The sequence below is a fragment of the Haematobia irritans genome, chromosome 3 (assembly GCF_050003625.1).
Source record: "Haematobia irritans isolate KBUSLIRL chromosome 3, ASM5000362v1, whole genome shotgun sequence".
In the NCBI taxonomy this organism is placed as follows: domain Eukaryota; kingdom Metazoa; phylum Arthropoda; class Insecta; order Diptera; family Muscidae; genus Haematobia; species Haematobia irritans.
Window position 1 is genome coordinate 64,533,757 of NC_134399.1, and position 72,089 is coordinate 64,605,845.

General features: G+C 33.2%; 2 protein-coding genes across 2 annotated transcripts; both read left to right on the plus strand.

Annotated features, from left to right (window-relative positions):
- Positions 1-38,893: 38,893 nt before the first annotated feature.
- LOC142229035 (uncharacterized) lies at positions 38,894-58,226 on the plus strand. Its single transcript, XM_075299572.1, has 3 exons — positions 38,894-39,365; positions 57,767-57,887; positions 57,956-58,226. The coding sequence occupies exons 1-3, from the start codon at positions 39,200-39,202 to the stop codon at positions 58,137-58,139; spliced, it is 471 nt and encodes a 156-aa protein (XP_075155687.1). The 5' UTR covers positions 38,894-39,199; the 3' UTR covers positions 58,140-58,226.
- Positions 58,227-69,464: 11,238 nt separating this feature from the next.
- On the plus strand, positions 69,465-70,117 carry LOC142230202 (uncharacterized). The gene is made up of 2 exons (XM_075300843.1): positions 69,465-69,597; positions 69,653-70,117. Exons 1-2 carry the CDS (start codon positions 69,529-69,531, stop codon positions 69,929-69,931), a joined length of 348 nt encoding a protein of 115 aa, XP_075156958.1. The 5' UTR covers positions 69,465-69,528; the 3' UTR covers positions 69,932-70,117.
- The last annotated feature ends 1,972 nt before the right edge of the window (positions 70,118-72,089 follow it).

Sequence of the window (72,089 nt, forward strand, 5' to 3'; positions counted from 1 at the left end):
ATCTAAATCTGAATCGATTTAGATTATATTTTGCAGGTTTTGTTGATATTACAGGAAATTACCTAGTGCTAAATTTGAGTAAGATCAGTTAATAAATGAGGCCACAATGGTCAAAAATGAAGTTATAAGGGGCAAATTTTTGAAAATCGGGTGCTACATATATATGAAAAATGTACTTGTTTTTATATCCTCCACCATAGGATGGTGACGGGGGTATAATAAGTTTGTCATTCCGTTTGTAACACTTCAAAATATCGATTTCCGACTACATAAAGTATATATATTCCTGATCAGGGAGAAATTCTAAGACGATATAAGCATGTCCGTCTGTCTGTTCACCCTACAGCCTTCAATAATGGCGCTATCGTCCTGAAATTTGGCAAAGATTCGTCTTTTGTTTGCAGGCAGGTCAAATTCGAAGATGGGCTATATCGGTCCAAGTTTTGATATAGTCCCCATATAAACCGACCTCCCGATGTGGGGTCTTGGGCTTACAAAAACTGTAGTTTTTATCCAATTTGCCTGAAATTGGAAATCTAGAGGTATTTTAGGACCATCAAAAAATATACTGAAAATGGTGTCTATCGGTCCATGTTTTGGTATAGCCCCCATATGAACCTATTTCCCGATTTTGCTTCTTGGGCGTCTAGAAAGTGTATTTTCTATCCGATTTACCTGAAATTGGAAATCTTGAGGTATTCTAGGATTATAAAGAGGTGCCGAAAATGGGGTGTATCGGTCCATGGTTTGATATAGCCCCCATATAGACCGATCTCCCAATTTTACTTCTAGGCCTTCTAGAATTCGTAGTTTTAAACCAATTTACCTGAAATTTGAAATCTAGAAGTACTCTAGGGCCCTAAAGAAGTGAATGGTGAGTACCGGTCCATGTTTTTAGATAGCCACTATATAGACCGATCTCCCGATTTTATTTCTTGGTCTTCTAGAATACGTAATTTTTACCCAATTTGCCTCAAATCGGAAATCTAGAGGTGTTCTAGGACCTTAAAGAGGTGTGCCGAAAATGGTGAGTATCGGTCCATGTTTTGATATAGCCCCCATATAGACCGATCTCCCGATTTTACTTCTTAGGCTTCTAGAATCCGTAGTTTTTATTCAATTTGCTTGAAATTGGAAATCTAGAGCTTTTTTTGTGACCAAAAAGACGTGTGTCGAAAGTGGTGCGTACCGGTCGATGTTTTGATACAGCCCGATCTCCCGACTTTACTTCTTGCGCTTCTAGAATCCGTAGTTTTTATCCAATTTTCCTGAAATTGAAAATGTAGAGGTATTCTAGGAAAATAAAGAGATGTGCCGAAAATGGTGATTATCGATCTAGGTTTTGATATAGCCCCCATATAGACCGATCTCCCGATTTTACTTCTTAGGCTTCTAGAATCCGTAGTTTTTATCCAATTTGCCTGAAATTGGAAATCTAGAGGTATTCTAGGCAAATAAAGAGATGTTCCGAAAATGGTGATTATCGGATCATGTTTCGATATAGCCCCTATATAGACCGATATCCAGATTTAATCCTTGGGCTTCTACAATCCGTAGTTTTTATCCAATTTGCCTGAAATTGGAAGTCTAGAGGTATTCTAGGACCATAAAGAGGTGTGCCGAATATATTGTGTGTCGGTACAGTTTTTGATATAGCCCCCTTATAAACCGGCCCTCCGATTTGGGGTCTAGATTCTAGAACTACAATTAGATGTGCTGAATACTGTGTGTATCCTTCCATGTTTTGGTATATCCTCCATTACACGAACTCCCGATTTAACTCCTAGGATTTCTAAAAATTGTACTTTTTATCCGATTTGCCACAAATTGATAATATACTGGAATTTTAGACCCATAACAAGGTGTATATGATTTAATTTTATCGATCCATTTGGTAAGACCTTCATATACACCGATTTCACGAGGGTATAGAAGGCGCACTGATCATTAAAATTGCTTGAAGCTGAATGCAAAATTTCCAGATTTTACTTCTCGTAATCATTTAAATAGTTGGGATGAAAATCTACAGATTTTAGATTTCAAATCAAGGCGTTATTTCATCATTTTGTTGCACACTTACAAGATATGTTTACGAGTACAAGATATGTTTATGATTCCTCTAAAGCTCAAACAAAAAATGATTCTTATAAATTCAGAATCTCATCTAGTCTTCATAAGTAAAATCTTTACATTTATGTATCTTTACAAATATCTGTCATCAAACCCCCCCTCAAATTTTCGACGGAAACTATTATATTTATTCATGGTGGAGGGTATTTAAGTTTCGGCCCGGCCGAAGTTACTACTGTGTGTGATTGTTTTTAAATACAATAGGTGTGGATGCAAACTTAATTTAGAAATTGTCTATAAACATAGTATATGTGTGTAGAAAGAAACCGAGAGAGTATAAAGAAAAACTAAAGATGGCGAATGACATCGACTAACACTCATTTGATAAATCTCAAATGGCAAATCCTGAAAATTTTGACAAATCCGGAACATTTGGACAAATCCTGAAAATATATATGCTTGAAGCAGAATGTGTTTGGGAGTATATGTTACAGAAGAGATTTTTTGGGGTGTAGTTGAATAAACTTTAACACACTTCGTATTCTATTGTTGGTAAAATGTTCAATAGCATAAAGTGACTAATGCCAATACAACGATCTAAATTGCATCTCGGTATTAATTTAATAATTAAGTCACCATTAAATACTCCATTGTCTACTCTAAATGTTATGATGGAAACATGTGACAGATGTATGTCGACCGATATAATGGATGTCTACATTGCGGAAATATTTTTCAACTGGAACTACAATGTTAAGGTTAATGCGGTGAACGGAGGTATAATTGACATAAAATGCCACGCGTTGGCTGGAACAAAACCCTATACAAAAATTAACATATATGCCATCTAAATGATGCTTTAAAGATTTCAAGGAAATCATTGTCAGAGCAATAAATAAAAGTTCAACAATAATTAATTTGCATTTAAAATAAAATCTATGTACACAAATTCAATTCAATGCGACTGCTGTTGATCTAGTCTAGTTTTAATATTCTCCAACAATGACCAACATTAACATTCTGAATGGTCTAATCGAAACGTACTAGAACAGTCCTTGGTTACTAAGCTTCCAATGTGAATTAAGAGCCATTGGTATTATTTGAAATTTCAGTCACAAACGATAACAGCTTCAAACCCTCACATTGACACTGGACATGAATTCATTGTTAGCCACGATTTCATTGTTGCCGATTCGAGTCACATCTATATTTTTTTGTGAAAACTTTCGTAGAGTTTCAATTTTATTTGTTTGTTTTACTCATTTACTTGCGGTTAAAATTTATTGAAATAACAATGAGTGGATTAGCTCTGTCTTAATTTGACGACGATCACGATAGTCGCACCCCATCGAAAAAGGTAAACATATGACATTTTTATATCATGAACAATTTTGTGATTCACTACAGGTAGTTTTGGAGCTGTCTGAATGGTGTTTATCACAGGTAAAATTTCGTGTTAAGCCAACAATTACAAAATGCTTTAATTCTGTCTGCTAGAATTATAATGCAATAACTCGACTTTAATATGTCCTGAAATAGCGCATATTTATATGATGTCAAGTTCTCAACTCATGGAAAGCAAAACAAGAAACATGTTATAACACCATACATTTTTTGAAAATGTTTAAGTAGTATATAGAAATAAATGAAATGGGTTCAATCAAGAAATTAATTGATCTAATTAATATTAATTAATTAATAATATCAATCACCAAGTAATTGAAAGCAAAAACAAATTGTTCTGTGACTGATATTTATTTTTATTAAAAAATTAATTGCACCGATTAAAATTTTAATTGACAAAATTGTGGTGATTTTTTTTTCTATGTATGACGATATACATACACTTTTCTATACAATAACATAAATCGTTGTAAAGTAACTCTTAACATAAAACTCTACAAAGTTATGTCCCAAAAAGGAGGTCCTTTGTCATTGAGCTTAACATGGAATCGGGCAGCACTCAGTGATAAGAGAGAAGTTCACCAATGTGGTATCACAATGGACTGAATAGTCTAAATGAGCCTGATACATCGGGCTGCCATCTAACCTAACCTAAGTCCCAATATTAAGTTGGAGTTCGCCAAAATGTTTGAGAATAAGCCTCAGGGATTCCGAACGACTTTAATTTTACGGGCGAAATCAAATAAAATCCTTTAGGGTGCTATGCATAAATATAGTACCGACTATTAACTCTTTGACTTCCGAATTCAACAACAGAGAACATACGAAAACTACACAAACTCTAACTGCTGTAACGTGACAAAATTAATTTAGTTATTCTGCCGTACATTATCAATCCAACCACGTTACCAAACAGTCAACTGACCAACACACTCTCAGAACAGAACAGATTCCCAGACGCGAAATAAAAATTACATAGAGACCTTCGGCCCTACTGTTTCACCATAGATACCTTCGGGCCTACTCTTCCACCCCAGAGACCTTCGGCCCTACTGTTCCACCCCAGAGACTTTCGGGCCTACTGTTCCACCACAGAGACCTCTGTGCTTTCTGTTCCACCCACATAGCCCTTCGAGCATACTGTTCCACAACAGACACCTTCGAGCTTGCTGTTTCACAAATGTTCCCCCACAGAGACCTCAGGGCCTACTGTGACCCCCACAGAGACCTTCGGGCCTATTGTTCGCTCGTAGATTAGCTAGTAGCCGTACACACAAAAAAAAATTTCAGATTCAATCACGAAATTAATTGATCCAATTATTTTTTTAATTTAAATGTCTTCAATCACAGAAATGAAAGTATCAATTAAAAATTAATTGAAAGTCAATTAAAAAATTAATTTATCAAATTAAAAAATTAATTGATACTATTAATTTTTGTGATTGATTTTTCTTTCAATTAAAAAATTTGTTGAATCAGTTAAATTTTTAATTTAATATTTTTTAAAACTCAATTAACACTTCAAGTGGAACAAATTTTGTGAAATTTTTTTATCTGTAGTAGTAGTTTGCATGGTAGTCGTCAACATTACTAAACACCGACCTTGACCGATTACCAACCCGAAGCTGATCCCGCCTATTACACCACTGCCACACCGTCTCTACAACAATCAACTGCAGCAACAAGATCTAATCAGCAGTTGCCGATCATCTAAAAATCGGCAAACATGCAAGATCCCGATCAACTACAAATCGCCGAACTTCCCAATCGCCAACGAGACTAGGCAACGACCAAACGTCCACGTCTCAACGAATTCAATAGCCTCCGATTGTCAATGAATCATGAACTACGAAGTATAGACGAACCGGAGGAGAATCCACTACCGATTACAAACGAACCGAACTTCCCCTCAACTACCGAACATCCATAAGCTGGCGTTCCCATCACTACTGATAATCAACGAACACAATTTATCGCCGACCACGAATCATCTACGAACCGAATCCCTCATCAATTACCGAAGCTCTACGAGCCGACGTCCTCATATATGACCGTTCATCTACAAGCCGAATAATCGACGACCGCCGACCATCAAGAAACCGAAGCACTCATCAACGAATCGACTATCTCATCCAATCATCAAGCAACCAAAAAATCGAAGTACTTACGATTATCTACGAATCGAATTCCTTCTTCATCTCATGAAGACATCAGTTGCCATATCGACGACATCCCAAATGCCTGCACCCATAAGGTTCCAAACATATTAGAGAGATTGTCAAATACCACACAAGTAGTTTGTAAAATAGTTTTTATCAATAAACCCGAATTAATAAATATTTAACTCGAAAGAGGTAAACAATTGTGTTCTTATTCCTGAAGGTTTAGTGGGCCCTTACGGAGACCCTGGATGCAACTGACGATAAAAACCCCGCTACACTCTCCACATAGCTGCGATTTATTTCCCGATGCTATATTAAATTAGAGATTGTAATCTAAATACGATATAAATATTTTTCATGTTCTTTGGGCACTAAAATTCATTTTTATAAACTTCTTGAACAATCAAATAAACAGGACGAATGTTAAGGCCATTTTTCTTCTGCACGTCTCTGGTAGATGAAAATTAATATTAAAACTATAGCTGATATAATATTATTGGCCAAAAATTACATTTTTTCTCCATGATGTTAGTACAAGTAAACAACGAAAAAATTCAAGTTTTAACATTAGGTTTAATTCGGTAGTGAAAAGGTTAGAAGATTACAGTGAAATCTCTCAAACGTAGTCACGCACGGTCGCCTAAATTTTGTCCACCTTTGAGAGGTATCCAGTATCGGTCCATAATTCTATATAGCCCCCTTATAAACAGATTCCCAGAATTGATCTACGGAACCGCTTGAAGGTGTAAATTTAATGCATTCCTGTATAAATTCGGTATAACGATACAGAACTAAAGAGACTTATCTTGGTATTTATTCTGCCTTTGTTATCTAACTTAGACTCCATATGGACTAACATACAATTTAGAAGACAATGTTAAGAAGGTTTAAAATATCTTGACATCGATAACTGTTACCACAACTCAAGTAATTCGATGTTGGATGACAGTTTTTAGTAGAACTTTGTACGCAATTCATGGTGGAGGGTATATAAGATTCGGCCTGGCCGAACTTATTTTTCTGTTTTTTTTTTACTTTCCCAGCATAGTCTTCTTCGTTTTTGATGAATTGTAATACGGCTTTTTCGGTTATCTCGAGTTTAACCACAAAAAAAAAAAAAACTACCATAGTAGGATCAAATTATAAATGTTTGGAAAATTGTATTTTAACTTAAATGTGAATGATTAAATTGAAATTCAACAACAATAACATTTACTTAAGTTTTTTTATACCCTCCATCATAGGATGGGCGTATATTAACTTTGTCATTCCGTTTGTAACACATCGAAATATTGCTCTAAGACCCCATAAAGTATATATATTCTGGGTCGTGGTGAAATTCTGAGTCGATCTAAGCATGTCCGTCCGTCCGTCTGTTGAAATCACGCTAACTTCCGAACGAAACAAGCTATCGACTTGAAACTTGGCACAAGTAGTTGTTATGGATGTAGGTCGGATGGTATTGAAAATGGGCCATATCGGTCGACTTTTACGTATAACCCCATATAAAGGGACCCTCAGATTTGGCTTGTGGAGCCTCTAACAGAAGCCTATTTCATCCGATCCGGCTGAAATTTGGTACATGGTGTTGGTATATGGTCTTTAACAACCATGCAAGAATTGGTCCACATCGGTCCATAATTATATATAGCCCCCATATAAACCGATCCCCAGATTTGGCTTGCGGAGCCTAGAAGAGAAGCAAATTTCCTCCGATCCGGCTGAAATTTGGTACATGGTGTTGGTATACGGTCTCGAACAACCGTGCAAAAATTGGTCCACATCGGTCCATAATTATATATAGCGCCCATATAAACCGATCCCCAGATTTGGGTTCCGGAGCCTCAAAGAGAAGCAAATTTCATCTGATCCGCCTGAAATTAGGTACCTGATATTGGTATATGGTCTCTAACTACCATGCAAAAATTGGTCCACATCGGTTCATAATTATATATAGCCACCATATAAACCGATCCCCAGATTTGGCTTGCGAAGTCTCCAAGAGACGCAAATTTCATCCAATACGGTTGTAATTTGGAACATGGTGTTAGTATATGATCTTTAACAAGCGTGCCAGAATTGGTCCATATCGGTCCATAATTATATATAGCCCCCATATAAAACGTTCTTCAGATTTGGCCTCCGGAGTCTCTTGGAGGAGCAAAATTTATCCGATCCGGTTCAAATTAGGAATGTGGTGTTAGTATATTGTCGCTAACAACCATACCAAAATTGGTCCAATCACACAAAAATTGTTCCATATCGGTTCATAATCATGGTTGCCACTCGAGCCAAAAATAGTCTACCAAAATTTTATTTCTACAGAAAATTTTGTCAAAATTTTTTTTCTATAGAAAATTTTGTCAAAATTTTATTTCTATAGAAAATTTTGTCAAAATTTTATTTCTATAGAAAATTTTGTCAAAATTTTATTTCTAGAGAAAATTTTGTTAAAATTATATTCGGTTCATAATAAAATTTTCATCATTGTCAAAATTTTATTTCTATAGAAAATTTTATTCGCTTCATAATCATGGTTGCCACTCGAGCCAAAAATAGTCTACCAAAATTTTATTTCTACAGAAAATTTTGTCAAATTTTTTTTCTATAGAAAATTTTGTCAAAATTTTATTTCTATAGAAAATTTTGTCAAAATTTTATTTCTAGAGAAAATTTTGTTAAAATTATATTCGGTTCATAATAAAATTTTCATCATTGTCAAAAGTTTATTTCTATAGAAAATTTTGTGAAAATTTTATTTCTATAGAAAATTTTGTTCAAATTTTATTTCTGTAGAAAATTTTGTCAAAATTTTATGTCTACTTTGTCAAACTGAATTATATACGTATTGGATCGATCTTTTTTGATTCAATATATACCACGTATGGACTTACATCCAATTTAGAAGACGGTGTTAGGAGGTTTTAAGATACCTTGCCATCGGCAAGCGTTACCGCAACTTAAGTAATTCGATTGTGGATGGCAGTGTTTAGAAGAAGTTTCTACGCAATCCATGATGGAGGGTACATAAGATTCGGCCTGGCCGAACTTACGGCCGTATATACTTGTTTTTTTATTAAATTAAAATAACCTTTGCCCGTGGTGCAATTGTTAGCATGCCCGCCTTGCCTACACAGGGTCGTGGGTTCAAACCCAGTTTCGACCAAACACCAAAAAGTTTTTCAGCTGTGGATTATTCCACCTCAGTAATGCTGGTGACATTTCTGGGTGTTTCAAAGCTTCTCTAAATGGTTTCACTGAAATGTGGAATGCCGTTCGGACTCGGCTATAAAAAGGAGGTCCCTTGTCATTGAGCTTAACAGAGAATCGGGCAGCACTCTGTGATACGAGAGAAGTTAACCACTGTGGTATCACAACCCTACGGGTAATTGGTGCAAATTGACACTAATGGACCTATTGCAGGACTAGTACCAGTGCTCCAGTTTATCACATTTTTTATACCCTGCGCCACACTGTGGAACAGGGTATTATAAGTTAGTGCATATGTTTGTAACACCCAGAAGGAGACGAGATAGACACATGGTGTCTTTGGCAATAATGCTCAGGGAGGGTCCCTGAGTCGATATAACCATATCCGTCTGTCCGTCCGTCCGTCTGTCCGTCTGTCTGTGAACACATTTTTGTGATCAAAGTCTAGGTCGCAATTTAAGTCCAATCGCCTTCAAATTTGGCACATGTTCCTAATTTAGGTCAGAATAGAACCCTATTGATTTTGGAAGAAATCGGTTCAGATTTAGATATAGCTCCCATATATATCCTTCGCCCGATATGGACTAATATGGACCCAGCAGCCAGAGTTTTATACCGATTTGCTTGAAATTTTGTACAAACATAACACTTAGTCGTATAGTCAAGTATGCAAAATTTGATTGAAATCGGTTCAGATTTAGATATAGCTCCCATATATATCTTTCGCCCGATATGGACTTATATGGCCCCAGAAGCCAGATTTTTGGCCGAATTTGGTTGAAACTTTGCACTAGGAGTACAATTAGTAGTATAGTCAAGTGCGCAAAATTTGATTTAAATCGGTTCAGATTTAGATATAGCTCCCATATATATCTTTCGCCCGATATGGACTAATATGGTCCTAAAAGCCAGAGTTTTGGCCCAATTTGGTTGAAATTTTGCACAGGGAGTAGATTTAGCATTGTAAATTTGGTTGAAATCGATTCAGATTTAGATATAGCTCCAAGATATATCTTTCGCCCGATATGCACTTATATGGACCCAGAAGCCAAAGTTTTATCCCGATTAGCTTGAAATTTTGCACAAGGAGTAAAATTGGTAGTATAGTCATGTGTGCCAAATTTGATTGAAATCGGTTCAGATTTAGATATAGCTTCCATATATATTTTTCGCCCGATATGGAATTATATGGCCCCAGAAGCCAGAGTTTTGGCCTAATTTGGTTGAAATTTTGCACTATGAGTACAATTAGTAATATAGTAATGTGTGTCAAATTTGATTGAAATCGATTCAGATTTAGATATAGCTCCCATATATATCTTTCGCCCGATATGCACTTATATGGACCCAGAAGCCAGAGTTTTATCCCGATTAGCTTGAAATTTTGCACAAGGAGTACAATTGGTAGTATAGTCATGTGTGCCATATTTGATTGAAATCGGTTCAGATTTAGATATAGCTTCCATATATATATTTTTCGCCCGATATGGACTTATATGGCCCCAGAAGCCAGAGTCAACCAAATTGGTGAAATTTTGCACTAGGAGTACAATTAGTAATATAGTCATGTGTGCCAAATTTGATTGAAATCGGTTCAGATTTAGATGTGTGCCATATTTGATTGAAATCGGTTCAGATTTAGATATAGCTTCCATATATATTTTTCGCCCGATATGGACTTATATGGCCCCAGAAGCCAGAGTTTTGGCCCAATTTGGTTGAAATTTTGCACTAGGAGTACAATTAGTAATATAGTCATGTGTGCCAAATTTGATTGAAATCGGTTCAGATTTAGATATAGCTCCCATATATATGTTTTTCTGATTTCGACAAAAATGGTCAAAATACCAACATTTTCCTTGTTAAATCGCCACTGCTTAGTCGAAAAGTTGTAAAAATGACTCTAATTTTCCTAAACTTCCAATACATATATATCGAGCGATAAATCATAAATAAACTTTTGCTAAGTTTCCTTAAAATTTAGATCTACAAAGTAGTGCAGGGTATAATATAGTCGGTCCCGCTCGACTTTATACTTTCCTTACTTGTTTTCATATAATTTATTGATTTCTATACTCTCTTGATATTAAAATCTAATTAGATCTACACTTCTACTAAAATGCAACAATTAGAATTATCTATTGTTCAACATATTCGAAAAACTTGTCCTTTCTTGTGCGATTCGGATGCTTAAAGTGAAACAGGTTCCTAAGAGTTTGTCCCTTACTGGATCATAAGGACCTGTCTATGGAGTAGTTCTACGAAGTTGCTCCAGGACGTGTCCTTTGGAATGAGTTCAAGTCCTGTCCTAAAGTGTAAATTTACCCCGCCAATGACAAATCCATGTTAAAGTGACCGGTCCCTTCCATACGTTTGGACCAGAACTGGGACTGGTCCACACACACCAGGGACTAGTCCTGTACCGATCCTGGGGTTTATCCATTTCCCGTAGGGAATGGACTGAATAGTCTAAGCGAGCCTGAAATATTGGACTGTCACTATACCTAACCTTTGCCCTTTCGCTCGAAAATATAAACTTTTGTCCCGGTCTATAATCGAACATCTCGAATAATGTCAATCAAATTTGTTGTACCCAGTAATGTGATTGTTACTGTTACCGTATTGTAGTAAATTTTTACCTTAACCGTCTACAGATTGATCATTAATGAAATACGGCATCACGAAAGGTTGCCCATTAGCTTTGTATTGTGGACAATTAACATTCTGTTACCAATTACTCACAAATCATTAATACAATAATAATTTCATGCAATTATTTCTACGGTCACAGACACATCCATACAGAAATTTGCTATTAAATGCAGTTAATTGCATCAACCAAACGTAATAATGTGAAGGGAGATTTGCTGAGATTATACGAGAGCATATTGTAAAATTATTGAACGTATTTCTCTATGTGGGGATTTAACCGCAAACATTATTGGGAACTACCCAAAACAAAATGTTTGAAATCTTTTACACGTTAGTTTGCGGTTCTATTTATGAGTCACAAATACACCTAAAGAAAAAATACTTGCCCTCGGAAAGAAATTTTAGACAAACAAAATTATCCTTTTTGTAAAGAATTGTGAAATTTCCTTCCTGCGAAAAGAAAACTATTGGAATAGGATAAAAATTACAGCTTCTCTATGCTCCAGAAAAATATCTATATACACGCAAAAAAATAATATCTGAATTTGTAAATTTTTATAAAATTATGAACTTCTCCATGAAATTCTTGAACATTCTATAATATTGAGTTTTTTTGTAAATTTTTCCCTCAGAAAACAAGTCAGCGAAGACCTCTCAGATCCACAACTCCACATTTTACACGGTGAACCAAGAGGAAACCACGAGGATTACGGATTATTTTAGCAGTTCGCTAGACATATCTTTAGCGTCGTCTGGTCTGATAGAGGGCGTATCTTGACAACCAGTCATTTCACTAAGATCGGACCACCTCCCCATAATTCAAACCATTGACTGGTCCTTCGATCCCATAATTTCTGAACCAGAGAATGAAGACGACTCATTTTTATCGGCGGCGGCTGATACTAAAATTTTACCTCCGCCGGCGGCTTGACGGCTAAGCCGATATAAATGTATATATTCGGCAGCGAACATATGGATATAAAATCAAATAGAGATTATATGAATGGATATGAGATTAGTTGTACAACCAATCTTACAATCAAATTTACATATGATTTATATCTTTTGAGCAAGATGTTTGCGAAATTATTATAGAAACCTAATATTGAATAATTGTGGATCGAAAGTTCAAAATTTTGGCGGAAAATACATCAATTATTGATACATTCTTGTGTGTTTTATTAAATATTTGTGTTTATTTGGCGGCTAAATTTGAGTCGAGATGAGCCAACATATTCGGCGGCAGCAACGCCGGACATTTATCAGCCAAACGAAAGCCAATTGTGACAGCTTCAGAGACCACATGGAACATATTTGTTGAAAAAAAAATTGTTTCCTCGTCCAAAATAATTCTGCCGAAGTCAGATACATAGCCATGTTATTTTCTCAAAACATAGTTATTTACTGTCCCCTATTTGCCCAAAATAAAGTGTGAGCATGTCAGAGGAAAATTGCTCTTTGTATGGGTATAAGAAGTCTAATTGGGAGACTGGTCTAACATATAAGAGAGTTGTATCGAAACATTGATCAAAATACAGAATTGACATAGGTAATTTGAATACCTTCCGATGTTCGAAGTTCGGCTTCCATTTTCTCAAGAAGTTAAATCGAGAGATCGGTCTATATGGGAGCTATAACAAAACAACGACCTACACAGAAAAAATTTTCCAATTAATGTCCTAATTAAGTTTTAAAAAATATTCAATTAAAAATTTAATTGATTCAACAATTTTTTTTAATTGAAACACAAATTAATCACTAAAATTAATAGTATCAATTACTTTTTTATTGGATCAATTATTTTTTAATTTAAGTTCAATTAATTTCTTAATTGATACTATCATTTCGGTGATTGAAGACATTTTAATTTAAAAATTTAATTGGATCAATTAATGATTTATGCTTAGTACTAAGTTCGTTTCTGCGAAAAACGAATATCTTCATCTATCTCCGTAAATAGGGTCTCAAACCCAGGGATGTTAACTTATTTATGCGAAATAATATGCCTGCCTATTTTTTCGTGTGAAAAATCCAGGGTTGTATAAATATATGTTTGAAAATGCTCAAAACAAAGATTTCGCATTTATTTCGCGCTAACATTTTTTGTATGGAGTATAACAGTTTTTCGTGCGAAAGCGTGATCTTAGTACTAAGTTTTAGGACAAAAACATATTTTGTGTCTATATATGTCAAGTTTTTCACATACCTTTTTAGATCTAAATTCCAGTAGATTTCCAATTTCACGAAAATCAGATAAAACTTAAGACTTAAACTATCATTAAACTTGAAAATTCAAGCAAATAAATTAAGACTGCGGCCCCATGCTCTCAAGTAGTCAAATTGGAAGATCGGTCTATATGTGAGCAATATCAAATTATTGACCGATATAAACCAAATTTGACATATCTCTTTATAGACCTAAATCTCCCACAGATTTCCAATTTAACATGGACCGGTATAATCCGTCTTCGCACTTGATATACCTCCAGACAAAAAATTGTGCAAAGTTGTGTGTAGCGTGATTACAACAGACAGACAGACGGACATTGTTAGGTAGTGTTTTACCTTAAGGTGGGTACTAAGTTCGAGTATAGCAAAACTAAACCTGTGAAACCAGTATAAAATTATATCTTTTTGTTGCAAATTTTTGTATAACTTTATGGGGAATGATCTAATGCGAAAACTGAACATATTTATTTTCGGTAAAATAAACTATTAAAGAAAAGAATGCATGGCCAAAAAAATGGCCAATTTCACACGATAATTCCAACCTAATAATGGCCTTTAATGAAGAATAGCTACACTTTATATGGTCCGCAATTCGATGTGTTACAAACGGAATAGCACACTTCTTGCACCAGCTTCACCATTCTATGTGGGGACATAAAAACAAATTTCAAAAGATTTTATTTTCTACCTGAAATGTATTTTTTTTTTTAAATCTTTTAATCCATTTTTTGATAACTCCCTTTTTTCATATTTTAATGGGTAATTTAAACTTTTTATACCCTCCACCATAGGATGGGGGTATATTAACATTGTCATTCGGTTTGTAACACATCGAAATATTGCTCAAAGACCCCATAAAGTATATATATTCTGGGTCGTGGTGAAATTCTGAGTCCACTTTTACGTATAGCCCCCATATAAACGGACCCCCAAATTTGGCTTGCAGACCCTCTAAGAGAAGCACATTTCATCCGATCCGGCTGAAATTTGGTACATGGTGTTAGTATATGGTCTCTAACAACCATGCACAAATTGGTACACATCGGTCCATAATTATATATAGCCCCCATATAAACCGATCCCCCGATTTGCCTTTCGGAGCCTTTAATCTAAGCAAATTTCATCCGATCCGGCTGAAATTTGGTACATGGTGTTAGTATATGGTCGCTAATGACCATGCAAAAATTGGTCCATATCGGTCCATAATTATATATAGCCCCCATATAAACCGATCCCCAGATATGGCTTGCGGAGCCTCTAAGAGAAGAAAATTTCATCCGATCGGGCTGAAAGTTGGTACATTGGTCTACATCGGTCAATAATTACATATAGCCCCCATATAAACCGATCCCCCGATTTGGCTTGCGGGGCCTCTAAGAGAAGCAAGTTTCATCCGATCCGGCTGAAATTTGGTACATGGTGTTAGTATATGGTATCAAATGACCATGCAAAAATTGGTCCACATCGGTGCATAATTATATATAGCCCCCATATAAACCGATCACCAGATTTGACCTCAGAAGCCTCATGGATGAGCAAAATTGAGCCGATTCGATTGAAATTTGGTACGTGGTGTTAATATATAGTCTCTAACCATCATGCAGGAATTGGTCCATATCGGTCCATAATTATATGTAGCCCCCATATAAACCGATGCCCAGATTAGACCTCCGGAGCCCCTTGGAAGAGCAAAATTCACCCGATCCGCTAGTATATGGCCGCTAACAACCATGCCAAAACTGGTCCATATCGGTCTATAGTTATATATAGCCGATCCCCAAAAATAATCTACCAAAATTTTATTTCTATAGAAAATTTTGTCAAGATTTTATTTCTATAGAAAATTTTGTCAAAATTTTATCAAAATTTTATTGCTATAGGAAATTTTGTCAAAATTTTATTTCTATAAAAATATTTGTCAAAATTTTATTGCTATAGAAAATTTTGTCAAAATTTTATTTCTATAAAAATATTTGTCAAAATTTTATTTCTATAGAAAATTTTGTCAATTATATTCGTATTTAATCTTCCTTTTTTGTTTAATATATACCCCGTATGGACTAACTTACAATTTAATATATGGTGCTAAGAAGTTTTAAGATACCTTGCCATCGGCAAGTGTTACCGCGACCCAAGTAATTCGATTGTGGATGACAGTCTTTAGTAAAAGTTTCTATGCAATCCATGGTGGATTCGGCCTGGCCGAACTTACTGGCGTATATACTTGTTTTGTTTCAAATCCATTAAAAACAGAGTACTTAATAAAATGGTATAAATTAAAAAAAATTTTTGAAAAAAATACTAGATCCATTCTAGAAAAATTGCGAATTTTTGAAAATATTTTATGTCAAACGCTCCAGACAAGCGTTATAATGCATTAAAAAACAAATTAAAATTATTTATTTGTCAAAATTTATATATTCACATCCAAAACACTGAATTCGTATCACACCTTAAGAAGTGATGCAAATTTAGTGCAACGGCTGTTGAAATGGTGGACATCCGTCCTATGTTATTGAGGGTGTACGTAACATATCGCCCGATTTCGACAAAATTTAGATTTTATGCTTAATAGTGAAGAAAGGGCGAGACAAGCCACAATAGCCTTTTTTCGTCTAAGGGGATCCGCAAGACAAATCTGAGGCAAGCGCGAGGCAAGTCACAAAAACCTTTTTATACCCACCGCCATAGAATGGTGACGGGGGTATAATAAGTTTGGCATTTCGTGTGTAACACATCGAAATATCGATTTCCGACTATATAAAGTATATTCTAGATCAGTGAGAAATTCTAAGACGATATAAGGATGTCCGTATGTCTGTCTGTTGTAAACACGCTACAGCCTTCAATATTGGTGCTATCATCTCGAAATTTGGCACAGATTCGTGCTTTGTTTACAGGCAGGTCAAGTTCGAAGATGGGCTATATCGACCTCCCGATTTTACTTCTTGGGCGTCTAGATATTGTATTTTCTATCCGATTTGCTTGAAATTGAAAATCTAGAGGTATTTTAAGACCACAAATAGTGCAGAAAATGGGGTGTATCGGTCCATCGGTTCGTTGTAGCCCCCATATAGACCCATCCTTAGTTTTTATCCAATTTGCCAGAAATTAGAAATCTAGAGGTATTGTAGGACCATAAAGGGGTGCGTCGAAAATGGTCCGTATCGCTCCAAGTTTTGGTATAGCCCCCTTATAGACCTACCTCCCGGATTTATTTCTTAGGCTGCTAGAATCTGTAGTTTTTATCCACTTTGGCTGAAAATGTAAATATACTGGTATTTTAGACCCTCAAAAATTTGTATCGCATTTATTTCTACCGGTCCATTATGTAGGAGCACTGATCATAAAAATTGCTTGAAACTAAAAGTAAAATTTCCAGATTTTACTCCTCATTATCATTTAAATAATGGCGGTAAAAATCTACGGATTTAAGACTTCAAATCAAGGCTTTTTTCGTCATTTACACCATATGTTTATGATTTCTCTAAAATTCAAACAAAATTGGTTCTTATAAATACAGAATCTGATCTGGTCTTCATAGGTAGAATCTTTAAATTTATCTTCGGTAAGTGTACTGGTTGAATTGATCTGCTTGGGAGATACCCGCACCGACGAAGAGTTTTCAAAGGAAACTATTATATTTGATTCATGGTGGTGGGTATTTAAAATTCGGCCCGGCCGAATTTACTACTTTATATACTTGTTTCGTCTAAGGTGATCCGCAAAACAAATCTGAGGTCGGTTTATGGTCCATTTGCAATTTTTTCCTTACCTTGTAAACGGCGATAGAAGATGTAGAATTCAAAGGAGCAAACAGGGCAATCGCAGCACTCTCGTTTGTCGGCAGTGCTGAAATGCGCGTAATTTGCCTCTATGTGTGGCACTATTTTCACAATACAATTTGAAGCCTTTTCCCACTTTTACGTATTTTTTTAGAAAATAAGCTAAAAAGTTAATTTTCCGTGCAAAATGCAAAAACGTACGCATTGTTTTCCAAGAGAGGATAATTCCATTAAATTAAGCATAATTAACAGGTTTAACCGCAGCTTAACTTTTTGTAAATCGATTTATAGAGTTTTTGAAAAGTTCCGTCAATTTCTTGGGCCGGAAAATATATGAAAGAGCCAAAGTCATCCGTTACGACAATTGTTAAAGATATTCTTGAAGGTGTTACAACCTCTTTAGGTCTATGACTAGGGAAATCCCGAATTTCCATATATAAAATAGTTGGCCTCACTATTCCTCAGATATTCCTATTAAATTGATTGTAAAATATTCGACCAAATTTGTTTTCTCCCACTGTGCAGTGGATCTCATCCAAAGAAATTTCCAGAGTTCAATGCTTTCGATTTCTATTCAATTTAATGCAAATAATTAAGTGACCACAACATAGAGTTGTTAATTTGGCTGAACAGATTTTTGCAAATAATAAAGCCATGATACCAGAAGGTTCGTTATGGTATTTGATTTGAGGCTCTGGTCAATAATTCAAATGCGGGAACGGACAATGACCTACATTCATGATACCTCCGAGTATAAAAACAATGGCCAAGAATAGAAACAAATTAAAAGTGTCACTTATGTCACTTAATATTGGACACAATAAGACTATTTGTCTCCGCTGGCACAATCCACAAAAAATCAATGGAACATTTCATCAATGCCTACGTATTCGACGAGTGGAGGGCATGGCAATTCCCAACAATACCATCATCTATTCATCTGACATTGATTGTTGTCCAGAAGCTTTTTGGCCATATGACCACAAAATGAAAAAGATAAACAATGAGACCATAATCCATGGCATTGTTAGTTTTGGGAAATACCTTTGTTTGCTGGATGAGCGTATGAAATTTAAGCGTATATTGCCAAAAAACACAAAATATGAAGCCTCTAACTAAATCAACAAAGGGTTGAATATTGGTGGCCGTGTTTTTTTTTTTTTTGGAAGCAGAAGCAGCCATGCGTTAAGAGTCATTGTTTTGGAACATTTGAATGAGCGTTTGTTTTATTTGTCTCTCTCCCCGATGTTTTTCTTTGTTTACTCCAAAAGTCCAATGACGTTATGTGTTCGTAGTTCGCGGATTGTGGAGTTATAATTAGTCATTGCGATATTACCAGAACTCCCAAGTTAACAATCAATGCCTACATCGGCTGCAAACGCCAGTATGCCGAATGAATGCATGACTAACAACGAATTGGATGCTATGCTGTCCCGATCAAAGAACCGAGCAAACACCTATCGACCATATTATTAAAAACAATAACCGCCAATAATCAACAAAACATTGAAAATCTCTTGGTCAAGAGAAGAACATTACGTTACAAACATGGTATTGCATTCTCACTGGAGAGGTTCCTAGCCTACGATATCTCAAACCCCAATTCGAAAAATTTATAATCGGTATAGACCGAAGCATTGGTAGCTCTAAGTATTCAAAACTAAAAAAAAAAAAAACAAGTAAGGAAAGTCTAAAGTCGGGCGGGGCCGACTATATTATACCCTGTACCACTTTGTAGATCTACATTTTCGATACCATATCACATCCGTCAAATGTGTTGGGTGCTATGTATAAAGGTTTGTCCCAAATACATACATTTAAATATCACTCGATTTTGGACAGAATTTGATAGACTTTTACCAAAGTTGGCTAATGCACTAGGGTGGAACACAATTTTAGCAAAAAATATGGGAAACATTTAGATCTGAAGCAATTTTAAGGAAACTTCGCTAAAGTTTATTTATGATTTGTCGCTTGATATATATGTATTATAAGTTTAGGAAAATTAGAGTCATTTTTACAACTTTTCGACTAAGCAGAGGCGATTTAACAAGGAAAATGTTGGTATTTTGAACATTTTTGTCGAAATCAGAAAAACATATATATGGAAGCTATATCTAAATCTGAACCGATGTCAACCAAATTTGGCACGCATAGCTACAATGCTAATTCTACTCCCTGTGCAAAATTTCAACTAAATCGGAGCAAAAAATTGGCCTCTGTGGTCATATGAGTGTAAATCGGGCGAAAGCTATATATGGGAGATATATGTAAATCTGAACTGATTTCAATCAAATTTGGCACACATGACAATACTACCAATTGTACTCCCTGTGCAAAATTTCAAGCTAATCGGGATAAAGCTCTGGCTTCTGGGTCCATATAAGTGCATATCGGGCGAAAGATATATATGGGAGCTATATCTAAATCTGAATCGATTTCGTCCAAAATCAATAGGGTTCTATTCTGACCCAAATTAGGAACATGTGCCAAATTTGCAGGCGATTGGACTTAAATTGCGACCTACACTTTGATCACAAAAATGTGTTCACAGACAGACGGACGGACGGACAGACGGACATGGTTATATCGACTCAGGGGCCCACCCTGAGCATTATTGCCAAAGACACCATGTGTCTATCTCGTCTCCTTCTGGGTGTTACAAACATATGCACTAACTTATAATACCCTGTTCCACAGTGTGGCGCAGGGTATAACAAGTAAGGAAAGTAGAAAGTCGGGCGGGGCCGACTATATCATACCCTAAACCACCCTTACTGAATTAGTAATCATAAACATTTGTGGGGTAACATTGATATAGGTCTGGAAGATAAACCGCAGTTGCATTTTTAAGAAAATTAAGGGGTACATATTTATGGGTGCTTTGTCTCAATCTGCCTATAGCTCATAGTCAATGTTGCCAGGGAAAATGTTCGGTTTACCCTACAAGGACAAAAAAGTTCCCTACTTTCCCATACAATTTTCCCTACAATAGTTTTAGTTAAATTTAAAAAATTTTACAAAACAAAAATGGTTCTAAGTACTTTATTATCTTAAAACATGAATATGCAACGTATATAACTTACACGCAGAGAAGGAATATGATCACCTCAACCATGTTTCGAGAGCAAAATGTTATTATCAGACACATAATCTCCGAGAAAATAACATGGTTGCGACAAACATGTTACATGGTCACCATTCAAAAATAACATTTTGCTCTTGAAACATGGTTTAGGTGATCATATTCCTTCTCTGGGTGTAGAAGATAAATTTGTATTACCACCACGTTTGCCACAGTTGGTAGAATTCTACCCAAAATAGTATTTTTTTGTTAAATCTCTATAAAAATAAAATTTTGGAAAAAGTTTCTGTAAACAAATTTTTGTGAGAAAATTTTCTATAGAAATAAAATTTTGACAATAAATTCTATAAAAATAAAATTTTGAAAAAAAATTCCATAGAAATAAAATTTTGAGAACATTTTTTATAGAAATAATATTTTGAAAAAAAAAATCTATAGAATTACAATTTTGACAAAATTTTCTATAGAAATAAAATATTGATAAATTTTCTACAGGAATAAAGTTTTGACAAAAATTTCTATAGAAATATTTGTTTGGTAGATTTGTGGTAATCTTCAAATTTTGTTAGATTTTTTTTGGCACAAGTGTAACTGTTGTTACCACACATTGTTTAAAATCAAGCCTTGCCGGCTTCTATTTTCCTCCTCTAGAGCCATCAAAATGTAAAAATTATTACAAATTGTGTTGAGTGAAAATGTCCCTACATTGGGGCCCTACGTCCCTACAAGACGTTAAATATTAGAAAAACCCTACATATAGGGAATTTTCCCTACTTCTAGCAACACTGGTTGTGCTGATATTGCACCTAACATACGGAGTTAGTATGCCACTAATATTGAGCCTATTATTAAAAAAGAGAGATATTAGTGTGGGTAATAAATCCAAATTGATAAAAATCGAGCAATATTCTTATGTAAGAGCTACAAGTGCGTATAAATACGGTCGGCTAGTACATCAAAATTTTAAATTTGAGTAACATTGGTTAATAAATAAAAGTATTATGGCCAAATTTGGGAAAATCGAGCGATGCATATATATGGAAGCAATATGTAAATCTGAAACAATTTCCATAATATTTTGCTGGTTTGATTAATACCACAAAAGGTTACCTTGTGCAAGATTTGAGTAAGATCAATTACGAAATGAGGCCTGTATGGTCAAACATAAGGTTATTAGGGGCGAATTTTTCAAAATCGGGCGATACATATATGGGAGCTATATCTACATCTGAACCGATTTCGATGAAATTTTGCACATATAGTTAGTACTATAGAGGAGTGAATGTAGTCAACTTTTAGTAAGATCGGTTAATAAATAAGGGTTCTATGGCCAAATTTGGGAAAATCGGGCTATACATATATATGGGAGCTATATCTAAATCTGAACCGATTTCGATGATTTTTTACACATATAGGTAGTGCTATAGAAGACTACATTTAGCCAAATTTGGGTAAGATCGGTTGATAAATAAGGGTTTTATGGCCAAATTTAGAAAAATCGGGCGGTACATATATATGGGAGCTATAGCTAAATCTGAATAGATTTCCATGATTTTTAGCAGACTTGAAGAGCGATGGAAAAGATTACCTTTTGCCAAATTTGGTGACGATCCGTTTGAAAAAAGCGCAACGTGACTCCATTTGTCGAAATCGGGAGATACATATATATGGGAGCTATATCTAAATTTGATCCGATTTCTTCCAAATTCAATAGCGTTCGTCCTTGTGCCCAAAAAACTTCCTGTACCAAATTTCATCAAAATCGGTTAATAATTGCTACCGGAATCCGGTGAACAACAAATACATGGACAGACGGACGGACGGACACCAAGCGCTAGATCGACTCAGGAGGTGATTCTGAGTCGATCGGTATATATTTTATGGGGTCTAAAACCAATATTTCTGGTATGCATATTTTATGGCCGATCAAACTTATTATACCCTGACCACTATGTGGTTAGGGTATAAAAATGGTCGATTTTTTTTTAATTTTTAACTAAAAATTTATATCAAACTATCCATTTTTAATCAAATTAAAACACTAAACGCCATTTTCATGAAGCTCCGTTAGTGCTACGTTAGCTAACGAACTTTTATACCGTGATATCTACATATCTGTCACCTTGCGTATGCCAGCTAGAAACTTCACTGCTGAAATTTTGTCAGTTAAAAGTTAACCGGAGAAAAGATATTTTCATTTTTTCTCTCTGTTAACTGGCAGTTAAAACCTAACGGAGCTACATGAAAATGGCTGTAAGACAGTTAAGAAAGTAATTGAAAATAGTTACGTTTTTAATGGAAAAAATAATTGAGTTTTGCATTCAACATCAATTAAATTTTTAATTGAATCAATTAAAAAATTAATTGAAAATTGCTAATAAAATCAATTAATTTTTTAATCAAGCATTTTTTTAATTTCCAATTAAAACTGTGATTGATACTATCATTTTCGTGATTGAAGACATATCAATTAAAAAATTAATTGGATCAATTAATTTCGTGATTGAATGTGTGTGGGTGTTTGAGGCCATATATTAACACCACGTACCAAATTTCAACCGAATCGGATGAATTTTGCTCTTCCAAGGGGCTCCGGAGGTAAAATCTGGTGATCGGTTTATATGGCGGCTATATATAATTATTGACCGATGTGGACAAATTTTTGGTTGTTAAAGACCGTATACAAAAACCATGTACCAAATTTCAGCCGGATCGGGTGAAATTTGCTTCTCTTTGAGGCTCCGCAAGCCAAATCGGGGGATCGGTTTATATGGGGGCTATATATAATTATGAACCGATGTGGACCAATTTTTGAATGGTTATTAAAGACCATATACTAACACCATGTACCAAATTTCAGCCGGATCGGATGAAAGTTGCTTCTCTTAGAGGCTACGGAAGCCAAATATGGGGGTCCGTTTATATGGGGGCTATATGTAAAAGTAGACCGATATGGCCCATTTGCAATACCATCCGACCTACATCAATAACAACTACTTGTGCCAAGTTTCAAGTCGATAGTTTGTTTCGTTCGGAAGTTAGCGTGATATCAACACACGGACGGACGGACGGACATGCTCAGATCGACTCAAAATTTCACCACGACCCAGAATATATATACTTTATGGGGTCTTAGAGCAATATTTCGATGTGTTTCAAACGGAATGACAAAGTTAATATACCCCCATCCTATGGTGGAGGGTATAAAAAAGCCAAAAAACGCTAATTTCGAATGTACCAAAAGTCACGGCGGGAATAATTATTAGTGTTTGGATTCAAGTGGAAAACCTTATTCTGGGTTGAAAAAAAAACGCAGTTTTGTCCATATTTTATAGAAATATGCCAAAAACAGGCTCAAAACTACCAAAAATGTCATGAAAAAAGACTTTGAAAAGCCAGCCAGATCTAGCGGAGAAAGCCAAATTGGCAACGCCGATCAGATAACACGATAGAGGAAAACTTTATTTTAAAACCTATAATATTCGTGGATGCAGGATATATTCTTCATATTGACCGATCTCTCGATTGTATTTCTTGATAATTGAAAAACAAATTATTTAATTATTTAATTGAAATACTGATATAAATACCCTGTAGGGTTAATGCAAAATGAAGCTGCTGTTGGTGGAAAATTCAAAACCCAAAATCTGTTTTGTTTGCTTCATTCCTTTCATAATTCACTAACTCATAGTTGTCATGGCATTTTGTAGAGATACAGATCGCTTCTCTTACTCTCTATATGGGTAGTAGACGGCAGATCACTTAAATCAGTTTATGGTTCGCTATTACTCTACAGTCAGTTATTACCGGCTAAACGCTATTATTTGAAATACTAAATTCACATTTAAATTCAATAGGCGATTTTATGCACTTGCACTTGAGCCATGAAAGTACATGAGAAGATTACGCTTATGCACAAATATTCTTTGAAGATATGTAGCTCTCGAAATCCAATTATATACATATGTGATTACATTAAAATGTAATATTGATTTCTATTTCATACCTGATCGGAGTCTCAAGTACCTGTATAATTAATAAAAGCTAACTGCATTTCTTCTAGGGAATGACCGCATGGTAAAACAAATATGTAAATACTAGATAAAACCGTTCGGGACCTGACTCCAATCTTAGGCATTGCCATAAATAATGCTGCCACAGTCAAATATTTCACCGCGAATATGTCATAAAGCTCAACAGAAAGAAGAAAATTATCATATGTAATGCAACAAAGTAAAGTCCTATATTTTTTGTTTTTATTGTTCAAAACCAAAAATGGTTGCAAATAACATCAACAATTAGAATAAGTTTAGATTTGTTCGAAATGGCTACCTTTGGCACGAAAATGAAAATGTAAAGTATTTTGGCCCATTTCTGGCGAAGATCCGTTTTTAGGTGATCGACATTTTGGTCGTTTTTAACGCCAACCTCACTCTCCAAAATGTCCCTGGCACAAAAGTCCAGCGTATTGAGATTCGGAGATTTTGTTGGGCGATAGAAATGTAGCGACGAACCTCCTTTTAAGTCATTCTTGGCTAACGCGTGCTGAGGTCTGTTGGAATGTCCATACTGTCTTAGGACATTTTCCCGATAATAACTGGCATTTATTTAGATCCCTAGTTATACCCTAAACCACATAGTGGTCAGGGTATAATAAGTTTGATCGGCCAAAAAATGTGCCTACCAGAAATATTGATTTTAGACCCCATAAAATATATACCGATCGACTCAGAATCACCTCCTGAGTCGATCTAGCGCTTGGTGTCCGTCCGTCCGTCTGTCCATGTATTTGTTGTTCACCGGATTCCGGTAGCAATTATTAACCGATTTTGATGAAATTTGGTACAGGAAGTTTTTTGGGCACAAGGACGAACGCTATTGAATTTGGAAGAAATCGAATCAAATTTAGATATAGCTCCCATATATATGTATCGCCCGATTTCGACAAACGGGGTCACGTTGCGCGTTTTTTCAAACGGATCGTCACCAAATTTGGCAAAAGGTAATCTTTTCAATCGCCATTCAAGTCTTCAAAATTTCATTCAAATCGGTTCAGATTTAGATATAGCTCTCATATATATGTATCGCCCGATTTTCCCAAATTTGGCCACAAAACCTTTATTTATCAACCGATCTTACTCAAAGTTAGCTAAATAAAATCTTCTATAGCAATAACTATATGTGCAAAAAATCATGGAAATCGGTTCAGATTTAGATATAGCTCCCATATATATGTATAGCCCGATTTTCCCAAATTTGGCCATAGAACCCTTATTTATTAACCGATCTTACTAAAAGTTGGCTAGATTCATTCCTCTATAGTACTAACTATATGTGCAAAATTTCATCGAAATCGGTTCAAATGTAGATATAGCTCCCATATATGTATCACCCGATTTTGAAAAATTCGCCCCTAATAACCTTATGTTTGACCATACAGGTCTCATTTCTTAACTGATCTTACTCAAATCTTGCACAAGGTAACCTTTTGTAGTATTAATCAAACCCGCAAAATATTACGCAAATTGGTTCAGATTTAGATATAGCTTCCATATATATGCATCGCTCGATTTTCCCAAATTTGACCATAGTACTCTTATTTATTAACCAATGTTACTCAAATTTTAAATTTTGATATACTAGCCGATCGTACTTATACGTACTTGTAGCTCTTACATAAGAATATTGCACGATTTTTACAAATTTGTATTTATTACCCACACTAATTTAACGATTTTCTCTTTTTTAATAATGGGTTCAATATTAGTGGCATACTAAATCCGTAGGTGCAATATCAACACAGCCAGTGTTGCTAGAAGTAGGGGAAATTCCCTATATGTAGGGGTTTTCTAATATTTAGCGTCTTGTATGTTACCCCACAAATGCTTATGATTACTAATTCTGTAATAGTGGTTTAGGGTATGATATAGTCGGCCCCGCCCGACTTTCTACTTTACTTACTTGTTCGATAAATACGAGTGGGGAGCGACCATCGCCCGTAACGGCGGATGCACAATTACCACAGTGAAAAAAATATTTACGTGATATTAAAGACTAAGCAATCTAAATTTTAGGATTCGCAATGTACACAATATGAAGGACAAATTTCTTTAAAATAATGAAGTTTTAATTAAAATAATTATTATAATCTTTGCTTAATTTTTTTTTTATTAAATTCAGGACACAAATTTTGGAAATTTTCGTTCCTCGATTAAAGTCGAAAAGCAAAGTTTTTTTAGTAAAGAAAAACATTTGTGATATAAATAAATAGTATTTAAATTAACTGAAATATTAAATCTTTAGATTTAAGATAAAAGCGCCTCAAATATAGGCTAAAACTTATTAAAAAAATTTAGCAACTTTGGTTCAAAGCTTTTTTGAAATTAAGAAAAAAATTTTACTTTGAAGTATCCGTTATAATTTGAATTTTTTGAACTGACATTTGTTTGTAGGTGAATAGCATTATTAATATACCACAAAAAGATAATGAAAATTCGATAAATGAAATCTGTATCCTAATTTTAACTTCATTGATCCTAGTTTTAAAGTCAAATGTGTCGTTAAAAAAATTATTTTTTTTAAGAAACCGCATCTTTGGCTCGGAATCAATACCAAAATCCTTTCAAGCAAAAAAGTCTTTAAAATAAAGTATTGAAAAACATCTCTTATTTTCAAATACTTTTGAGATTTGCTGTGAAGATACAAAAAGTCAACCAATTTAAAAACGATTTCATTTACTTTAAAGAATTTTTCAGAATTATTAAAGTCAAGTTGACCTTAGTCAAACGTAATTTTCTTTCATGTAAAGGTACCCACCTTAGGGTATGGTCACACTAGCCAACCAAAATGGGTGCCAAATTTTTTTCCAGGACAATTTACGAAATATCTTAACACCGTGTGAGCAAAAATGTTTGCTGGTTTGACTGCGGTGACAATTTTTTTTATACCCTGCTCCACACTGTGGAACAGGGTATTATAAGTTAGTGCATATGTTGCAACACCCAGAAGGAGACGAGATAGACACATGGTGTCTTCCAATACACTTCAAATTTGGCACAAGTATGTGTTTTGCCTCTGATTAGATCCCTATTGATTTTGGAAGAAATCGGTTCAGATTTAGATATAGCTCCCATATATATATTTCGCCCGATATGGACTTATATGGCCCCAGAAGCCAGAGTTTTACCCTAATTTACTTAAAATTTTGCACAAGAAGAACAATTAGTACTATAGTCAAGTGTGCCAAATTTTATTGAAATCGGTTCAGATTTAGATAGAGCTCCCATATATATCTTTCGCCCGATATGGACTAATACGGTCCCAGAAGCCAGAGTTTACCCCAATTTGGTTCAAATTTTGCACAGGGAGTAGAATTAGCATTGTAGCTATGCGTGCCAAATTTTGTTGAAATCGGTTCAGATTTAGATATAGCTTCCATATATAGCTTTCGCTCGATTTACACTCACATGACCACAGAGGCTAATTTTTTGCTCCGATTTGGTTGAAATTTTGCACAGGGAGTAGAATTAGCATTGTTGCTATGCGTGCTAAATTTGGTTGAAATCGGTTCAGATTTAGATATAGCTCCCATATATATGTTTTTCTGATTTCGACAAAAATGGTAAAAATACCAACATTTTCCTTGTAAAATCGCCACTGCTTAGTCGAAAAGTTGTAAAAATGACTCTAATTTTCCTAAACTTCTTATACATATATATCGAGCGATAAATCATAAATAAACTTTTTCGAAGTTTCCTTAAACGTTTCCCATATTTATACCCTTCACCACTACCGTGGTACAGGGTATAATAAGTTTGTGCATTTGTATGTAACGCCAAGAAGGAAAAGTCTGAGACCCATCGTTTAGTATACCGATCGTCTTAGAATTAAATTCTGAGTCGATTTAGCGATGTCCGTCTGTCTGTCTGTCTGTCTGTCTGTCTGTCTGTCTGTCTGTCCGTCTGTCTGTCTGTTGATGTATTTTTGTGTGCAAAGTACAGCTCGCAGGTTTAGTCCGATTGTCCTAAAATTTGGTATGGGGTCCTGTTTCGGCTCAAAGACGATCCCTATTGATTTTGGAAAAAATCGGTTCAGATTTAGATATAGCTGCCATATATATTTTTCACCGATCTGGTCATAATTGGCGTGTATATCAACCGATCTTCCTCAAATTCCGTCTGTCTGTCTGTCTGTCCGTCTGTCTGTCTGTTGATGTATTTTTGTGTGCAAAGTACAGCTCGCAGGTTTAGTCCGATTGTCCTAAAATTTGGTATGGGGTCCTGTTTCGGCTCAAAGACGATCCCTATTGATTTTGGAAAAAATCGGTTCAGATTTAGATATAGCTGCCATATATATTTTTCACCGATCTGGTCATAATTGGCGTGTATATCAACCGATCTTCCTCAAATTCCGTACATCTGAATATTTTATGAGTCTAGAAAAACTTGCAAAATATCAGCCAAATCGGTTCAGATTTAGATATAGCTCCCATATATAGCTTTCGCCCGATTTACACTCACATGACCACAGAGGCTAATTTTTTGATCCGATTTGGTTGAAATTTTGCACAGGGAGTAGAATTAGCATTGTAGCTATGCGTGTCAAATTTGGTTGAAATCGGTTCAGATTTAGATATAGCTCCCATATATAGCTTTCGCCCGATTTACACTCAAATGACCACAGAGGCCAATTTTTAACTCCGATTTAGTTGAAATTTTGCACAGGGAGTAGAATTAGCATTGTAGCTATGCGTGCCAAATTTGGTTGAAATCGGTTCAGATTTAGATATAGCTCCCATATATAGTTTTCGCCCGATTTACACTCAAATTACCACAGAGGCCAATTTTTAACTCCGATTTAGTTGAAATTTTGCACAGGGAGTAGAATTACCATTGTAGCTATGCGTGCAAAATTTGGTTGGAATCGGTTCAGAGTTAGATATAGCTCCCATATATAGCTTTCGCCCGATTTACACTCAAATGACCACAGAGGCCAATTTTTAAATCCGATTTAGTTGAAATTTTGCACAGGGAGTAGATTTAGCATTATAGCTATGCGTGCCAAATTTGGTTGAAATCGGTTCAGATTTAGGTATAGCTCCCATATATATGTTTTTCTGATTTCGACAAAAATGGTGAAAATACAAACATTTTCCTTGTAAAATCGCCACTGCTTAATCGAAAAGCTGTAAAAATTACTCTAATTTTCCTAAGCTTCTAATACATATATATCGAGCGATAAATCATAAATAAACTTTTGCCAAGTTTCCTTAAAATTGCCCCCAGCACATTTGACGGATGTGATATGGTATCGAAAATTTAGATCTACAAAGCGGTGCAGGGTATAATATAGTCGGCACCGCCCGACTTTAGACTTTCCTTACTTGTTTTTGTGTTGAGTTCTGTCAAATTTTTCCCTAATGTGACGGGCAAACATTGTCGTGAGGCCAAATATTTCCTGCGAATAATTCTTACCATAGAAGACGCATTTTGTTTATGTAAAGTGTTTTCCTTGTCCAAAAGTCGATCAACTTTTCAATGAAGTTGTTTTGTCCTCATAGTGAAGTTATTCAATTTAAAACTGGATAGCTTAACATTAAAGAAGATTTTGTTCGTCTAAGGTCGACTTCAGAAAAATTCTTTAACCCTTGTGCACTCCTTGGATAAGTGCCCTTTCCACGTGCGGATTATTTTAGCGGATTATGGAAATATTTTATTTTTATTATTACTTCTAAAAACATACATTTCGTCCTTGTAATGGATAAATAAAAGTTTCAAAAAAAAAATATCCAATAACTAATGGAATAAATATTACGCTTTAAATTCAATGTTGGGTCATGAAAAAAAAAACAACGAAGAAATTAAACGTTGTTTCCTAGAATCAAGTACGTAAAACTTAAATTTAAAGATAATTGTGTCTTGAATGTGTACTTGCTTCAAGTATTCGCTTCTTTGGCACGGAATCAATACCAAAATCATTATTTTAAATTTTGTCAAAAAAACGCTAAATTCATTCCAGGCAAATTGTGAATTTTTAAAAATATTTTGGATCCAATGTTTCAGAATTAAAAATTATAAATAAAAAAAAATGTAATATAACTTTTTAATTCACATCCAAAGCACTCAATTCGGACCACACCATAAAAAGTGATGCAAATTCAGAGCAACGCCTGTTGAAATGATGGACATCTGTCCTTTGACAAGTCCACGTTAAATTCATCACTTCTACACCAATTTGACACCACTTCCGAATCCAAAACTTTTTTTGGCGATGCTTTTGTTACTGGGATATATATAATTGACTAGTACAAATTCAATCACTTGTTTAACTGAGACAATTAAAATTATTTAATGGAACCAACTAATAATTAAATTGTGGACAGTCCAAAAAGTGATCTTTTTAAAGACTATTGTTGTTATGAATTTATTTGTTTTATACTATATACTAATCTAAAATTATTGGTGCTTTATTTTTGTGTCTCATATGGCGATGGGTATAGAAAAACAGTAAAAGTAAAAGGTTTTTAAAAAATTCAATGATTTTATTTATTTTAAGTGATAATCTCAAAACAAGATAGACTGCACTAGTGCAGCAGAATATAAGAGTAGACAATACGAAATAAGCAATTCTTTCAAAATCTTATCATAAAAATTAACTATTGTCCCGGATGGCCTTATGGTTTTTTAATGCCATAACTTATAAAATTTCGTCGCACATTATAGTGAAAACAAAATCCATTCAATTTTGCTAAAGAAATGACAGTGACATTTGGTGTTTTTTTATGAAATTATATTTCCGGAAATCTCATAATTCTTATTAATTTATTAGCAATTTTTACACTCAACCAAACATACACCCAGAGAAGAAATATGATAACCTCAAACATGCTTCAAAAGCAAAATATTATTTTTGGAAGGTGAATATGTAACATGTTTGTCGCAACAATGTTATGGTCCAAAATTATGTAACTGATTTCGGCAGCCATGTGTATGATTGCGAAGAAAAAAAAATGTTCCAGATTCACCTCCAAAAATAACATTTTGCTCTTGAAACATGTTTGGGGCGATCATATTCCTTTTCTGCATGTAACGAACTTTGTATTGGAATATTGTTCAACACATTCTCAAAGTATTTTTTTTTTCTGGTGCCACTCGGATGCTCTAAGTGAAATAGGTTCTTAAAAGGTTGTTCCAAACTGGTTCATGAAATCCTGTCTAAGGGGTAGTCCTACTGTCCCAAGACGTGACCATTGGAATGAGTTCAAGACTTGTTCTAAAGCATAAATTTATTTACCCCTAAATGACAAACTCACGTTAATGAGACCAGCCCCTTCCATACGTTTCGACCGGGTGCAAACAAACCAGAAAGTAATCCTGTACCGGTCCTGATGTTGATGTACTGTTATGGTGCTAACATACCCCGCAAATAACAATTTTCCGAGTTTAGTCTCAAAAAAGACAATATTAGCACCGTAACAACTTTTACTGGAACTCGTCTGTTTGCACCAATAATCCAGCAAAAGAGAGACGGAGAGAAACTACAAACTAACGCCAAATTTAACTTACTTTTATTGCCAAAAAAAATTAATTGTTTGTAGTTAAATTTTATTATTTTTTCGAAATTTTACTCAGAGTAATGAAATTTTCCTTCGTACGATTCCCAACAATAACATAGTAATGAACTACAATATAGTTAAAATGGTAATGATTTGGCTCCAATGATTAGTTTCTTTATTTTTAGTTCATTTTTCTTCTATAAGAGGCTGTAATTTCGTGAGTTGTAATTAAAAAGTACATGAAGACATTAAATTTTCCTGGCTTTAACAACGCTTTGTGGAAATCTCAAAATGTGTGTGTGTTGAATTTTCACGCGAGGTTCGTTCATTCATACTATAAAGCAGTTTACTTTTTTCGGTGTAACAAACGCCCCCAAAACAACTGACCCCATTTGGGAGGTTTTTCAAAGTATCCAAGTTTGACAGGTATCACTGTACTAACATCACATACCAATTTTCAACCAGATCGGATGAACTTTTCTTTAGAAATCAAATCGGTTTATATTGCGACTATATAATTTTTTTCCATTTTTTTGATGGTAACTTTTTTCTTACCTTACCGCTTACCTCTTTGGATGGTAAACCCGATCATTTAGTTTTTTCACAAACTGCTCAACTTGGAATGGGTTATCATTGGAGAAACCCAAATTCTGTAAATGGCCACTTCGGTGCAATCGAAGTAACTCATTGGTCTAACTTTTTGTGTGCCCTTAAACTTTTTTAACCCTTTCGACCCCGAATTTTTATCGGTACAACTAAAAAAGTTTTTATACTTTTAATCATGTTGTAGTCATTTAAGAAGCGTCTAGCCAAAATTTCGGGTCGCCACGTTTGGGCTGTAGTGAATGTTGCCTGTGGGCAACTTTGGGCATTTGGACTATAAAATGGTTTGTTTTGTAATGATAGACGTATTACGTTTTATTGGATTTTTTTAAAATTTGTTGTAATTTTTACAGTAAATATATACTTGGATGCGCACGTGAGTGAAATTTCACTCACACTCTGGCACATTCACGAAGAAATATTTGTACTCGCGCACGCGATGAATTCACGCGCTAATATGACTTTTCACGAAACGAAAAGTCATACTAGCGCACGCTCATTCACGAACAATGTTTATGCCTCACGCTCCCGCACGATTCACTACAATTTTCGTAATTCACGAATATTTTCGGAACACGACAATTTTTGGTGGCTACATAAAATACTCGTAATTCACGAAATTTCTCGCGACTCACGACAATATTCTTCATTCACGAAAATGTTCGTGATACAACAATTACCATTCACGAAAATTCTTGTGATTCATGACAAATCTCATGACTCGCTGCAATTACAGATGAGTAATTAACATTCATAACTCACGACGGAACACGTTAAATTTATCGTGAGCGTGAATTTTTATTATGAGCGTGATTTCACAATCACGAACACAATTTGCTTTTTACTCACACACGACAAATTTTTAATTAGTCCCATTCACGCACATTCACGAGATTTAGTTTAAATTTCATTCACGACTTCGTGAATCTTCCTGAATCAATGTTTTGTTTTGTTTTTTTTTTTTGTTTTGAACCCATGCCATTTCAACTGACGCACAGTGGGTTGAGCGGTAGGCAAAGTGGCGATTAATTCAGGAAATCCGTAATTTTAAAATATTGTTATTTTTTATTGATGGATAGTCATAAATACATAAAAAGGCATAACTAGAAACAACAACAAAAATTTTAAAAATTGTTGTTTTAATCTTTTATGGCCTTTTTGTATTTTGGAAAAAGTGGTCTTATATCACAATTTTCGCTGTAATTTTTCAAAGAAAAACGATAAATTATGAAAATGCAATTGAAAATTAGAGCATACTTAATGTGCTTTTAGAAAAAAAAATAATTAATAAATATTTAATCTGTATTTATATACCCAAAATTTTAAATTAAAATCCGATTTTTTTTTCTTCAAATTCCGTAATTCCACATATTTTAAAAAAAATACATTAGAAAATATTATTATATCTTATTGATCAATATTCATAAGAAAAACATAGTATAAAAATAAAACAAACAACCATTAAAGAAAAAAAATAATTAAAAAAAAATATAATTGTACGGTTTTTTTATTTTTTTCATTTCATTAATTTTAAAAGTATTCATAATCATCATTTACTTCACAACCATAATAAAATTAATTTACTTAATAATAATAATTTTCTTCTTAATCATCATACAATTCGTTAACATAATCTGCATCTTCATTATCTTCATCATCTTCGTCACCATTATCATTTTCATTTTGAGTAAGAATAAGTAACTCCAATGCAGTCTGAGGCATTTGCTGCATTTTCATTTTGCAACTCTTCCTCTTGCTCGAAATAAATGGATTTGAACTGAAGAAATCTATTAAAGACGTCTTCTATTGTATTTTCCCGACTGAATTTACGGGAAAAGTGCTCCCTATACCTTTTGAAGTCCTTATTTCTGGCTTCCTGAGATTTTTCAGTTAGCTTACGAAGCTTTGTAAGTAATTTGGAATTAATTAATTATTTTTTTTCGTGAGTGCGTGTGATTTATTTTTTAGCTTTGCCAATAATAAACTGTACACTCAGTAGCTACAATAACAAATACTAAACGGAATATAAAGACAAAAGCTAATAAGGTCAAAGTGATTTTTTGTTTGTTTTATTTTTTCATATATATTTTTAGCGACTGGAGTTATTTTACAAATTCTTTAATAAGTCAAAAAATGCAACAAAAAGGCAAAAAGATGTTTTGGAATTTATAAGCTGAAACTTCATATTTTAAGAAAATATAAGCAGTTTTACCAAGTTTCACCGATAATTCAGTTGAAATCCAATACAAACATCAAAAATACCTCATTTTTGGAGCAATTTCCTTATATTTTTTTGCAATATTTCCAAAACATTTATCTAAACAAACAAATATTTATCATATACTCAAATACCTGAAGTAGACGGCTCCATTATAAAATTTTCACTTTTAGAAGTCTTAATTTAAAAAATTATCACTGGAAATATGCAAATTTTCACTTTTAACCAATGCGCGCAAAAATAATAATAATTATTGAACTTTGAAGACACACTGCAAATAAAGTAAACAACTAAGAACTTTTATTTTGGCATGTAGTGATGTAGAATTTTATCTTCTTTCACCCGGTACCAAATACGGTTATTAAAGTTAAAGTTCATCTTTTGAATTAATCGCCACTTTTGATGGATTTCAACCCTCTGTGTGACGGTGAGAAAAAAAACCAAAGTATAATAAAGCGCCTATATTTGTGATAATCTACCAGTATATTGCCAAGAAGTCCGATATCAACGGCTTCCTCCCTTTGTACGATTCCTTCCAAATTGCTCCCGAGAACTGCAGATATGTTCTCCACATCATCGCCGTATTCCTCGTCACTGGGCCAATCGAAGTTCAAAATTTGTTCAAAATCATTGTTTTTCAAACCTTTTTTCTCTAGGTCTTTTGTCCAAAATTATGTAATTTTACTACCACAATGGCCCAAAGTTGCCCACAGGCAACTTTACAACTTTAAAAACTTCTCACATGTTGGGGGAGCGATAAATCAAAAATAAACTTTTGCGAAGTTTCCTTAAAATTGCTTCAGATTTAAATGTTTCCCATATTTTTTTACTAACATGGCTCACTAGGGTGGCATTAGCTGACTTACATTTTGAGTCTATAGATTTTGTAGAAGTCTATCAAATTCTGTCCAGATCCAGTGATATTTAAATGTATGTATTTGGGACAAACCTTTATATAGCCCCCAACACATTTGACGGATGTGATATGGTATCGAAAATTTACAAAGTGGTGCAGGGTATAATATAGTCGGCCCCGCCCGACTTTTGACTTTCCTTACTTGTTTAACTTAAATTTTTTTTGGAATTAAGAAACTATTTTTTACTTCTGTTATAAAAGATAATTTGGATTTTGCATTTGGTGGTATGTTAATAGCTTTATTAAAGGAGAATGAAAATTCCATAAACCAACACTCAAAACAAAATTTACTTGGATTCAAAGATTTTGTTCTTCCCTTAAGGATTTTAGTATTGATTCCGAGCCAAAGATGTGGCTTCTTTAAAATAAGGACATTTTTTAGCGATCTCTCTGGCTTTAAATTTAGGATCAATAAAATTAAAGTTTGGATACAGATCGCATTTATCGAATTTTCATTCTCTCTTCGCGGTATATTAATAAAGCTATTCACGCACAAACAAATGCCAGTATAAAAATTCAAGTTATAACGGATACTTTAAAGAACAAAAAAGCTTTAAACCAAAAATGCTAAATCCTTAAAATAAGACTTAGCCTATGTTTGAAGCATTTTTATCTTAAATCTAAAGATTCAATATTTCGGTTAAATTAAGGACGATTTCATTAAATCAAAAATGTGTTTCTTTACTTTAAGGCAAATTTGCCTTAGTTCAAAAACATGCTACTTTATCGAAGGGAAACAAATATACAACATTTGTTTCCTAATTTAATGAAAAATATTTTTGCAGCAACGAATATACACTTTATTTTAATTAAAATTTCATTATTATACCCTCCACCATAGGATGGGGGTATATTAACTTTGTCATTCCGTTTGTAACACATCGAAATATTGCTCTAAGACCCCATAAAGTATATATATTCTGGGTCGTGGTGAAATTCCGAGTCGATCTGAGCATGTCCGTCCGTCCGTCTGTTGAAATCACGCTAACTCCCGATCGAAACAAGCTATCAACTTGAAACTTGGCACGAGTTGTTATTATTGATGTAAGTTGGATGGTATTGCAAATGGTATCGGTCCACTTTTACGTATAGCCCCCATATAAACGGACCCCCAAATTTGGTTTGCCGATCCTCTAAGAGAAGCAAATTTCATCCGATCTGACTGAAATTTTGTATATGGTGTTGGTATATGGTATCTAACAACCATGCAAACCTTGGTCCACATCGGTCCATAGTTATATATAGCCCCCATATAAACCGATCCCCAGATTTGGCTAGCGGAGCCCCTAAGAGAAGCAAATTTCATCCGATCCGGCTGAAACTTTGTATATGGTGTTGGAATATGGTCTCTAATGACCACGCAAAAATTGGTCAACATCGGTTCATAATTATATATAGCTTCCATATAAACCGATCCCCAGATTTGACCTCCGGAGCCTCTTGGAAGACCAAAATTCATTCTGATTCAGTTGAAATTTGGTACGTGGTGTTAATATATGGCCTCGAACACCAATGCAAAAATTGGTCGAAATCGGTCCATAATTATATATAGCCCCCCATATAAACCGATCCCCAGATTTGGCCTCCGGAGCCCCTTGGAAGTGCACAATTCATCCGATTCGGTTGAAATTTGGTACGTCTAACATATGGTATCCAACAACCATGCAGGAATTAGTTCATATCAGTCCATAATTATATATAGCCCCCATATAAACCGATCCCCAGATTTGACATCCGGTGCCTTTTGGAGAAGCAAAACTCATCCGATCTGTTTGAAATTTTGTACGTGGTGGTAGTATATGATATTTAACAACCATGCCAAAGGTTGTCCATATCATTTCATAATCATATATAGCCCCCATATAGCCCCATCCCGAGATTTGGTTTTGGAGCCACTTGGAGGAACAAATTTCATCCGAGTCAGTTAAAATCTGGTACATTGTGCTAGTATATGGCCGTTAACAACCATGCCTAACTAGGTCCATATCGGTCTATAGTTATATATAGCCCTCAGATAAATCGATCCCCAATCACACAAAAATTGGTCCATATATACAATATGTCACAAAAACGGCCATATATACTTGTTTTAAAGAAATTTGTCTTTAATATTTTGTAAATTGCGATTTAAAGCTGCAAAGGTCCCTAGAAAATTTCTGCATCTTTGGCTCCCTTAAGAATTTTTGAATTAACGCGGACATTCGTGGACATGTGGACATCAAGTAAACAAGTAAACTTTTTTTTTAGTGTAGCAAAAATGTTTTATTTATTTTAAATTTCTTCATTTAAGGCATAACATCATAACACCAAAGGGACCCGAAAACGGGATACTTCCACCCTATAACAAAGTCATGTCAAATTCTTTGGTGATGATCCCAATCACTTTTTGGGATCTCTTTTTTGCTGGATAGTAAATCGATTGTTTGAGTTAATAACATGAGCACATAAGTATAAATCGATGTTCAATGTAGCTGATATTCGATACTCTGACATAGTGACTAATTAATTAGGGCTCATCTATCTCCCTTTTGGGGAGACATATAGGTCTTCCAACTACTTTCGATTGCTTGTAAGTAGCAATGCGGTGAAAGGATCATTTCTTCATATTGTTATGCCAATGACATCCCCAGCCATCTAACCAGACGGAATGGGACTGATATTGATGTTGTCTTTGTTGGTGGTGTTGTTGTTGTTCTTTTAGGTGAGGGTGTACGCATGTCGTTATGTATCGCCCCCCCAAATCATGACGCATTCATTGCTTCAACATTTACAGTGGCGTAACAATTTGCTTAACAAAAACAAACAAACATTGATGACGGTAACACCGAATAAGCCAGCCAGCCATCTAGCCAGCGAGCGAGCTAACTAACCTACGAGCGAGCGAACCAAGCAGCACACCAACACCGCAACTTGCCTTTTTGGAAAGTTGACGTTTGGGCCGCACATATAAATACGGGTGTTTGAACAATTTTGAAATTTAATTCAGTGCTCACTTTCGCTTGCAACGGTTCGTGAGTTGGTTTTTTGTGAACAATTTCTGGAGAAACAATCATACTACAAAACACACGATACTAAATAACATCAGCAACAACAAAAACGTTTCGGACATTTGACTAAAACAAACAAAAAAGAGAAGAAAAAAAAATACAAAAACCGTCTAGAGGCTTAAAGCGTGTATCTGTAATTCAAAAAAAAAAAAAAATCTACATAAAATTTGCTTAATCAAAAAACAAAAACTTAAAGCTATACCTATACGTTCCACCCTAATAAATTTCTATTAAATAAGAAGCAACCCAACAAAACAAATCAATATGAAATTCTTTATCAACACATTGGCTGTTCTCTTGGTGGTAGCCTGTGTCAGTGGAGCTGCCACAGATAATAAAGACACAAAGGAATCGGCAGCATCAGCTGCTGCTCCAGCTGAGGGTTCCATCAAAATCTACAAACGCCTGATACCAGCTGATGTGCTTAGAGGTATGTAGCCCCCAAAGAGTTATTAACACTATGCCGGAACTTTATTTCATGTGGTTCAAGTAGCCCATAATAAGAGATGAGTTGGGGTGGTGGTGGTGGTGGGGATTCCCCCATTTGAATTTGATATTATGGCATAAACGAGTTCATTACAAATATAGGCATGACACAATCTCGGAATGCATTTTAATTAGCTTAATATTCGGTGGCAATTGTTTACTAAGCCTATTGTGATGAGTTAATTAGTGGGTAATTTTGAAAGAGGAATAAGTCCATGTAAGGCTATTGAAAATAGCCACAAATAAATGAAAATTATGTAATGCATGTGTATGAACGATGTTTATGATTAATTGGCATTTTTACTGAGAGGTCGTATATCATCATCAAAATTGCTAATTAAAAAATATTTCCAGGAATTAAAAACTGCACTGAAAAAAAAAATACGCGTACCCCGTTCCAAAGATTTCTTCTTTATGTTAAAGACTTTGGTATTGATTCTAAGCAAAAAAAGTGAGGAATCTCATTAAGGATACATTTAACAAACAATTCACTTTTGAACTTTTTCATATTGAAAACAAATATAATTCCTAATTCAAGGTTCACTTCAAGTGAAAATTGTCTTTACAATAAAGTCTTGGAAAACGTCCCTTACACTAGAAAAAACCATATTGACTTAATATGAACAAGTATATACGGCCGTAAGTTCGGCCAGGCCGAAGCTTATGTACCCTCCATCATGGATTGCGTAGAAACTTCTTCTAAACACTGCCATCCAGAATCGAATTACTTAAGTTGCGGTAACGCTTGCCGATGGCAAGGTATCTTAAAACCTCCTAACACCATCTTCTAAATTGTATGTAAGTCCATACGTGGTATATATTAAATCAAAAAAGATCGATCCAATACGTATATAATTCAGTTTGACAAAGTAGACATAAAATTTTTACAAAATTTTCTACAGAAATAAAATTTTAACAAAATTTTCTATAGAAATAAAATTTTCACAAAATTTTCTATAGAAATAAAAATTTTGACAAAATTTTCTATAGAAAGAAAATTTTGACAAAAATTTTTACAGAAATAAAATTTTAACAAAATTTTCTATAGAAATAAACTTTTGACAAAATTTTCTATAGAAATAAAATCGTGGTAGATTATTTTTGGCTTGAGTGACAACCATGATTATGAACCGAATAAAATTTGAACAAAATTTTCTATAGAAATAAAATTTTGACAAAATTTTCTATAGAAATAAAATTCTGACAATGATGAAAATTTTATTATGAACCGAATAAAATTTTGACAAAATTTTCTCTAGAAATAAAATTTTGACAAAATTTTCTATAGAAATAACCATGATTATGAACCGATATGGACCAATTTTTGTGTGATTGGACCAATTTTGGTATGGTTGTTAGCGACCATATACTAACACCACGTTCTTAATTTGAACCGGATCGGATGAATTTTGCTCCACCAAGAGGCTCCGGAGGTCAAATCTGGAGAACGTTTTATATGGGGGCTATATATAATTATGGACCGATATGGACCAATTCTGCCACGGTTGTTAAAGATCATATACTAACACCATGTTCGAAATTACAACAGGATTGGATGAAATTTGCTTCTCTTGGAGACTTCGCAAGCCAAATCTGGATATCGGTTTATATGGGCGCTATATATAATTATGGACCGATGTGGACCAATTTTTGCACGGTTGTTAGAGATCATATACCAATACCATGTACCAAATTTCAGCCGGATCGGATGCAATTTGCTTCTCTTTGAGGCTTCGCAAGCCAAATCTGGAGATCGGTTTATATGGGGTCTATATATAATTATGGACCGATGTGGACCAATTTTTGCATGATTGTTAGAGACCATATACCAACACCATGTACCAAATTTCAGCCGGATCGGATGAAATATGCTTCTCTTAGAGGCTCCACAAGCCAAATCTGGGGATCGGTTTATATGGGGACTATATATAATAAGGACCGATATGGACCAATTTTTGCATGGTTGTTAGAGACCATATACCAACATCATGTACCAAATTTCAGCCGGATCGGATGAAATTTGCTTCTCTTTGAGGCTCGGCAAGCCAAATCTGGGGATCGGTTTATATGGGGGCTATATATAATTATGGACCGATGTGAACCAATTTTGGCACGGTTGTTAGAGACCATATACTTACACCATGTATCAAATTTCAGCCGGATCGGATGAAACATGCTTCTGTTAGAGGCTCCACAAGCCAAATCTGAGGGTCCCTTTATATGGGGGCTATACGTAAAAGTGGACCGATATGGCCCATTTTCAATACCATCCGACCTACATCGATAACAACTACTTGTGCCAAGTTTCAAGTCGATAGCTTGTTTCGTTCGGAAGTTAGCGTGATTTCAACAGACGGACGGACGGACGGAAGGACGGACGGACATGCTTAGATCGACTCAGAATTTCACCACGACCCAGAATATATATACTTTATGGGGTCTTAGAGCAATATTTCGATGTGTTACAAACGGAATGACAAAGTTAATATACCCCCATCCTATGATGGAGGGTATAAAAATGGGGCATCCTCAAATTTAAGACACGTAATATAAATTTTTTTAACTAAAACAGTTCTAAATAAAATCAGGGTTGATAAAGTTGACACTTTTGTACATTTTTTTGACACTATTTGAGCCTAGAAAGTCGGTAGTATGCCCTCGACATATTTCGCACCTTTTTCAACCTTTTTAAATTTATAGATTAAAATGTGAACGCTAGTCCGAATCCGTTTATCCTTATAGACAATTGTAACATTTCTCTCCAATCAAATAGAAAATTTTATTTTGGATCGCCTTAAAGCCTGCGGAGGAGGACAATATAACGTTGATAAATAGGCCTGAATCCGAATAATACAAATCCTAAGTCACGCATTGCGAGACAAGAGCATCACCAGCTCAGTCGACCCTGTCTTGAATGTCCATAGTTCCATTTAATTGACGTTTTTAAAGATATCGATAAGAATTTCGTACCAACCTCCATGAAATTTGGTATTGCAAATATTTTGGTGCAATGGAAAAAAATCAAATGAAAAAAGTACCTTTTGGCTTAAAAAGTACTTTTCCGAAGCTGATTCAGTACAATTTCCAGAATGCTATATATCATCCCTGATTAAAATAATGTTCATATACATTGATTTAAAATTTTTCAATAAATTAAAGATACACATCTTTGAAATATGTATCCCATCATTAATGTCGCCTGTCTTGAATTAAGGCAACTTTTCCTAAAAATAAACAAAAAGATTTTCGATTTAAAGAACTAATCATCAAATTATCTGAAATATTAAATCTTTGGATTGAAGATAAAATAAGTTCAACTATAGACTAATGGTGATATCGTTTGGGAAAAATATGTTGTATACATTTGATGGTGCTACTACAATGTTGCCGATTCCCTTCGCAAAGACCAAATAGTTTACGAATAAAAATGTGCAACACTGATACAAAATCCAAACAAAAAACATGTGGTTTGTAAACAAATGAAAACCATTTGCTTTTTATACCCTCCACCATAGAATCTGGGGTATATTAACTTTGTCATTCCGTTTGTAACCCATCGAAATATTGCTCTAAGACCCCATAAAGTAATATGTTCTGGGTCGTGGTGAAATTCTGAGTCGATCTAAGCTGTCCGTCCGTCCGTCCGTCTGTTGAAACAACGCTAACGGTACACTTTTACGTATAGCACCCATATAAACGGACCCCCAGATTTGGCTTGCGGAGCCTCTAAGAGTAGCACATTTCATCAGATCTGGCTGAAATTTGGTACATTGTATAAGTATATGGTCTTTAACAACCATGAAAAAATTGGTCCATATTGGTCCATAATTATATATAGCCCCCATATAAACCGATCCCCAGATTTGTCCTCCGGATCCTCTTGGAGGAGCAAAATTCATTCGATCCGGTTGAAATTTGAAACGTGGCGTTAGTATGTGGCCGTTAATAACCAAGCCAAAATTGGTCCACATCAGTCTATAGTTATATATAGCCAATCCCTAATCACACAAAAATTGGTCCATATCGGTTCATAATCATGGTTGCCACTCGAGCCAAAAATAATCTACCAAAATTTTATATCTATAGAAAATTTTGGCAAAATTTTATTTCTATAGCAAATGTTGTCAAAATTTTAATTCTATTGAACATTTTGTCAAAATTTTATTTCTATAGAAATTTTTGTCAAAATTTTATTTCTGTAGAAAATTTTGTCAAAATTTTTTTTTCTAGAGAAAGTTTTGTCACAATTTTGTTTCTATAGAAAATTTTGTCCAAATTTTACTTCTATAGAAAATTTTGTCAAAATTTTATTTCCATAGAAAATTTTGTCAACATTTTATTTCTGTACAAAATTTTGTCAAAATTTTATTTCTATAGAAAATTTTGTCAAAATTTTATTTCTGTAGAAAATTTTGTCAAAATTTTAATTCTATAAAAAATTTTGTCAAAATTTTACTTCTATAGAAAATGTTGTCAAAATTTTATTTCTATCGAAAATTTTGTCAAAATTTTATTTCTACAGAAAATTTTGTCAAAATTTTATTTATACAGAAAATATTGTCAAAATTTTATCTCTATAGAAAATTTTGTCAAAATTTTATTTCTGTAGAAAATTTTGTCAAAATTTTATTTCTATAGAAAATGTTGTCAAAATTTTATTTCTATAGAAAATTTTGTCAAAATTTTATTTCTATAGAAAATTTTGTCAAAATTTTATTTCTATAGAAAATTTAGTCAAAATTTTACTTCTATAGAAAATGTTGTCAGAATTTTATTTCTATCGAAAATTTTATCAAAATTTTATTTCTACAGAAAATTTTGTCAAAATTTTATTTCTGTAGAAAATTTTGTCAAAATTTTAATTCTATAGAAAATTTTGTCAATATTTTATTTCTGTAGAAATTTTGTCAAAATTTTATTTTTCTATAGAAAATTTTGTCAAAATTTTATTTCTACAGAAAATTTTGTCAAAATTTTATTTCTACAGAAACTTTTGTCAAAATTTTACTTCTATAGAAAATGTTGTCAAAATTTTATTTCTACAGAAAATTTTGTCAAATTTTTATTTCTACAGAAAATTTTGTCAAAATTTTATTTCTATAGAAACTTTTGTCAAAATTTTACTTCTATAGAAAATGTTGTCAAAATTTTATTTCTACAGAAAATTTTGTCAAAATTTTATTTCTATAGAAAATTTTGTCAAAATTTTATTTCTATAGAAAATTTTGTCAAAATTTTATTTCTACAGAAAATTTTGTCAAAATTTTATTTCTACAGAAAATTTTGTCAAAATTTTATTTCTATAGAAACTTTTGTCAAAATTTTACTTCTATAGAAAATATTGTCAAAATTTTATTTCTACAGAAAATTTTGTCAAAATTTTATTTCTATAGAAAATGTTAACAAAATTTTATGTCTATAGAAAATTTTGTCAAAATTTTAATTCTATAGAAAATTTTGTCAAATTTTTATTTCTATAGAAAATTTTGTCATATACTTGTTTATTATAATAAGGATTTTGAAATTGGTATTTTTTGTACATTAATGGTCTTCTTAATATATCGCAAAAAGAGTATACAAAGTCCCTAATGAGATCTGTATCTTGATTTCAATTTTAGCGATTCTAGATTTTTAGTTCCTAGAAAATGTTCTTATTTTAAAGAAGCCGCATCTTTGGTTTGGAATCAATACCAAAATCTTTAGGGGAAAGTTAGGATCTTTGGATTAAAGTAAACTTTTTTGGGTGTACAGTACAAAATGGGTTACACTTGGCTCTCGCCTTCAAAATAGGATATTTAGAATTAAGTTAATAAGACCAAATAATATTAAATAAAATAAAGTCAAACTGTAATGAATTAAATTATATAAAATAATGTTAATTAAATTAAAATAAAATAAATTGGAATACATTTATTGAATTACAAAAATGCAGCTTCTCTAAAACATATCAAAATACATTTAAATCAAATGAATACAAAATAACCTAACTATATTGAATAAATTATATAATTTAATATAAAGTAAATTAAATTATAGTAAAAAAATAAAATATATTTAAATAAAATAAAATAGTTGTATTCAATTAAGTGAAATAAATTAATATACTCTAAAGCAAAGCAAAATAAATGTAAATAAAGTCAACATAAAATAAATAATAAAAAATCTACACTGAAAAAAGAAGCGGAGAATACAAGTAAGGATACTTTTAAGACACAATTCTCTTTTAAATTTGGGTTTTGTGTACTTGCTTTGTTTCTTCATATGCTATCAAAGTCCTTTAAAAACAAGTTAACGACAACTTTATTTTCCAAATTCAGACATGACTTCCAGTAGAAATTATGTTATGTTTCAAGTAAAAAACGTCTTTAAAAAAGTTTTGAAAAATATGTCCTATATTTGAACAATTTTTTGCTTTGTAGTCAAAACGCAAAAAGACAACAAATTTAAAGACAATTTCATTAATTTTAAAGCATTTTTCTGAATTATTAAAGTCAAGTTGACCTTAGCCCAAACATTTTTTCTTTCATTTTATGATACCCACTTTTAAGTGAAATCACTTAATTATAAGGACAATATGACTTCATTGAAAAATATGACTTCTATGCTAAGCAAAATATGCATTCGTATTTTAACGACATAAAATCGTTGACCTCACGATAATATTTTTTTTCGGTGTATCTATATTGAATATAATGAAATAAAATTCACTAAAAGTAATAAACTAATTCAAATTAAATATAATTAAAATAAAATAAACTGGAATACATTTAATTAAGTAAAACAAATGGAGTTTCTGTAAAGCATGTCAAAATACAATTCGCTGATATTTCTATTCCATGGATTAATATTTGAAGAGAAATATCTGTGAATTATATTTCATTATTTTTTTAATTTACATCAATTACGTGATTTTAATCTAATTAGTGTTTTTTAAAAAAACTAAAAAAACATTTTTTAATTACTCTTAAGCATTTATCTAGATTACTACCCCTTATGTGTGTGTGTGCGTGGGCTCCAAAGTATTAAATAAGTGCACTGGAATTTCAAATGAATTAATGCAATATTCGATTGCAGCTAACAGCTGCTACAGCACCGGCCGGTTTTATTATATTCAATTTTTTTTTTATTTTTGAGATTTTTGTGGCGCACCTTTTTAAGCCGTTTTTTCTAATACACTTTGTATTGGCAAATTTGTATACCTTTTCCTTTGTAGTTTCGAGAAAATTTTGGAATTATCTGAAACAATGGTAATTCGAAGAGTTAAATATGACTTCATTGTATGCCATACCCAGATTTGGTTAAGCTTCAGTGAATGGCGACCGGTTCCTAAAATCACGTTTGTGAACCACATTTGGCCATTTCAACCAATATTTCAGCTGTTGGGAGTTTTTTGTTCGTCTAATAAAAAAATTACTTGTTGTGTATCTATTCATTCATTTTTTGTTTTAATGCTAATACTTACATTTACCTGCTAATGGCTAAAGCATGCTCTAAATCACTTTCGGGGTTTTTTTCCTCTACTGACCATATATAAAGGCTTAATTTTGTTTAACATTTGAAAAATCTTTTGATTAAATCAATTTTTTTTATTTATATATCTTTTTTGTGCCATTAGCATTTTGAATAATCCGGTGACATAACAAAAAAAAAAATTATGACAGAAAATATTATCCCTTCATTTGTTCATCTGAATGTAACTTAATCCCAAGATTTTTTAATATTCTCAAGATGTGAATTACAGAAGAGCTATTTGTGATAAATTGAAAAATACCCAATAACATTAACATTAAATGCCCAGCAAAAAAATTTGGAAGTTCTTCCATAGGCACAACTTTAAAAGCACTTCGAAAGATGTACTCCCAAATATGTTCTTTATTTCAACAACACAGGAAGTTGTTTTAATTCAATTATTTATATCACGCCTTTTTTCTTATTTTCAATGGGTAAATTTAATTTTTTTGTTTCAAAAATGTTGAAAACAGAGTAAGCTTTAATAAAATGGTACAAATTATTGAAATCTTGTCGAAAAAAAAATCAAAACCTATTCAAGAAATATTGCGAATTTTTCAAAATATTTTAATTCAAACGTTTCGGAGAAGCGTTAGAATGCATTAAAAATCATAAAAAATTATAAAAATTATTTATTTTTCAAAATATGACAACATTTTTTAATTCACATCCAAAACACTGAATTTGAATCACAGAGTAAGAAGTGATGCAAATTCAGTGCAACGGCTGTTGAAATGGTGGCCATCCGTCCTATGACAAGCCCGTGTTAAATTCATGCCTTTTGTGCCAATTTTGCACTACTTCCGGATCCAAAAAGAACATTTTCACTACTTTTTTGGCGAAGCTTTTTTTACTGGGTGGTGGGTCATATCTTTTAAAGCACTTTACATCGTAATATTCGTAATATCTCAGGATAGTACTCATAACATTATTAGTCCGATAATATTTCATCAAGATATGCGATTGGAGTCCTATAATTGCAGATATTTTGTGACGGGCTAGTTATATTATTTATTTCTTCTGTTGAAATGACACTAGCCACAAAGAAATTTTCATTAAAATTGATTCCTCGAAAAATTTCTCATGTTTCAACATTAAATGAAAAATGCATTGCAACAAAGAAAAAATTCATCGTATTCAAGAATATGTTGCGTTGTCCCAATTTTAATGGGGAATTTCGTTAATATAGTAAAGTTTTTTTACCAGTGTAGTTTGGGAAAGAAAAGTAATGTTTACATATTGCAATAGGTTGTGGATACCTCAAATGCACTGAAAAACATATTTACGTGATATTAAAGATTTCGCAACCTAAATTTTAGGATGCGAAATTTACAAAATATTAAGGATAAATTTCATTAAAATAATGAAATTTTAATTAAAATAATGTTTATAATCTTTGCTTCAAAAATTTGTTTCATTAAATTTAGGACACACATTTTATAAATTTGCGTCCTTCCGTCTAATTTTCCTTAAAGTAAAGAAACACATTTTTGACTTAAAGAAATTGTCCTTAAATTTACTGAAATATTGAAAATTTAGATTTAAGATAAAAACGCTTCAAATATAGGCTAAGACTTATTTTGAAAATTTTGCATCTTTGGTTTAAAGTTTTTGTGGAATTACGTTACGTTGATGTATCCGTTATAATTTGGATTTTTAAGGTGTCATTTGTTTGTACATGAGTAGCTTTATTGATATACCGGGAAAAGTGAATGAAAATTCGATAAATGGAATCTCTATCTTAATTTTAATTTTATTGATCCTAGATTTAAAGCCAGATAGGTCGCTAAAAATGTCTTTATTTTAAAGAAGACGCATCTTTGGCTCGGAATCAATACCAAAATCCTTAAAGGAAAGTCAAAATCTTAGGAACCAAGTAAATTTTTTTTTTTTTAGTGTGGGACATTTACTCGCAGAGATGGAATATGATCACCTCAAGCATGTTTCATATACACTCAACAAAAACATAAATTGGCCTTATTGGTCCATAATCTCTGGTCTGGCTCTGCATAGAGGTACTTTTGGTCGTGCACCCAGAGACGGAATATAACCACCTCCTAGAGCAAAATTTTATTTTTTGAGTGCGAACATATAACACGTTTGCCACAACCATGTTATATTCTCACGGGCAGTGTGTCTCTGCTTGCAACAAAAATGTTATGTTTGACGAGAAAATAAAAATTTGCGGCAAAAATGTTGCCGTTTGCTCTAAGAGGTGATCATATACCTTCTCATCAGCATTTCGCAGAAGAGCATTCCAGAATATTAAAATTATGTTTATTCTCACCTTTGATGCAATTTCAATAATTTACCACTTCGGAAATCCGAAAGATGAAAATCGAGCTTTCGAATATTTAAAATTTTTTAAAAGTCGGCATTATGATTTTGACTAAAATATCTAGTCCGAACGTTTCTACTTGATTATTGTAGTTTGAGATAAAAAAAATTCCAGCTCTATATCTTATCCAAACTTATGGTAAAATTATTTTTCCTGTTTCATGGATCTTGCTCAATTAATCTCGTTTGTGGGATATAATTTCTAGATCAGTCTGTAATTACGACAAAATTATCCCATGACTTAATTGTGTCAACTTCCCATTTAAGCTCCCACAATTTAATGCAATCCCTTAAATAAATTTTCCATTACAAAACGCTAAAAAAATATGGTTAATTAAGTTTACTTGCACAAATATAAGATGACAAAATCGATTGCCAAAATCCAATAGCTGTAAGGCAGCACGCGATCCAATTATGTCAATAACGATTTATGGCAAATGTTTGAAATGGACATATTTGACTGGCACAATGATAATGATGGTGGAGAAACAGAGAAACAGCATTACATTCATAACTGGGGAGCATTGTCACAAACTACAGCAAATGGAATTTTTGCAATTTTTTTGTTTTTGTACAGATATCGAAAATACACTCACTCGCTCACTCACACGAAATCAGAAACAGGCAATTTAACTAGTTTAACTTACTTAAAATCCACTAATAAATAACTAATTGCAATAGCTATGGCAACAACTTACGTTATTTTGTATAATTAACACAAAACTGGTATAACGATTTACCAAAAAGTAAAATGGTTTCAAGATGAAATCTTGTATTGACATAAATCAGTAAACGGGCAAAACTGATACGAATAAAGTTTTGCGTTTCACTTTAGTAACTGTAACACATTTCAAATTTTTTACGAGGTTCGAGATTCCAAGGAAATCCAAATTGTAATCGAAATTTAATTGCTTTCAAATTGTATTTAAGAAACAGCACATCGGTGCACGAAAATATTATTTGGAAGAATAAAAAAGAAAATGTTTTTTATTATTTACTCTATATATTAAAATTTTCATCAAGATTGCTAAAATAGACTAAATGCGACCTAATTGATATACCCAATATAAATTCGGTGTGGTCAAAGCCAATAATGGTTGTAAAACTGATGTTAAAATTAACTTAAATTTATTGGAAAAAAATATTTTGTTCTACACTGAAAAAACTCACCAGTGAACCCACCAGGAAGAAGAATACTGGTTAATTTTAGAAAATTTTATCTAAACAGTATTACCAACGCTGACATCACTCAAAAAATTTTATTAGACAAAATTAATTGTTTTCCCGTGTTAAAGAATATTGTAGAAATGTCTTTAGTGCCATACGAGGTTCACGATGGGTGCCTTTGTAGTAAAATCTACAAATTTTAAGAAATAAGGAACTATTATGTGAAAAATATGAATTTAGTAAAGCTTTATGTTTCATTTATGTATAATTATTTTCCCTTTTTTTAATGCAAAAAATTATTACAGTAAAGGAAACTTTCTCCAAACATAATAATTCCATGAACTAAAATAAAGATAAATAGGCGTTAGAGAAATAGAGGTTAATTTTTTTTTTTTTTAGAGTGTAGTTTATTTATAAAATTTTATAAGAAAATTTCCCCAACCCAGCGAATTTTTCTTTATTCCATGATTATGAACTAAATGCCAATAAAATTTCAATAACATACAAATACTGATTTTGAAAGAAACCGGTTCAATTTTAGACATAGCTCCCATTCTGGATATCCCAGCAACAAAATTTGGAAGTTCTTCTAGAGGCACAACTTTAAAAGCACTTCAAGAAGATGCACTCCCAACACTCAAAAAAAAGTGAACTCTCTATTTCACTAAAGCCAATTTAACTTTATTTTAGTTCATGGAATTATTATGTTTGGAGAAAGTTTCCTTTACTATAATAATTTTTTGTTTACGTTAGTTAAATTAACTAAAACCGAGGAAAAAAATAAACTCGAATGAAGCATAATGATTAACTAAATTCGTACCTTCCACAAAATAGTTCAGAATTTCTTTAAATTTGTAAAATTTACCAAAAATGTGTTCATCATGAACTTCGTATATCACTAAAGACATTCTTGCAATTTTGAACTCCAAGTTTTTCCTTCAAACTGCAAAATTTTCTTTAACAAGTGAAAAATCTTAGTTATGTCTAATAAATTTTCTTGAATTTGTCGAAAAATATTTATTTATTTTGATGACATCGGCGTGATGCCAACGTTTGTAATACTGTTTAGTTAAAATTTTCTACAAATATTCATATTTTTCTAAAATTAACCGAAACTTTTCTTCCTTGTGAGTTCACTGTTTTTTCAGTGAGTGATGTTCTTTATTTTAACTACCCAGGAAGTTTTTTTAATTCCCAACTTATCCTTATAAAGATAAGTTGGTTTTTTCATACTTTTAATGGGTAATTTTAACTTTTTTGTTTCAAATATGTTAAAAACAGAGTAAGAATTCATAAAATGGTACAAATCATTTAAATTTTGTCGAAAAAAATGCTAAATCCAATCTGAAAAAATTGTGAATTTTTGAAAATATTTGAGGTCAAACGTTTCCGACAAGCGTTAGAATCCATTAAAAATTATAAAACAAAAATATATAAAAATTATTTATTTGACAAAATATCACAGAATTTTTTAATTTACTTCCAAAACATTGAATTCGGATCACACCTAAAGAAGTTATGCAAATTCAGTGCAACGGCTGTTGAAATGGAGGACTTCCGTCCTATGACAAGCCCATGTTAAATTCATCGCTTCTGCGTCAATTTTGCACAACTTCCGGATCCAAAAAAAAAAACATTTTCATTACTTTTTTGGCGACGTTTTTTTGCTGGGATGTACGCCAATTTTGGTTGAAATCGGTTCAGATATAGATTTACATAAAACTGTTTTACATAAAACTGTGCACGGGGAGTAGCACTAACGTTCTCAATATACATGCCAATGTTGGTTGAAATGAGTTCAGAATTAAATTTTAGAACCATAACAAATTTTGTCCAGATCGAGTCAGATTTAAATGTATGTATATGGGAACAAAACCTTTTACAATGAAACCTCTGAAAGGTAGACACCCATGATCGCCTAAATTTTGTCCACCATTGAGAGGTGTCCCGGTATGAGAGGTTAATATAGCAAACGTCCTCAGACAACTGTCCATGTTTGGGAGGTGTCCAGTTTTCAGAGTGTCCACGTTTGAGAGGTTTCACTGTATATATAGCACACAACATATGACAGATTTGATATGGTATCGAAAATGTGGATCCGAAAGTGGTACAGGGTTTAATATTGTCGGCTTCGTTCAACTTTAGACTTTCCTTCCTTGTTTCTTTTCGGGAGGGATGAATTTCCTAAATGGTAGATAAAAATCCAAAAATGTCAGAAAATTTTCGTTAATTTAATTATTCTCAAAATTTGGAATACAATTTAGTCCAATTTTCGCATGAGATAGTTAATTTTTCCTATACCATAGCCTCCATTTTTTCTGTGCAGCTTCAAGATTGGAGTTTCTTTTCACTTTAAATGAAAACTTTTACATTTCATGACAGTTTTTTTTTAATCCAATGAGTTCTTTTTCAAATCAAATAGAATCTTCTTCAACTCAAATGAAACTTTTATCCTTTTAATGAAAGACTAATATGGAAAGGACTGAATAGTCTAAGTGAGTCTGAAACTTAATCGGGCTACCACTTTAACCTAAGCCTGATATCAATGCAGGGCGATTTCCCATCCAAATTAATAACTTTACTTAGTATTACAATTGTAATACGAACCTATTGGACCAGAAGATTAAGGGATTTTAGGGTATTAATTTTCCAGCAAAAATAAATTGGAAGTTCTTCTAAAAGCACAACTTTAAAAATACTTCCACTTCCACGCTTTTTTAATATTTTTAATGGGAAATTTAATTTTTTTGTTTCAAATAGGTTAAAACCCGATCAAAAATTAATAAAATGATACAAAATATTTAAATTTTGCCGAAATAAATGTTAAATCCATTCTAGAAAACTTGCGAGTTTTTTGAAAATAATTGATGTCAAACGTTCTAGACAAGCGTTAAAATGCATTAAAAATCATAATTTAAAAATTTAAAGTTTATTTATTTGTCAAAATAAATCATATTTTCTTAATTCATATCCAAAACACTGAATTCGCAGCACACTTTAAGAACTGATGCAAATTCAGTGCAACGGCAACTGAAATGGTGGACATCCGTCAACCCATGTTAAATTCACCGCTTCTGCGCCACTTTCGGATCCAAAAAGAACATTTTCACTACTTTTTTGACGAGGTTTTTTGTGTGGTTTATTGAAAAGAATATGTCAGATATCAATCTCCACAAGCCTGATTATACACATGTTTCATCGCTGGCTAAGCTGAATTTTCCATAGCCTTTAGTGTAGATCTGACAGTGGGATATGATCCATTGTGGAACTTATATGCTAATTTCTTATTGAAATATATACGAGATTTGATTCTAATAAATATTCTGAATTTAAAACCACTACACTCAAAAAAATGTGAACCCTCTATTTCACTAAAGCCAATTTAACTTTATTTTAGTTCATGGAATTATTATATTTGGAGAAGGTTTCATTTACTCTAATAATTTTTTGCGTACGTTAGTTAAATTAACTAAAACCGGGGAAAAAAATATACCCAAATAAAGCATAAAGATTAACTAAATTCGTGTCTTCCACAAAATAGTTCAGTATTTCTTTAAATTTTGCAAATTTTACAAGAAATGCGTTCATTATGAACTTCACGCAGAGAAGTAATATGATCACCTCAAACATGTTTCAAGAGCAAAATGTTATTTTTGTATGGTGTACATGGTCACATGTTTGTCACTAAAATGTTATTTTTTCGTCAAATATAACCTGCTTACAGAAATCAGCTACATGATTTCCGAGAAAATAACATGGTTGCGAAAACCATGTTACATGGTCACCTCCCAAAAATAACATTTTGCTCTTAAAAAATGTTTGAGGTGATCATTTTCCTTCTCTGGGTGTTCGTAAGTCACTAAAGACATTCTTGCAATTTTTAACTCCAATTTTTTCCTTCAAACTACAAATTTTTTTTTAACAAGTGAAAAAACTTAATTATGTTTAATAAATTTTCTTGAATTTGTCGAAAAATATTTACTTATTTTAATGACATCGGCGTGATGCCAGCGTTTGTAATGCTGTTTAGTTAAAATTTTCTAAAAACTTTCTAAATTTAATCGAAAGTTTTCTTCCTGATGGGTTCACTGTTTTTTTTTTTTCAGTGTATGTATCGAAATGTCACACACGTAAAAGTAGAACCAATAGTCTTTAAATATTTTTTATATATTTTCTAAATTATCAACGTACTCGACCTACCCCTATATTCAAAATATGCAAATACAAGTTTTAAATGCTGAACCCACTCAAAAAGAGTTTAAATCCACAAATAGAGATTAACATCGTTTTTAGTTTTTGTTTTTAATTTTTGTTTTATTTATTATACTTTCCCCCGGCAAAATGTACCACGTGAATTCAACTGGAAAAAAATTAATGTCAGATACCAAATTTTTCATATACACAAAAATGATTTAAAACATGCTGGGATTCGATATTAAAATAACAGCGAAAGTGAAAGTAACTGAAGCGATTTGTATTCACTTTAAATCGTAATATATGAGAAACTATTATGACCTGTTTATTAATACAAAAGTCGAGTATATTTTGAAAACAAACAATAAACCTTCGGAATTATGCGTGATGATAATGAGGAGATGGGCGCACTGCACATGCGTATTTGTTGTATAACATAAGAAGTGGTTTACGAATGATTCATAAAGTGTCATGATTTTTATTGGAATAGCTCAGTTAAAATTTGGAATATTTAATTGTTTTAGTAGTGCAGAGTTACTTAACTAATTTTACATATTAAATTAAATTATGATTTTTATACCCTCCACCATAGGATGGGGGTATATTAACTTTGTCATTCCGTTTGTAACACATCGAAATATTGCTGTAAGACCCCATAAAGTATATATTCTGGGTCGTGGTGAAATTCTGAGTCCATCTGAGCATTTCCGTCCGTCCGTCCGTCTGTTGAAATCACGCTAACTTCCGAACGAAACAACCTATCGACTTGAAACTTGGCACGAGTAGTTGCTATTGATGTAGGTCGGATGGCATTGCACATGGGCCATATCGGTCCACTTTTACGTATAGCCCCCATATAAACGAACCCCCAAATTTGGCTTGCAGACTCTCTAAGAGAAGAAATTTGGTACATGGTGTTAGTATATGGTCTCTAACAACTATGCAAAAATTGGTCCACATCGGTCAATAACTATATATAACCCCCATATAAACCTATCCCCCGATTTGATTTGCGGAGCCTCTAAGAGAAGCAAATTTCATCCGATCCGGCTGAAATTTGGTACATGGCGTTAGTATATGTTCTGTAATGACCATGCAACAATTGGTCCACATCGGTAAATAATTATATATAGCCCCCATATAACCCGATCACCAGATTTGACCTCCGGAGCCTCTTGGAAGGCCAAAATTCATCTGATTCTGTTGATATTTAGTACGGGGTGTTAATATATGGCCTCAAACACCAGATTTGACCTCCGGAGCCCCTTGGAAGAGCAAAATTCATCCGATTCGGTTGAAATTTGGTACGTGATGTTAGTATATGGTATCCAACAACCAAGCAGGAATTGGTTCATATCAGTCCATAATTATATATAGCCCCCATATAAACCGATCCCCAGATTTGACCTCCGGTTTTGGAGAAGCAAAATTCATCGGATCTGGTTGAAATTTGGTACGTGGTGGTAGTATATGATATTTAACAACCATGCCAAAAGTGGTCCATATCAGTCCATAATCATATATAGCTCCCATATAAACCGATCCCGAGATTTGGTTTTGGAGCCTCTTGGAGGAGCAAATTTCATCCTAGTCAGTTGAAATTTGGTACATTGTGCTAGTATATGGCCGTCAACAACCATACCTAACTAGGTCCATATCGGTCTATAGTTATATATAGCCCTCAGATAAATCGATCCCCAATCACACAAAAATTGGTCCATATCAAGTTCATAATTGCATATATCCCCCATATAAGCGACCCCAATATATCAATTCTGGCTCCCTACGTACCGTGCAAAAGTCCATATCGATTCGTAATTATTTGTAGACTTACCTACACATACCTTTTTTGTTTAATATATACCACGTATGGACTAAATCACAATTTAGAAAACGATTTAAGATACCACAACCCAAGTAATTCGATTGTGGATGACTGTCTTTCGTAGAAGTTTCTACGCAATCCATGGTGGAGGGTACATAAGATTCGGCCTGACCGAACTTACGGCCATATATACTTGTTATTTTTAATACCCTCGACCATAGGATGGGGGCATATTAACTTTGTCATTCCGTTTGTAACACATCGAAATATTGGCCCAAGACCCCATAAAGTATATATATTCTGGGTCGTGGTGAAATTCTGAGTCGATCTAGCTATGTCCGTCCGTCTGTGGAAATCACGCTAACTTCCGAACCAAGCAAGCTATCGACTTGAAACTTGACACAAGTAGTTGTTATTGATGTAGGTCGGACGGTATTGAAAATTTGCCATATTGGACCACGTTTACGTATAGCCCCCATATAAACCGAACCCCAGATTTGACCTGCGGAGCCTCTTGGAGGGGCAAAATTCATCCGATCCGGTTAAAATTTGGTACGTGGTGTTAGTATATGGTCTCCAACAACCATACAAAAATTGGTCCATATCGGTTGATAATTATATGTAGCCCCATATAAACCGATCCCCAGATTTGAACCCCGGAGCCTCTTGGAGGAGCAAAATTCATCCGATCCGGTTGAAATTTGGTACATTGCGCTATTATATGGCCGCTAACAGCCATTCAAAAATTGGTCCATAATTATATATAGACGATTGCCAATCACACGGAAATTGATCCACATTGCCAAAACTAATCTACCATAATTTTATTTCTATAGAAAATTTTGTCAAACTGAATTATATAAGTATTTAATCACAATTTTTTCTATAGAATATTTTGTCAACATTTTATTTCTATAGAAAATTTGTATTTTTATAGAAATAAACATTTTCAAAAATTTATTTCTATAGAAAATTTTTATGTGTTCCTGGTGTGTTCGCTGTTTTTTTTTCAGTGTGCTAATAATATTAAAAAAATGATAATTGAAAGAAAAATTAAGATCAATAGGGGGAACTTTTTTTATAAAGAGTTAATGCATGATCATCTTTTTCTATTGCTTTTAAACAAAGTTTTATTCAATTTTGGTTTTACTCTTTTACTTCTAAACCAGCAACTTTGTTTATTAGGTTGGGGTAACATGGAAAAAAACTGTCCATATGGAATCCTTGAACCATTACACATAACTATTAATTTATTATGTTATTATTTATTTCAATGAAAATTAAATTATTTTTCTGTTTTCTATTAATTTTAGATTTCCCTGGCATGTGCTTTGCTTCAACCCGCTGTGCTACTGTTGAAGTTGGTAAATCATGGGAGCTGACACCATTCTGTGGTCGTTCAACTTGTGTTCAAAATGAGGAAGATCCTACCAAGTAAGCTAAAGCAAAACATCCAGAAATTTAACAAAAAAAATAATAAAACCTACTTTTTCCATTTTCAGATTATTGGAATTGGTCGAAGATTGTGGTCCATTGCCATTGGCTAATGACAAATGTAAATTGGATACTGAAAAGACCAACAAAACCGCTGCCTTCCCCTTCTGTTGTCCCATCTTCACCTGTGAGCCTGGAGTAAAATTGGAATATCCCGAAGCTATCAAAGAAGCACCAGCTAAAAAGGAATAATTCCAATTAGGTTATAGTTCATCTCTCACTCACTTTTTGTATATAAAATCAATAAATAAATCCAAAATTTCCTAAAAAAACTCAAAACGAATACCATTGAATTATGAAAAACAAGGTTCTGTCATAAAAAAAAAAAAAATTAAAGATATTATACAATTTATGATAACTTTATTTTATAACTACATCTTATTTGTTATGTACAAAATTTTCTAAATCAGGTCAGAATTAGGATAGATGTAATTTAGATGTACTACGTGACTTCAGTATATCCAATTTCGTAGTTGTAAAACATATTTTAATCTTGTTACTTTCCTTGTTAATAACCAGATTTGTTATTTTTTTATTATATTTTGATCGCATTTCTATTTAATTCATTACAATTTTTTTGTATAAAAATTCAATATCCCATAAAGAAATCCATCATTAAACATTGTTTATGAAAATATCTAAATTGTAACCTGTTAACTCCTTGGACAATAAAAAATATTGCAAATTTTAAAACCATCTAACATACAGGTTTTATTGTTAACAATATCAATTTTTTAAATTTTGCATTGAGGAATATGTATCACATTAATAAGGTCATCCTCTGATCAGTTCTTAATATTGACAAAAAATCTTATTCAATCACAAAATTAGTTGATCAAATTAATTATATACTGAACCACTCTGTGGAACAGGACATTTTAAGTTTGCATGTAACCTGTTACGACGAGGAGTTTTGAAAGGAAACTATGACCTTTGATTTATGGTAGTGGGTATTTAAGATTCGGTGATTCGGATGCTCATCCCCCCGTCCGCTCGGTTATTTGCCCTTCCGACTCGGTTGCAATTTAGTGTGTGATGCCAATATGTCACCCTCTAAATACCATGACAAAATTTACCCCATATCAATTCATAGTTATATATAGACGTCTATATAAAAACTAACTCATTTTATGGAACTACACTGCAAAACCAGTGAACCCACCAGGAATAAAATTTTAGGTTAATTTTAGAAAAAAATTTGATACTTTTACAAAATTTTTGACTAAACTGTATAACTCCGCGCTTGTATCATGCCGCATTCGCAAAAATAAGTAAATATTTTTCGACAAATTCAAGAAAATTAATTGGACATATTTTTCTTTTTCACTCATAAGAGAAAATTTGATAGTGTGATTGAAAAAATTGGACTTCGAAAGTGCAACTTACACTAGTTTACACTGCAAATGTACATTTGATGAGAGCCGACTTCTCTTATGTATTTTGATCTGCTGAATTCGACAAAAAAAATTTTACAAATTTATTCCGTTTTTCATTTTTCGATCGTTTCTTCTAGTTGGTTTTGTTACTTACGTTAGAGTATCATCTATACGACCATGAATAGAAACTCGCCGTTTTAACTTTAATGGTTTATACTTTTCTGATGGAAAAGGTCAATTGTAAAATACGATTTTTTGAAAATTTGGCATTTTCGCATCGATATTTTTTGAACCACTTAACATAACTTATCACAGATCCATGATTATTCGCCATCTTAATACCTTTCGTTTAAGTACCAACAACGATATAAGCGGACATTTCTAACTCGAGATATAATTTGTTTAGTGAAAAAGGAGCGTAAAACTAATAATAACGGGATATCTCAAAAAAAAAAAACTGTTCCATAATTTTTTTGAATTCAGAGGATCAAAATACATAAGAGAAGTTGCCTCTAATAAGAGTGCACATGAAAAAAAAATTGTAAACTAGTGTTATTGGAAAAATTTTAAGAAATTTAATAAATTCTGTTACGAATTTACTAAATATTTATACTTCATTTGTGTATAATTTGTATACCCTCCACCATAGGATGGGGGTATATTAACTTTGTCATTCCGTTTGTAACACATCGAAATATTACTCTAAGAACCCATAAAGTATATATATTCTTGGTCGTGGTGAAATTCTGAGTCGATCTAAGCATGTCCGTCCGTGCGTCCATCTGTTGAAATCACGCTAACTTCTTGAAACTTGGCACAAGTAGTTATTATTGATGTGGGTCGGATGGTATTGCAAATGGGCCATATCGGACCACTTTTACGTATAGCCCCCATATAAACGGGCCCCCAGATTTGGCTTGCAGAGCCTCTAAAAGAAGCATGTTTCATCCCATATGGCTGAAATTTGGTACATGGTATTGGTATATGGTCTCCAATAACTATGCAAAAATGGGTCCACATCGGTCCATAATTATATATAGCCCCCATATAAACGGATCCCCAGATTTTGCTTGAGGAGCCTCAACGAGAAGTAAATTTCATCCGATCCGGCTGAAATTTGGTACGTGGCGTTGGTATATGGTATCTAATAACCATGCAAAAATTAGACCACATCGGTTCATAATTATATATAGCCCCCCAGATCACATCGGTTCATAATTATATATAGCCCCCAGATAGGGAGCCACCGTGGTGCAATGGTTAGCATGCCCGCCTTGCACACACAAGGTCGTGGGTTCGATTCCTGCAACGACCGAACACCAAAAAAGTTTTACAGCGGTGGATTATCCCACCTCAGTAATGCTGGTGACATTTCTGAGGGTTTCAAAGCTTCTCTAAGTGGTTTCACTAGAATGTGGAACGCCGTTCGGACTCGGCTATAAAAAGGAGGTCCCTTGTCATTGAGCTTAACATGGAATCGGGCAGCACTCAGTGATAAGAGAGAAGTTCACCTCTGTGGTATCACAATGGACTGAATAGTCTAAGTGAGCCTGATACATCGGGCTGCCACATAACCTAACCTAACCTAACCTAGCCCCCAGATAAGCCGATCCCCAGATTTGGCTTGAAGAGCCTCTAAGAGAAGCAAATTTCATCCGATCCAGCTGAAATTTGGAACATGATGTTGGTATATAGTCTCTAGGAAACATGCAAAAATGGGTCCACATCGGTCCATAATTATATATAGCCCCCATATAAACGGATCCCCAGATTTTGCTTGAGGAGCCTCAACGAGAAGTAAATTTCATCCGATCCGGCTGAAATTTGGTACATGGCGTTGGTATATGGTATCTAATAACCATGCAAAAATTAGACCACATCGGTTCATAATTATATATAGCCCCCAGATAAACCGATCCCCAGATTTGGCTTGAAGAGCCTCTAAGAGAAGCAAATTTCATCCGATCCAGCTGAAATTTGGAACATGATGTTGGTATATAGTCTCTAGGAAACATGCAAAAATGGGTCCACATCGGTCCATAATTATATATAGCCCCCATATAAACCGATCCCCAGATTTTGCTTGAGGAGCCTCAACGAGAAGTAAATTTCATCCCATCCGGCTGAAATTTGGAACATGGTGTTGGTATATAATCTCCAACAACCATGCAAAAATTAGTCCACATCGGTTCATAATTATATTTAGCCCCCCATATAAACCGATCCCCAGATTTGGCTTGCGGAGCCTCTAAGAGGAGCAACTTTCATCCGATCCAGTTGAAATTTGGTAACCGATCCCCAGATTTGACCTCCGGAGCCTCTTGAAGGAGCAAAATTCATCCGATCCGGTTGATATTTGGTACATTGCGCTAGTATATGTCCGAAAACAACCATGCCAAAATTGGTCCGTATCGATCTATAGTTATATATAGCCCCCATATAAACCGATCCCCAATCACAGAAAAATCACGATTGCCACTCGAGCCAAAAATAATCTACCAAAATTGTATTGCCATAGAAAATTGTGTCAAAATTTTACATTTCTATAAAAAATTTTGTCAAAATTTTAAATTTCTATAGAAAATTTTGTCAACAATTTATTTCTGTATAAATTTTTGTCAAAATTTTATTTCTATAGAAAATTTTTTCAACATTTTATTTCTTTATGAAATTTTGTCAAGATATAATTTCTATAGAAAATTTTGTCAAAGTGTTATTTCTATAGAAAATTTATGAAGCACGTCTTAGTTGGAGAGGAATATTTTGCAAAACATCAAGAATTCTACCAATCAACCATACAGGCCAATTTTGCCATTTTTGGTAGACTCGTGTTCATAATTGTATATAGCCCCTATATTTCAATTCTGGCTTAATAATCACCGCACAAAAGTTCATATCGGTTCGTAATTATTTCTTGCCTATATATACCGGTCAAGAACTGAATATATAAGTATTTAATCGACCTTTGTTTTGTCTAATATATATCCCGCATGGACTAACTTACAATTTAGAAGATGATGTTAAGAAGTTTTAAGATGCCTTGCCATTGGCGGCAACCCAAGTAATTCAATTGTGGATAACCAGAGATGGTCCGAGTATCATTTTTTTTTTGAGTTTTCTACTGTCAAAAAGTTGTAAACGTCTAAAACGTCATATTTCTGTTTAAAACGTAAAACGTAGTAAATGTCAAAAACACCTATATATAGTATCCTTAGATTTGATTTCAATTTTTTTTATATTATGTCATGGAGACGTCATGTTGAAGTATTTTAGAATTTTTTATAAAAATATTTTGAAATTTTTACTCAAATGCAATTTTCACAATTTGCAGGCATAAACGTTTGAATGCAACACGTTTTCAAGTTGCTGCAACTGTGAAACTCGTTATTGCAAAAATTTGATTTAGGTACAACATGTGGGCATGCAGACTACCAACCACACTGTACGAAAAATACTTATATTGCAAACAATTGTACGAAGGTTAGAACTTTCTTTTAATAAAAAGGCATTTTTTTATAATGAAAGCATTCGTAAATACAAAAATTGCAAAAAAAACTACGAAATAAACGGTTCTAAAACAAATTCTTATATTGTCAAAAACTAAGTATTTTCAGAAGGTTTACGACATTTTTGACGTATGGTAAAATACGTCCTAAATGTACGTCAAATACCTTACAGTTTACGACAGACCATCTCTGCTTACGGCCATATATACTTGTTGCACCTTTTTTAGTTCAGGTAACTAACGTACGCAAAGTCAAACAAACTTTCTCAAAAGATACTAATTCCCAGAACTAAAATAGAATTAAATTGACTTTAGTGCCATATATGGTTCACTTTTTTTGAGTGTACTATTCGAAGCAGGTCTGCAAGTACACGCACAGAAAAAAAACATGTTTGGGCATGGTTTCCCCATCCATTTAATGCTTATCTAGAGCATGTAATTGTCGCGAAAACCATCCCAGCAAATAGTTCTTCCAAAGGCACAACTTTAGAGGCACTTCCAAAAGATGTACTTCCAAAGATGTTCTTTATTTCAGCTATACAGGAAGTTCTTTTCATTCAATTATTTATAACTCGATTTTTTCTTATTTTTAATGGGTAAATTTAATTTGTTTGTTTCAAAAGAGTTAAAAACAGAGTAAGCTTTAATAAAATGGTACACTGAAAAAAAGCATACTCGGTTCCAAAGATTTTGTCTTTACTTTAAAAAATTTGGTATTGATTCCGAGCCAAAAAAGCAGAGAATACAAGTAAGGATACTTTTAAGACACAATTCTCTGTTAAATTTAGGTTTTGTGTACTTGCTTCAAGGAAGCAAATTTTAATTTTTCGCTTTCTCAGCTTTTTTTCTTCATATCCTTTAAAAGCGAGTTAACGGCAACTTTATTTTCCAAATTAGAACTCAACTTCCAGTAGAAATTATGCTATGTTTGAAGTAAAAAACTTCTTTGAAATAAAGTTTTGAAAAACATGTCCTATATTTGAACGATTTTTTGCTTTGTAGTCAAGATGCAAAAAGACAACAAATTTAAAGACAATTTCATTAAATTTAAAGAATTTTTCTGAATTATTAAAGTCAAGTTGACCTTAGCCTATAAATTTTTTCTTTCATGTTAAGATACCCATTTTTAAGTCAAGTCACTTAATTATAAGGACAATACGACTTCATTGAAAAGTTTATCGACTTTTGGACAAAGAAAATAACTTTATTTTAGAGAAATGCGTCTTCTATGCTAAGCAACATTTGTATTCGTATTTTAAAGACATGAAATCTTTGACCTCACGACAATATTTTTTTCAGTGCACAAATTATTGAAATTTTGTCGAAAAAAATCAAAATCCATCCAAAAAATATTGCGAGTTTTTCAAAATATTTTAATTAAAAAGTTTCGGACAGCCGTTAGAATGCATTAAAAATCATAAAAGGTTATAAAACTTATTTATTTGTCAAAATATGACAACATTTTATAATTCACATCCAAAACACTGAATTTGAATTGCAGAGTAAGAAGTGATGCAAATTCAGTGCAACGGCTGTTGAAATGGTGGACATCCGACCTATGATAAGCCCGTGTTCATTACTTTTTTGGCTACGCTTTTTTTGCTGGGTGATATGTATTGCAACCACGTTTAGCTTTCTATCATTGATTTGATCTATTACATTCAGAAATATAGATTTATAATAGAATAGGTGAAATTCAAGCGTGATAGTGTAGTTGCTTTATATTTGGCTGGGAAACCATAAGCCTCCTTAGAGACCTCAAGCATCTAAATGTGAATAAATCTTTTGTTTCTCACCAACAACAGAAATGATCCGAAAAGAGGCCAGATTTGATCAAAATCCACGCCTTACTGCTAGAAAACTTTGCTCGTTAGGTGAATATATAGCAAAAAAAGATTTACTTGCCAAAGAGCTTAAAATGTACACTTTCGATAGGACACCAGCCAACCATGGTAAGCTCTCCGCTTATAATCTTCGACCTTGGCGTCCAAATATTATCCAATATAATCGGGAAAATGTCCTAAAGACACTACTGAAGCCCTGGTCAGACAACAATTTCGGCTGTTACATTACACGGATATTACAAGACTCAAGGAATGGTTTTGGTTTAGTTTTGCTGCACAATGGCCACCAAAATCTCTGGATCTCAATCGCGATTGCCAGAGTTCGTTGACTTTTACAAAACGTAGTAGATTTTTAATTTTAGTAGATTGCTGGATTGCTGATGTTTTGATAGATTTTGCAATATATTTCTCTCCACCTAAGAATCACAAATTTTCTATAGTAATAGAATTTTGACAACATTTTTTCTAGGAATAAAATTTTGACAAAATTTTCAAAGAAATAAAATTGTGACAAAATTTACCAAGAAATAAAATTTTGAAAAAATTTTCGAAGAAATAAAATTTTGAAAAAATTTTCGAAGAAATAAAATTTTGAAAAAATTTTCGAAGAAATAAAATTTTGACAAAATTTTCTTTATTAATAAAATTTTGACAAATTTTATTTAAGAATAAAATTTTAACAAAATTTTCTCTACGAATAAAATTTGGCAAAATTTTATTTAGGAATAATATTTTAACAAAATTTTTTTCTTAGAATAAAATTTTAACAAAAATGTTGGAATAAAATGTTAACAAAATTTTCTATAGGAATAAAAATTTAATAAATTTTTCCATATGAATAAAATCTTGATAAAATTTTCTATAGAAATAAAATATTGACAAAATTTTCTATTGGGTAAAATTTTTCCAAACATTTTTCTATGAATTCTATTGCATGATAAATTTAACAAATTTTTCTATTTGAATGAAATGCTGATAATTTTTTTTGGAAATAAAATTTTGACAAAATATTCTATTGGAATAACATTTTAATAAAAATAAAATTTTGACAAAATTTGCTGTAGATTTTTTTGAAAAAGTTTGCTATTGGGATAACATTTTAATAAATTAAAAAAAAATTGATAACATTTTCTATGGGAATATAATTTTGACAAATTTTCTTTAAGAATAAAATTTTAACAAAATTTTCTCTAGGAATAAAATTTTGATAAAATGTTGTATAGAAAAAAACTTGACAAAATTTTCTATGGAATTAATAGTTTGGTAACATTTTTTAAAGAAAAGGAAATTTCCGATAAAAATGAAATTTTAAAAAAATTTCTATAAAGACACAATTTTGGCTAAATTTTTTATAAAGTCAATATTGGCTCAACATCTTTAAAAAATATAATTCTTACTCTTAGGTCACACTATCAGAGTCTGTTGAGGGTATGTTCTTCCTTTTTGTAGAAGTAGCTACTTTTCCTTGTTGGTGCAAAATAAAAATATCTAAAATAATAAATACACTTTTAAAATAAAAACTAAATCATTTCTTTAAAAGAAACATTTTTTCACAATAACGACCGAAAATTATTAAGAACTGCAAACTAAGATTTATTTATTTGAAAGTTCCTCTTTTTTTTGTAAAATTTTCTCTAAATTTTGGTATATTACTTTTGGCAACGAGTGGCAACCACCTTTTGACATTCGCGTGTGATGGGATTTTAAGACGTTTAAAAGTCATAGCTCGTGCTACAGGTGACCAATTCGAAGAAATCTAAAATGATTCTAAAATGTGAAGTTATTTCCAAGGCAACGTTACTACTATATCTACTCATCATTAGCAGAAGGTCCATTGGTCCAATATTATATAAATCATTTTACGTTAGTCGGCCCAACAATATTACGGAAATCTTGGGAATGCTGGAACAAACAAAAATTAAGCAATCGTTGTTTGCAATAGTTCAGCACAAGTACGAAAAGTCTAAAGTCGGGCGGGGCCGACTATATTATACCCTGCACCACTTTGTAGATCTAAATTTTCGATACCATATCACATCCGTCAAATGTGTTGGGGGCTATATATAAAGGTTTGTCCCAAATACATACATTTAAGTATCACTCGATTTGGACAGAATTTGATAGACTTTTCAAAATGTATAGACTCAAAATTTAAGTTGGCTAATGCACTAGGGTGGAACACAATTTTAATAAAAAACAAGTAAGGAAAGTCTAAAGTCGGGCGGGGCCCACTATATTATACCCTGCACCACTTTATAGATCTAAATTTTCGATACCATATCACATCCGTCAAATGTGTTGAGGGCTATATATAAAGGTTTGTCCCAAATACATGCATTTAAATATCACTCGATCTGGACAGAATTTGATAGACTTTTACAAGATAGACTTACTCAAAATTTAAGTTGGCAAATGCACTAGGATGGAACACAATTTTAGTAAAAACAAGTAAGGAAAGTCTAAAGTCGGGCGGGGCCGACTATATTATATCCTTCACCACTTTGTAAGTCCACATCTTCGATACCATATCAAATCCGTCCAATGTGTTGGATGCTATATGAATCCATACACATATATTCTGTATATCTCAAGCAGATCTGTACAGAGTTCTGCAATACTTATAGATTTAAGTCGGCTAATGTGCTGAGGTGGAACACAATGTTAGTAAAAAACAAGTAAGTAAAGTAGAAAGTCGGGCGGGCCCGACTATATCATACCCTAAACCACCATTACAGAATTAGTAATCATAAGCATTTGTGGGGTAACATATAGATCTGGGAGATAAACCCCAGTTGCATATTTAAGAAAATTAAGGGGTACATGTCTATGGGTGCTTTGTGTCAATATGACTATAGCTCATAGTCAATGTTGCCAGGGAAAATGTTCGGTTTACCCTACAAGGACAAAAAAATGGTTCTAAGTACTTTATTATCTTAAAACATGAATATGCAACGTATATAACTTAGAATATAAATTTGTATTACCACCACGGTTGCCACAGTTGGTTGAATTCGACCCAAATTAGTAATCTTTTTTGTTAAATCTCTATAAAAATAAAATTTTGGAAAAAGTTTCTATAAACAAATTTTTGTGAGAAATTTTTCTATAGAAATAAAATTTTGACAATAAATTCTATAGAAATACAATTTTGAGAAAAAATTCCACAGAAATAAAATTTTGAGAAATTTTTTTATAGAAATAATATTTTGAAAAAAGTTTCTATAGAAGTACAATTTAGACAAAATGTTCTATAGAAATAAAATGTTGACAAAATTCTCTACAGGAATAAAGTTTACCACACATTGTTAAAGATCAAGCCTTGCCCGCTTCTAATTTCCTGCTCTAGAGTCACCAAAATGTAAAAATTATTACAAATTGTGTTGAGTGAAAATGTCCTACATTGTGGCCCTACGTCCCTACAAGACGCTAAATCTTAGAAAACCCCTACAGGGGTAGGGAATTTCCCCTACTTCTAGCAACACTGGCTGTGTTGATATTGCGCCTACGGAGCTAGTATGCCACTAATATTGAGCCCATTATTAAAAAAGAGAAAATCGTTAACTTAGTGTGGGTAATAAATACAAATTTGTAAAAATCGAGCAATATTCTTATGTAAGAGCTACAAGTACGTATAAGTAAGACCGGCTAGTACATCAAAATTTGAAATTTGAGTAACATTGGTTAATAAATAGGAGTACTATGGCCAAATTTGGGAAAATCAAGCGATGCATATATATGGAAGCTATATCTAAATCTGAACCAATTTGCATAATATTCTGCGGGTTTGATTAATACCACAAAAGGTTATCTTGTGTAAGATTTGAGTAAGATCAGTTAAGAAATGAGGCCTGTATTGTCAAACATAAGGTTATTAGGGGCGAATTTTTCTATGGCCAAATTTGGGATAATCGGGCTATACATATATATGGGAGCTATATCTAATTCTGAACCGATTTCGATGATTTTTTGCACATATAGTTAGTGCTATAGAAGATTACATTTAGCCAACTTTGAGTAAGATCGGTTGATAAATAAAGGTTTTGTGGCCAAATTTGGGAAAATCGGGCGATACATATATATATGAGAGCTATCTCTAAATCTGAACCGCTTTGGATGAAAATTTTGCAGACTTGAAGGGCGATGCAAAAGATTACCTTTTGCTAAATTTGGTGACGATCCGTTTGAAAAAAAGCGCAACGTGACCCCATTTGTCGAAATCGGGCGATACATATATATGGGAGCTATATCTAAATTTGATCCGATTTCTTCCAAATTCAATAGCGTTCGCCCTTGTGCCCAAAAAACTCCCTGTACCAAATTTCATCAAAATCGGTTAATAATTGCGACCGGAATCCTGTGAACAACAAATACATGGACAGACGGACGGACACCAAGCGCTAGATCGACTCAGGAGGTGATTCTGAGTCGATCGGTATATATTTTATGGGGTATAAAAATATAATTTTATATATGTTCATTATTTTTGGGGTATAGTTTTTGGGATTTTTTTTTACAAATAATTTGCGAAATCATTATTATTTTATCGTAAAGTTTTCATAAAAATTCTCTATTTTTGGAACATACTTCATATAGCCACCAAAGACAGCATTATGTTGACCATTATTAACAACGGAACAGTAGATGGTGTAACTCCTGAATAGTCAGTCTTCGCCACTTCTAGCCATCGAGTTTCTTCCAATATTACAATATTGAATCAATACCCATACTATTGGCATATTTTTAATTTTATTCTATGCATATGCTATGACATATGTATGTATGTAGTTGTCAAAGAAAAACAAAAATATTTAATTAATTTTGAGAAAACCAATTAAACTGAACATAAGGTTTTAAAAATGGATATGGATAAGGAGGAAACATCATGTTCTATATGTGGACTTGATCACGAGGATTTTCAGAGCTATGTAAGCCTAATTAAACCCAGTTGCATAACATTCTAATGCGTTTCGATTCTTTCAGAATACAATGACCAACGTAGAGCCTTTATCATCATTAAGAAATCGAAGTGGTTGCCCATTCTCGTCTAGAAATGGAATTGGATCTCCATCTAATATTTCCACGCCCAATCAAAGTTTTTCTTCTGAATTGGAATTGAGTGAATTTCTGCCACCATTGAATTTTTCAACTCCAAATGAAAGTTTTTCCAGTGACTCGCATAGTTTCAGTTACTATGACCGATACTACGATGAATGGACTAAAAGGGATGACAGGCAAGATACAGAGAATAACACCAATTGAAACAAGGGGCCGACTATAAAGTTATATATTCCCATGTACATATGCATATTTAAATCCGACGCGATTTGGACAAAATTTCTACAAAATCTATAGTCTTTAAATTTAAGCCGGTTAACGGCCTGGGGAGGAACCAATGTTAGTAACAAAATATGGGAAATATTTAAAACTAAAGCCATTTTTACCCAATTTCTCAAAAGTGCATTTATGATATATATTAGAAGTGTAAGTAAATTTGAGTCATTTTTACAAGTTTTCGACTTCGCAGAGGCGACTTTACAAGGAAAATATGGGTATTTTGGCCATAATTGCCCAAATCAATCTAAGTCGGGTTTGACAAAATTGGGCACACTTTGCTAAAATATAAATTGTACTCTCTGTGCAAAATTTCAAAACATTCGAAGTGAAATTTTGGTCTCCGTCATATGAATCTAAATAGCGCGAACGATGTATATGGGAGCTATACCTAAATCTGAACCGATTTCAACCAATTTTCGCATACATTACGCCACTATCAATTGTAACCCTTCTGAAAAAATTAAAGCCTATCAGGCTAATACTCTGGGGCCATATAAGTGGATATCAGGCGAAAGATATATATGGGAGCTATATTTAAAACGGAACCGATTTCTTCCAAAATCAATAGGGTTATATTCTGACCTAAAACACATACTTGTGCCAAATTTGAAATCGATTGGACTGAAATAGCGACCTAGACTTTGATTGCAAATTTATAAATTTAAAATTTTTGTAACATTGGTTAATCAATAAAAATATTGTGGCCAAATTAGGGAAAATTGGGGGCTATACCTAAATCTGAACCGATCTGCTGGAAAATTCTTTGCAGGTATAGTTAGTACAATAGAAGATTGGATTTTGCCAACTTTGAGTAATGTCGGTTAAAAAAAATAAATGTTTTATGGCCAAATTTGAGAATAATCGGGAGGTATATCTAATTCTGAACCGATCTCGATTAGATTTTGAAGGGTGGCGAATTAGATCACTTTGTGCCAAATCTAACGACCATCGTTTAGAAAAGACGAGCAATGTGACCCCATTTGTCGAAATTGAGGGATAAATATATATGGGAGCTATATCTACAGTTTAACTGTGTTTTCCAAATACTATAGCTTTCGTCCTTAATTATTAATTATTGATTTCGACCGGGATCCTGCGAACAACAAATATATGGACAGATGGACGGACACCAAGGGCTAAATCGACCCAGAAGGTGATTTCGAGTCTGTCGGCATATATTTTATGGGGTCCAAACTCAATATTTCGGGTAGACACATTTTTTGGCATATCAAAGTTATTATTATTACCTATATGGTTCAGTGTATAAAAAAAAAACAGAAATCGTGGTTTATATAGCCAAATTTGTGAACATCGGACAATATATTTATGTAAGGGCTGCATATAATTGCATATACATAAATAAACTTTGGAATTTTTGGAATCTTAGGCGATACACATATATGCGAGCTATATTTAAATATGTACTGAAATCTGATGATGAGGATGATATTTTGCATGTTTAAGTGAAACTATAGAAGATTGCGTCGATCTAGTGATATTCCTCCGTCTGGCTGTCCGTCCAACTGTTGCAATTACGCTAACTTCGAAAAAAAAAGAAGTCGACAGGGCCGACTATATTATACCCTGCACCACTTTGTAGATCTAAATTTTCGATACCATATCACATCCGTCAAATGTGTTGGGGACTATACATAAAGGTTTGTCCCAAATACATACATTTAAATATCACTCGATCTGGACAGAATTTGATAGACTTCTACAAAATCTATAGACTCAAAATTTAAGTCGGCTAATGCACTAGGGTGGAATATAAGGTTAGTAAAAAAATATGGGAAACATTTAAATCTGAAGCAATTTTAAGTAAACTTCGCAAAAGTTTATTTATGATTTATCGCTCGATATATATGTATAAGAAGTTTAGGAAAATTAGAGTTATTTTTACAACTTTTCGACTAAGCAGTGGCGATTTTACAAGGAAAATGTTGGTATTTTGACCATTTTTGTCGAAATCAGCAAAACATACATATGGGAGCTATATCTAAATTTGAACCGATTTCAACCAAATTTGGCACGCATAGCTACAATGCTAATTCTACTCCCTGTGCAAAATTTCAACTAAATC

Excerpts from the sequence above, each read along its gene's own strand:
- LOC142229035 (XM_075299572.1), top strand. The coding sequence starts at position 39,200 with ATGAAATTCTTTATCAACACATTGGCTGTTCTCTTGGTGGTAGCCTGT. Across the intron at positions 39,366-57,766 it reads ACCAGCTGATGTGCTTAGAG|ATTTCCCTGGCATGTGCTTT; the intron begins GTATGTAGCCCC and ends TATTAATTTTAG. Across the intron at positions 57,888-57,955 it reads AATGAGGAAGATCCTACCAA|ATTATTGGAATTGGTCGAAG; the intron begins GTAAGCTAAAGC and ends TTCCATTTTCAG.
- LOC142230202 (XM_075300843.1), top strand. The coding sequence starts at position 69,529 with ATGGATATGGATAAGGAGGAAACATCATGTTCTATATGTGGACTTGAT. Across the intron at positions 69,598-69,652 it reads ACGAGGATTTTCAGAGCTAT|AATACAATGACCAACGTAGA; the intron begins GTAAGCCTAATT and ends CGATTCTTTCAG.